Source organism: Taudactylus pleione, unplaced genomic scaffold (genome assembly GCF_031769625.1).
Source record: "Taudactylus pleione unplaced genomic scaffold, aTauple2 ptg000278l, whole genome shotgun sequence".
Taxonomy (NCBI): domain Eukaryota; kingdom Metazoa; phylum Chordata; class Amphibia; order Anura; family Myobatrachidae; genus Taudactylus; species Taudactylus pleione.
This window is the reverse complement of record NW_028284680.1, coordinates 987,721-1,059,809: the sequence shown is the minus strand read 5'-3', so window position 1 is coordinate 1,059,809 and position 72,089 is coordinate 987,721. Positions and strand designations below refer to the sequence as shown.

General features: G+C 47.4%; 1 long non-coding RNA gene across 1 annotated transcript; it reads right to left on the bottom strand.

Moving 5' to 3' along the window:
- Positions 1 to 38,231: 38,231 nt before the first annotated feature.
- On the bottom strand, positions 38,232 to 62,735 carry LOC148513470 (uncharacterized). Its single transcript, XR_015880173.1, has 3 exons — positions 62,664 to 62,735; positions 39,007 to 39,137; positions 38,232 to 38,684 (listed from the first exon to the last, which is right to left on the bottom strand). It is a non-coding gene; the product is annotated as an uncharacterized LOC148513470 (long non-coding RNA).
- Positions 62,736 to 72,089: the final 9,354 nt, after the last annotated feature.

Below are 72,089 nucleotides of genomic sequence, written 5' to 3'. Positions count from 1 at the left end.
CCTAGTGTATATATAAATACTGACCTAGTGTATGTATAAATACTGACCTAGTGTATATATAAATACTGACCTAGTGTATATATAAATACTGACCTAGTGTATATATAAATACTGACCTAGTGTATATATATATACTGACCTAGTGTATATATAAATACTGACCTAGTGTATATATAAATACTGACTGTACAGTGTATATATAAATACTGACCTAGTGTATGTATAAATACTGACCTAGTGTATGTATAAATACTGACCTAGTGTATGTATAAATACTGACCTAGTGTATGTATAAATACTGACCTAGTGTATATATAAATACTGACCTAGTGTATATATAAATACTGACCTAGTGTATATATAAATACTGACCTAGTGTATATATAAATACTGACCTAGTGTATATATAAATACTGACCTAGTGTATATATAAATACTGACCTAGTGTATGTATAAATACTGACCTAGTGTATATATAAATACTGACCTAGTGTATGTATAAATACTGACCTAGTGTATATATAAATACTGACCTAGTGTATGTATAAATACTGACCTAGTGTATATATAAATACTGACCTAGTGTATATATAAATACTGACCTAGTGTATGTATAAATACTGACCTAGTGTATGTTTAAATACTGACCTAGTGTATATATAAATACTGACCTAGTGTATGTATAAATACTGACCTAGTGTATGTATAAATACTGACTGTACAGTGTATGTATAAACTCTTCTTACATTTTAAATGCTGCTTTATTAGTTCTTATTAGAGATGAGCGGTTCGGATTCCACATTGGGGATCCGAGTCCACCCTAACCCTGTTCGGGTGTTCCCCGCCTGACTCGGATCCCCGTTCGGGGCCGAACGGCGGCCGCCTGATGTCGGATTCGCGCTAGAGAATCCGACATCAGGGCTCCTCGCGTGTAGGGCAGAGCGCAGTGATAGCGCTCTGCCCTACACAGACACAGACACACAGCCGCCAGCGGCAGCTGTGTGTTTGTTACAGCAGCCAATGAGAGTCACACAGACTCTCATTGGCTGCTGCACGGAGGGAGCCGGCTGGAGCTCACACATGAGCTCCGTCTTCCTTCTCCCTCCTCGTCGTGTGGCAGCAGAGCCGACGGCGGCTGGAGCAGGGGTACAGGTAAGTTTTTGGGTTTTTTTATGTGTGTATGGGAGCCTACTACTGGGGGGGCATACTACAGGGGGCCTGCTACTAGGGGGGCATACTACAGGGGGCCTGCTACTGGGGGGGCATACTACAGGGGGCCTGCTACTGGGGGGCCTTCTACTGGGGAGGGGGCTGCTACTGGGGGGGCATTCTACTGGGGGCCTGCTAATGGGAGGGCATACTACCGGGGGGGCCTGCTACTGGGGGGCCTGCTACCGGGGGACATACTACTGGGGGGAATACTACTGGGGGGGCATACTACTGGGGGCCAACTAATGGGGGGCATACTACTGGGGGCCTGCTTATGGGGGCATACTACTGGGGGGGCATACTACTGGGGGCCAGCTAATGGGGGGCATACTACTGGGGGCCAGCTTATGGGGCATACTACTGGGGGGGCATACTACTAGGGGTCAGCTAATGGGGGGCATACTACTGGGGGGGGGCATACTTCTGGGGCATTGGCAAACGCAGGATTTTTAAAGGGGGGTTTCCATATTATTTATATATATATATATATATATATATATATCTACACACAAACAGCATTCATACACACAACTTATAAGCATACACACAGACACACGCACACATAGGCATACATATACACTCAGGATACCTACATATATGCATAGTTACACAGCATACATACATACATTCATACATCCATACATACATACATACACACACACGCATACATATGCACAACATACATACATACACAAATATCAGTATACTTACCGAGGGCAGAGGAGAGAGGAGGAGGAGGAGGGTCACCGCTGGAGCCCGTGTGAGCGTAGTTGCTGCGCTCGGTATGCGTAACAGCTCCTTCCCGGCGATCTCTTCCTGAAGACTTGGATCTGAGCCAGACCCAGAGCAGCTGCACCAGGAGGACGATGGGCACAGCGATGAGAGCTGCGGCCTTCAGGGCACCTGACCACCCACACGGAATGATGGGAAACACCGGGAGACAAGCGGCTGCTCCATCCCCTACTGCCGCCGCACCAACACGCCCCCTCACAGCACAGCAGGGACAGTGTCTCACACTACAGCGCTTCCTGCCCGGCGCCCGCTGTACCTGTATCTTCTTTGCAGAGAGCTCTGCCAACCAGAGCTCTCTGTCTGTGGATCCGCGGCAGCTCCGTCGAGCCCGCAGTCAGTGAAGAGACGGAGACAGTGCTGTCTCCGTCTCTAAAAAAAATAATTTGGTCAGTCAGGGGGGGTTTCTGGGTACTCAGAAACCCCCCCTGCGTGCGCTACTGTGGGGGCCTGCTAATGGGGGCATACTCCTGGGGGGGGCATACTACTGGGGACCTGCTAAGGGGGGCATACTACTGGGGGGCATACTACTGCTAAGGGGACTGCATAGGGGGCACCACTACTGCGGGCATTATGTATAAGGGTCACTCCTGTTGGCATTGTGTATAAGGGTCACTACTGTGGGCATTGTGTAAAAGGGGCACTACTGTGTGTCGTAACATAAATAGGAGACACTACTTTATGGTGTAATGTGAATCAGGGGCACTATGGCCCTCATTCATAGCCGTATGCTCTGAGCAGAGCGCACGCTCTGAATGAGGGCCGGCCTCCATGAAAATGGAGCGTCCTCCTGGACGCTCGTATAGCTGTGGGTGACCACCCACAGGCTATATGAGCGTGCAGTTTGATGGCCGCGATGGTCTTGACCATCGCGACCATCGAAACTGCGAGCCGGAGCCTGCGGTTGAGGTTTTCAACCGCAAGCTCCGGAGTGATTTTGGCTCTATCAGAGCCAAAATCACTCCCACTGACATCACTAGTGATGTCAGTGGGCGGCTTCTGACGGGAGGCGTTCCCGTGGGAACGCCCCCATCAGGGAGGGCACGCCCCCGGCACGCCTACCAAAGGGGGCGTGCTGTCAATCAACATCGACAGCACTCCCCCTTTGATCAGACACAACGAGCGAAGGACTTTCCTTCGCTCGTCGCGTCTGGCGCATGCGCACGACGGAGCTCCCTCCATCGTGCGCATGCTCAGTCCAGAACATCGACCCACTTGCGAGCGGACAGTGCTCGCGAGTGGGTCTGAATCAGGCCCTATGTGCGGTGTAATGTGAATAAGATTGTGCACTGTGACTCCTTGGGCCGTAGCCCACTTTGTATACAAGTACTGTGACTCTGCTGGCCGTACCCCACTGGGTGGGTGCACTACTTTTAATTTCTGCCACTGCTGTGTGGCAATGTGTCATAGATGTGCTTTATACTGTGGTGTCTGTGTCGTTGTACCGCTGCTCTGTCGCTTAGTAACCAGTCAGCTCACTGCAACCTTTGGCCAATAATGTTGAAAACAATATTATAAGCTGTGAGGTGGTCTAAATTGACTGGAAATTAATGTTATTGAGGTTAATAATACACTAGGAAGAAAAAAAAAGACCAATTTATGTGATTTTAGCTTTTTTTTGTCAATTTTTGTAAAAAAATCCAAAGCCGGACGACGAATTAGAACCAAATCCAAATCCGGCAAAAATGTTCCGGCGCACATCCCTAGTTCTTATGACATTGTCCTGACATGTACTATAGTGTGTCCCAAATAGTCCATACGTCACAGCAGTGGGGATCGGTATGCCCGACAGGGGTGTAGGTCCTGACTGCTGCAAAATGTAAGTACCGCTAATCTCCCCCCCCAACCCTAACCCTCCCTTAGGGGTGCCTAACCCTAATCCCCCCCTGAGTGCCTAACCCTAATCCCCCCTCTAAGAGTCTAAACCTAACCTCCCCTTCCACTTGCCTAGACTTAACCCTCTCGGGGGCGGGGGGGCCTAACCCGCAGCTGTCCCCACCCGGCTTACCTTCAATCGGTAAACCGGGTGTTGGGCTCCCGGCTTAGGTAAAGTGATAGGCATCGGGATTTCGAAGCCTGTCATTTGTGACTTGCCGGGATTAGACAGTCAGGAAGCCGGCGGTCGGGATTGCGTCCATCGGCTTCCCGAATGCTTCCCCAGCAGTGCTGTTCCAAAGGAAGACTTAAAACCCTTTTCCACTGCTGCAATAACCCAGGTTATAGCAGCTCAGTGGAAAAGGGTCCCTGATAAATAACCCGGGTCAAGTGACCTGGGAATCCAACCCAGGTAGCTACCAGGGTTGGACGCGGAATGGACCTGGGTGATATTGCAGTGTAAATGGAGCGACCTGGGTTATCCGACCTGGGTCATGCTTAAAATAAGCTGATCGGTGGTTGTGGAGCATAGACAGCCCGGCTGAATAAGTGACAGGAGAAGCTATTTGTGGGTGGTGACGGGTTGGTCAATGAAAACGGGGGAGTGGAGGTGCGAACGCAGGCGTGCCCGAGCATCTTAACGCCGTTTCAGAGGCGTGCATAGTTAAGAGGCAGCGTCATAGTACATGTCACCTGGCTGGATTTTACACTGAAGCGCTCGCAGTGCTTGCGGTAGGATATGGTCAACTACAAGTGTTGCGAACGCATCCGATGGTACTCGATGTTACCGATGGTAGCATACACTTCCTGGAGATGACGCGCGCAAGTGGGTGTCTTAAGACAGGCTGATGGGCGTCTGCATACACAGAGCGATCGCACGCCAAGACATAGTGGGCGTGCTAATGCCTTGCCGTGCGATCACCTGCCTTGCCGGAGTTGCATATGCATCTAGCGAGCGGGTCTGAATCGAGCCCCATGTCCGAAAACCCAGGTCAGACCCGGGATTTAAGTGGAAAATGGGTATAACTAAAAGCGCATATCCACTGCACGATTCGCTCCATGAGTGATATCATGTAGCGTGTCCCCGGCGGTGGTGTCCTCAATCTCCTTAACGACATTGAGCACAAACGCTGAACAATATGTCGTACAGTGCCGACACCCTCCCTCATCCCCGAACCTGCACAACCTGATGATATCGTCAGGTTGGACAGCAGGTTCGGGCAATGAACATCGTCGCCAACGACCAGCGGGAGCGTGCATCGCTGGTCGTTGACGGCATATCCACTGGATAATATAATGAATGATTGAACAATATCGTTATCGTTCATTATATCGTCTAGTGGATACTCGGCATAAGACCTAGCTACAGAGAGGCCAGTTTTCCATCTCGGTCTCAAAAAAACGACTTCCTTATTCCTTTAATAACTTTCAGGCAAAATGTGACACTCTAGCTGCTGTGGAACTACACATCCCAGCATGCCCTGTCACAGTTTTGCAGTTAGGGAATGCTAAAACTGTGGCAGGGTGTGCTGTGATGTGTAGTTCAACACATGGTCACCCCTGCCCTGCAGTAATCACACAATCACACTGCCTCATAGAAGTTTTTGAAGAGAGCGATTCCAATCCAAGTTCCCATTCGCCATTGGTCTTGGTGAAGGATTCCACAGTTTGGCTGACTGTCAGGAACCCTCTTCCCTGCTGGGAGGGGGGATTCTTTCCTCGTCACTGGCACCCCTGCAACAAATCTTTGTATTACATTTGGGTTTATGATTACATAGTAATAGGATCGGGATGGGAAGCAATCGGGAAGCCGACTGCCTAAATACCGGCAGCCGGCTTCCCGACTGTCTTATCCCGGCATGGGTGAAATGCCGATCGTGATGCCGGGCGCCGCGAGCGGACAGCCGCGGGGGGGAGGGTTAGGTTTAGGGCTCCCGGGGAGGACTTAGGGTTAGGCACCCCCCGGGAGGGTTAGGGTTAGGCTAGGGGGAGGGAGGGTTAGGCACCCCCCCGGGGGACTTAGGTTTAGGCAGCGGGGAAGGGGGTGGTTAGGGATAGACACTTAGAGGGGGGATTATGGTTAGGCACTTGGGGGGGGAAGTTAGGGTTAGGCACCCCTAAGGAGGGTTAGGGTTAGGCACCCCTAAGGAGGGTTAGGTTAGTGGATACTCACCTATCCACGATCGGGATTTCCAGCGCTGTCGGGCTTCCGCTGCTTCTAACTCTGCTCCTGTCGGGCTGCCGCTGATGGGAATCGAACCATCATACCCATTCCGATCGGGATACATGTCCAGTCGGTCTGAGCATTCTCTATAACCTCACCCCTCCGCTACATTAGCTTCCACCCACCAGGGTGCAGACAGTACTATAGCACACAGTCCATATATACTGTAACTAGAGGCCGGCGAATGTTCAGAGCAGCATCTCCCACCTTACAGGATACAACTATATAGATGAAGTCTTTGTACATTACTGTGTGCCACTTATGCAGGATCTGTATCTCATTCTCACATTCATTGACCTTCATTAACAAGTTCTTTGAAGATTTGGAAGTGTTGGGCTATAGTTAGAATGAGTGTTATAATCTAGAGGTTCATGTTCAGCTTCCTACAGATCAGCTACTGGGAAAGCAGAATGCAGACTTTTATTAGCTCACTGAGATTGCATTTTAACTTACACCCATTTTCCACCAAAAACCCAGGTCAGACCCCGTTTACACTGCACCTTCGATCTGAATTATTCCCAGGTCAGCCCCATTCACACTGAACCCGGGTTCTGCAGTGATCCAAGGAGTGGTGCCCCTATGCAATTCCCCCCAGTAGTAATTCCCCCTGTAGTAGTGCCCCCAGTAGTAATACCCCTGTAGTATTGCCCCCAGTAGTAATGCCTCTGTAGTAATGCCCCCTGTAGTAGTGCCCCCTGCAGTAATGCACCCTGTAGTAGTGCCTCCTGTAGTAATGCCCCAAATAGTAATTCCCCCTGTAGTAGTGCCCCCAGTAGTAATACCCCTGTAGTATTGCCCCAGTAGTAATTCCTCTGTAGTAATGCCCCCTGTAGTAGTGCCCCCTGCAGTAATGCCCCATGTAGTAGTGCCCCCTGTAGTAATGCCCCAAATAGTAATTCCCCCTGTAGTAATGCCCCAATGGTAATGCCCCCTTTAGAAGTAATGCCTCCTGTAGTAATGCCCACTGCAGTAATGCCCCCTGTAGTAGTGCCCCCTGTAGTAATGCCCCAATAGTAATTCCCCCTGTAGCAATGCCCCCAATGGTAATGCCCCCTTTAGAAGTAATGCCTCCTGTAGTAATGCCCCCTGTAATAGTGCCGTGCACGCTCAAAAAAAAACAACTTACCTTAGACCCTGATCCTGCGTCCGCCCGCCTGACTGCTCCTCTGACCTATGGGAGAGACGCCATTACGTATATCCCATAGTGCACAATGCGGAGCTGGAAGCTGGAGCTCAGGGGTAAAATCCGGCTACTGGTGCCCACTGGTAACAAAATCTCAGAGGATGCCCGGCAATAGAGGCCTCCCTGCGGCACCGGGCTGAGATTAGCCAGAAGAGGCAGAACTGGTTCCGTCTCCAAATAGGAGTGAGGGGACGCAGTTCTACCCCATTCTGGCCCACTTTAACCCCTGATTACTAGTGATTACGGATGTGCGTAAGGTAAAGTGGGCGTCCTTATGTTGTGCTGAGTTTGCATTGTGATCGCTATGGATTCGCTTTCTATAGCAGTTGAACTGTGCATGTAATATTGCGATCCGTAGTGAAATCAGGCCCTGTATACCTACTGTACATGGCGGGCATGGTCCATCTGTACATCCCATGTGCTGAACATGTCAGTTTGGGTGGTGGGACTCCTCCAATTACCTCCTTCATTTATATTGAAGTGGGGGAGTGGTTGGGAACATATTTGGTAATGACGAGTTTTCTGCAAAATTGTATACAATGTACTGAACCCGGCTGAGATACTGGTGGTGGGATGGGAAGCTGGGATTTCTCTACAGATAATACAGTCACTTTCATGTCTGATGCAATTTAGGACAGAGGGAAAATTGGTCATTACTATAAGACCTTTCACATTGTAATAAATAACCCAGTAATCAGCAATGCTGGATTCCTGCTCTGACATAACTCAGGCGCTCTCCCAGTAATCTGGTGCCTTCAGGGTCTCACCGTGTCCTAGCTCCGCTTATTATTATTCTGTCCACTTTATGAATAAAAGAATTTGCCAGCCTAATTCTCTGTGTGCCCCCGGGCTAAGCTGCTGAGAGCGATCATGTAGCAGGATGGGTGAATTGAATCTGTCCATGTATACGGTAATACCTAACGTTTCTTCTCCTGTACTCATCCTAACCATTTACTTCCCCATTTCCAAGGAACACAACAGTCTGGCTTTGTCCTTCCTGCCAAATTCTCTGCACCCTTCATGGTGTCTACGGATAATGCAAGATATTCTGTCTGTCGGGGAGCTCTGGACGAGGATAATAGTATTGATACAGTGCTTAATACAAATGTAATAACAGCACACAGACACTGTGGTTCTGATCCGATCATTGCGCCATTGGTAGAGGACCCTGCGGCTGTGCTCTCACCTGCTTTGTTTTTGTTTTTTTTAAAAAGACCTTGTACTGTATATTGCTTTTCTACGGTTGTTATAAAAGTAAAGTGACACTTTTAAACATTTTACCTCTAACTGTACATAACAGTCATATGTTACATTTGTTATTTATTTATTTATTTAATTTATTTTATTCAACAGAGCAATAATATAACATAAATACAGCAAATAATAATGGTAAATAATAAATAGAACAAAGGCCCATTAAGGGCAATAATATACAAATAGTACAGAATAAATACATAAAAATATTATCTTCACAAAACAGAACCAAAATAAGACATTTATTAATTAAAGTAGTCTAGTCACGGATGGCACAGCCCTCAAAAATAAACACACACACAAAAAAAAACTATCCAATAAAAATAATCCAGGAAATAGAGATCCAAATAGAAAGAGGTTCCATCTTAACCTGTAACCGGTAGCGAAATAGGCGGATCGTCTAGAAAAATTCTTGTTTCATACCAAGAAGTATTTCTGAAACATAAATAGATTTGGCATCGTAATTCCAACATAAACATTTGTTATTTCTAAAGAAAAATTAATGCCCCTTTTTTGCTTTCAGCAACAAAATCCTTCTCCGCCATATTTATTTGTAAGGCGCAGTATGAACTACAAATCATACAAATATAAAAATCACACACAAAAAACAAAACTAGTATAAGCATGACAAAGAAGATTCAGACACTAAGCCGAGTATAGACAAGAGCATCGCTTGTAGTCTAGAGGCAGAGGACAAAGTGAGACAATTAGGGCCAAATTCAATTCAATGCAATGCTGAATAGCTGCGGGAGGGAGCTATTCAATACACCGCGCTGTTTGCCTGGTCGGGAATTGATTAAGTCAGAGAATTCCGGTTCTTGCAACTTAACCTGGGTGTTTAGTTGCGAGAACCATCATTCTCCGAATAAAGTGCCAGCGAGTGGCTGTTAGCACCGCGCTAAGCCGGTAAACAGCTGCGCACCCAGCACTTTTTTTGGATTTCTCCTCGCATCCCCAAGGGGGTGCGAGAAGAAATCCTTTAGCCCAACCAAACAGCGCGGTGAATTGAATAGCTGCGGGAGCTCCCACCCGGGGCTATTCAACATCGCTTTGAATTTAATTTGGCCCAATTAGTGCTAGTAGGACATGTAGAGAACATGGGAAGTCAGCGGTAGGACCAGGATAGTCTATAATGAAGAGGTGGGTTTCGAGCAAGTACTTGCACAATTGAAGGGTGGGGGAGAGAGTGGTAATATGGAGGAGGCCGTTCTAAAGGTGGGGAGCAGAGGACGGGAGAATACAGTGAGTCAGGGGCATATTACAGTGTAACTCCTGTTGAGGTGGGAGATAATGAAAGAAGTAGGTAATTGTTTTCACTGAGAAATGGGTGTAATATAGCAATTTTTTCAAAGTAGGAGGAGGTAAGAAGGGACTCGAAATGTGGAGTGACGCTGGGGGCAAGGATAACACCAAGGCCGTGGGTTTGGAGAAGAACTGAGAACATTATGTTGCCATCAGTGAGAGACGCTAGAGGAGGGCCAATGACACTAGAAGGGCTGAGGATGATGACCTCTGTTTTGGAGAGTATAGGTAGTGTTGGTACATTCAGGTGACGATGGTAGAGAAGCATTTGGACACATGGAGAAAAATTTTTACGGAGAGAGACAGCTGCATATAAGTGGTATAAAGCCAGAACAGCAGAGGAGAAGAACAAGGACAGAGGTCAAGGAGTATGAGCATGGAGAAGTGACGCTTCTCCTTAGCACAGATTAGATCAGTAGCCACTGCACTGGGGACCATCACACTGGAGTGTGGACGGTGGAAGCCTGATCGCAGGGGGTGGAGTTGCCACTCTAGTCATGTGGAAAAATAGTGGAGAATAAATATGGGGGGGGTCTGTTTTGAGAATGACACAAGTATTGGTTTTCACAAAGTTTGCTGCTTCAGTGTTATTAGACCTTTTTGTCAGATGTTACTATGGTATCCTGAGGTAACATTACAGCATTTCATAAGTGTCAGATGTTACTATGGTATACTGAGGTAACATTACAGCATGACATAAGTGTCAGATGTTACTATGGTATAGTGAGGTAACATTACAGCATGACATAAGTGTCAGATGTTACTATGGTATACTGAGGTAGCATTACAGCATTACATAAGTGTCAGATGTTACTATGGTATACTGAGGTAACATTACAGCATGACATAAGTGTCAGATGTTACTATGGTATAATGAGGTAACATTACAGCATGACATAAGTGTCAGATGTTACTATGGTATACTGAGGTAACATTACAGCATGACATAAGTGTCAGATGTTACTATGGTATACTGAGGTAACATTACAGCATGACATAAGTGTCAGATGTTACTATGGTATACTGAGGTAACATTACAGCATGACATAAGTGTCAGATGTTACTATGGTATAGTGAGGTAACATTACAGCATGACATAAGTGTCAGATGTTACTATGGTATAGTGAGGTAACATTACAGCATGACATAAGTGTCAGATGTTACTATGGTATACTGAGGTAACATTACAGCATGACATAAGTGTCAGATGTTACTATGGTATACTGAGGTAACATTACAGCATGACATAAGTGTCAGATGTTACTATGGTATAATGAGGTAACATTACAGCATGACATAAGTGTCAGATGTTACTATGGTATACTGAGGTAACATTACAGCATGACATAAGTGTCAGATGTTACTATGGAATACTGAGGTAACATTACAGCATGACATAAGTGTCAGATGTTACTATGGTATACTGAGGTAACATTACAGCATGACATAAGTGTCAGATGTTACTATGGTATAGTGAGGTAACATTACAGCATGACATAAGTGTCAGATGTTACTATGGTATAGTGAGGTAACATTACAGCATGACATAAGTGTCAGATGTTACTATGGTATACTGAGGTAACATTACAGCATGACATAAGTGTCAGATGTTACTATGGTATACTGAGGTAACATTACAGCATTACATAAGTGTCAGATGTTACTATGGTATACTGAGGTAGCATTACATAAGTGTCAGATGTTACTATGGTATACTGAGGTCACATTACAGCATGACATAAGTGTCAGATGTTACTATGGTATACTGAGGTAACATTACAGCATTACATAAGTGTCAGATGTTACTATGGTATAATGAGGTAACATTACAGCATGACATAAGTGTCAGATGTTACTATGGTATACTGAGGTAACATTACAGCATGACATAAGTGTCAGATGTTACTATGGTATACTGAGGTAACATTACAGCATGACATAAGTGTCAGATGTTACTATGGTATACTGAGGTAACATTACAGCATGACATAAGTGTCAGATGTTACTATGGTATAGTGAGGTAACATTACAGCATGACATAAGTGTCAGATGTTACTATGGTATAGTGAGGTAACATTACAGCATGACATAAGTGTCAGATGTTACTATGGTATACTGAGGTAACATTACAGCATGACATAAGTGTCAGATGTTACTATGGTATACTGAGGTAACATTACAGCATGACATAAGTGTCAGATGTTACTATGGTATAATGAGGTAACATTACAGCATGACATAAGTGTCAGATGTTACTATGGTATACTGAGGTAACATTACAGCATGACATAAGTGTCAGATGTTACTATGGTATACTGAGGTAACATTACAGCATGACATAAGTGTCAGATGTTACTATGGTATACTGAGGTAACATTACAGCATGACATAAGTGTCAGATGTTACTATGGTATAGTGAGGTAACATTACAGCATGACATAAGTGTCAGATGTTACTATGGTATAGTGAGGTAACATTACAGCATGACATAAGTGTCAGATGTTACTATGGTATACTGAGGTAACATTACAGCATTACATAAGTGTCAGATGTTACTATGGTATACTGAGGTAGCATTACATAATTGTCAGATGTTACTATGGTATACTGAGGTCACATTACAGCATGACATAAGTGTCAGATGTTACTATGGTATACTGAGGTAACATTACAGCATTACATAAGTGTCAGATGTTACTATGGTATACTGAGGTAACATTACAGTATTACATAATTTCAGATGTTACTATGGTATACTGATGTAACATTACAGCATTACATAAGTGTGAGAGGTTACTATGGTATACTGAGGTAACATTACAGCATTTCATAAGTGTCAGATGTTACTATGGTATACTGAGGTAGCATTACATAAGTGTCAGATGTTACTATGGTATACTGAGGTAACATTACATAAGTGTCAGATGTTACTATGGTATACTGAGGTAACATTACAGCATTACATAAGTGTCAGATGTTACTATGGTATACTGAGGTAACATTACAGCATTACATAAGTGTCAGATGTTACTATGGTATACTGAGGTAACATTACAGCATTACATAAGTGTCAGAGGTTACTATGGTATACTGAGGTAACATTACAGCATTACATAAGTGTCAGATGTTACTATGGTATACTGAGGTAACATTACAGCATTACATAAGTGTCAGATGTTACTATGGTATACTGAGGTCACATTACAGCATGACATAAGTGTCAGATGTTACTATGGTATACTGAGGTAACATTACAGTATTACATAATTTCAGATGTTACTATGGTATACTGAGGTAACATTACAGCATTACATAAGTGTGAGAGGTTACTATGGTATACTGAGGTAACATTACAGCATTTCATAAGTGTCAGATGTTACTATGGTATACTGAGGTAGCATTACATACGTGTGAGATATTACTATGGTATACTGAGGTAACATTACAGCATTACATAAGTGTCAGATGTTACTATGGTATACTGAGGTAACATTACAGCATTACATAAGTGTCAGATGTTACTATGGTATACTGAGGTAACATTACAGCATTACATAAGTGTCAGAGGTTACTATGGTATACTGAGGTAACATTACAGCATTACATAAGTGTCAGATGTTACTATGGTATACTGAGGTAACATTACATAAGTGTCAGATGTTACTATGGTATACCGAGGTAACATTACAGCATTGCATAAGTGTCAGATGTTACTATGGTATACTGAGGTAACATTACATAAGTGTCAGATGTTACTATGGTATACTGAGGTAACGTTACAGCATTACATAAGTGTCAGATGTTACTATGGTATACTGAGGTAACATTACAGCATTACATAAGTGTGAGAGGTTACTATGGTATACTGAGGTAACATTACAGCTTTACATAAGTCGCAGATGTTACTATGATATACTGAGGTAACATTACAGCATTACATAAGTGTCAGATGTTACTATGGTATACTGAGGTAACATTACAGCATTACATAAGTATCATATGTTACTATGGTATACTGAGGTAACATTACAGCATTACATAAGTGTGAGATGTTACTACTGTATACTGAGGTAACATTACAGCATTACATAAGTGTCAGATGTTACTATGGTATACTGAGGTAACATTACAACATTACATAAGTGTCAAAGGCTTTTATTGACAATTACATTAAGTTTATGGAAAGAGTCAATATTTGCAGTGTTGACCCTTCTTTTTCAAGACCTCTGCAATTCGCCCTGGCATGCTGTCAGTCACCTTCTGGGCCACATACTGACAGATGGCCGCCCATTCTTACCTAATCAATTCTTGGAGTTTGTCAGAATTTGTGGGTATCTGTTTGTCCACCCGCCTCTAGAGGATTGACCACAAGTTCTCAATGAGATTAAGGTCTGGGTAGTTTCCTGGCCATGGACTCAAAATTTAGATGTTTTGTTCCCTGAGCCACTTAGTTATCACTTTTGCCTTATGGCAAGGTCCTCCATCATGCTGGAAAAGGCATTGTTCATCACCAAACTGTCCTTGTATGGTTGGGAGAAGCTTATCTTGGAGGATGTTTTGGTACCAATCTTTATTCATGGCTGTATTCTTAGGCAAAATTGTGAGTGATCCCACTCCCTTGACTGAGAAGCACCCCCACACATGAATGATCTCAGGATGCATGACACTCCCATGAAATCCCATGACACGCAAAGTAGGAATGTCATGGTATTGCCAACATGGTCAATTTCAAAGGAGAATGTAGGCATTGTCAATGGCAACAGGATGATTGTCAACATCATACCACACCCGCTCTTGCTGGCCGGTCCCTGTTAATATAGGCACTATTGTATGTCTTTATACAGCAAAGAATGTAGACTTGGTGTCATTGGGAATTGAATGGACCTGTCTTGTATATATACGTGGGATATGGCGTGCGCTCTACAGCGTCATATATCATGGCAGGGTGCGATGTAACAGCTGCAATTCATGCTTATCATATACCATATAAAAATGTCTTTGGAATAACTAACGTTTAAATATAATGAATGTGGGCTGAGTTTCCTTCAGGACAAATGATCCCAGCCTGGTAGATGGAGCGGAGAGAGGTTCATGTCACACCGGCACTTTAGCGTATTACTAGCTCGCACATACATCACTTTTATGAATATATACTGAACATTAATGGAATATTCGCTATACGAGGGAGCTGCGGCCAGACCTTGGCAGACTATTTATCCTGGCCAGGATCCCTGTAAACACTGTCTAATACCAGTCACTCCCAGGGAACAGCACTGAATTATATCTTTATAAATGAGTTTCCAACTACCTGCATTATAGCTTTGTGTCACTATGTAGCTTATTCTTCCCCCAACAAAACAGCGCTCTCTGCACATTCATTCTTCTTGTAATGGGTAAACTCTGCGAACAGCCAATTCTGCCAAAGATATCTACATTATTATAAACTTCATCCGGCTACACTTAACTTAATCCAGCATTTGTCATTTCAGAGAAATGAAGGCATAGTTTTGGCAAGATATTGCAGCCCGTCAGGGGAAAATATGCCGATTTCTCTCTACAGTTAATTCGTCAAAACTTTTCAACAGAGAAGTGATCGTTAGATGCTTTATTCTGAATATATACAGTTTTGTGTTAAGCAATGGAAGCAAAGACTTTGTTTTCTGTTTACTTTCAGTGGGATATATTACATTATATGCTCATTATACTGTAACATAAAGCTGTTGCCAATGATAGCGCTGATATAACCCCCACTAATGGAGAGAACTGCAGCAATACTCTGGGCCGTGATTGCAGATGAAAATGATTGGGAAAAATAGAATACAAACTGTAGTCTCATCAAAACAATTTTATATATATATATATATATATATATATATATATATACCTCCATAGGCCGGCACTCACTTATATATCCAAAAAAGATGGTAACTTGCCTTGGTGCCCTCCCCGGGTGCCTGTCGACTCCCCGATATAGCAAACAGTGAAGAGGAAAAGGCGTCACTCAAAGGACTCAGAATAACTGCACGAAGACTGTCTGGTTACTCCAACGTTTCAATCTCCTTTATTCCTGAGGAAAATCTCCAATAAAGGAGATTGAAGCGTTGGAGTAACCAGGCAGTCTTCGTGCAGTTATTCTGAGTCCTTTGCGTGCCACCTTTTCCTCTTCACTGTTTGATATATATATATATATATATATATATATACCAGGGCTGATTGAAAAGTAATGAGACTAATTTGTTTATTCACAATCAGATGACTCCACAGGATCTGAGAATTTTTCTTTTTCAAAGTAGCGTCCGTCACATTCAATACATTTATTTAGCAGCGTTTCAGCAACGATTCATAGACGCGCAGGAGACGGTTCTGTGACATCGCAGTTAGTGTTGCAGCTGTGACATTTTTCACTTCATCTTCTGTTGAGAACGTCTTTCCTCGCAGTTGTATTCTCAGGGTTAGGAATGGCCAGAAATCACAGGGCGCTAAGTCCGGGCTATATGGAGGGTGCTCCAGCGCTGTCCCATTAATTTCAGTCAGTGCTGCCAATGTAACAGCAGTAACATGGGGTCGGGTTTTGTCTTGGAGCAAAAACCACTGTTTCTTCAGCAAATGTCTTTTCTTCCTCATGGCTCCACACAAATGGGTTTTCAGGACGTTTGCATAGTAGTCACCATTAATTGTCTGTGCACAGGGAACCCAGCGCTGTAGGATCATACTGTGCGCATCAAAGAACAGCAGACGCATGACTTTACACGCCGAAGGAATCACACAGAAGTTTTTGGGCAGAGGCTAATTTGCATGTTTCCATACACCGGACTGTTGTTTGGATTCTGGATCATAATGACGAATCCACGTTTAGTCACACGTCACAATCGATGTCAGGAAATCGTGTCTCTTCTCCAATATTTGAACGGTGTTCTTGCACGATTCAACTCATAATCACATCTGCTCTTCTGTGAGATTTCTGGGCACCCTCCTGGCACACACGTGATGTATTGTCAGCTACTTTGGCACAATATGCTGAACCCGTTGGAATAAGATGACAAGTGAAGGTGAAGTTTGCGTAAAGATAACCTCCTGTCATTGTGCAACATCTCCGCAGCTTTGGCAATGGTGACATCTGTAACCGCGGTGGGTGGTCTCCCAGAAAGCACTTTGTCAGTCACTCGCGTATTACCCTCTTTGCAGTGCTTCCACCACCGATATATTGCAGCACGGCTAATTGTTTCTGCACCGTACGATTGCCGTAACAATTCATGAGTTTTATTTCTGCTTTTTCCAAGTTTAACACTAAATTCAATCACACATCTCACAGATACGTCTTCCTCATCCGCCATGACGAAAAGTATGAAGATCTTCCACTCGCTGTAACCAAACAGAGAACACTACGGCAGTCCAACCGCAGGTTCAGACTCATGTGCCAAAAATCATGGCATAGCAGTATGTAAAGGTAGGTGACGTCACCATACTGTGACGTCTTGGAAATGGCCAGACCTGCATCAGTTATCTGACCTCTCCTGAGTCAGTTTGAATGCCGGCTAGGCTGCTCAGATTTGTCCTTTGTAGTAACACAGATCTGTTACAGGTTCCCTGTGAAGGGGGGGGGTTAAGGAAAATAACACTTACTGATGTGACTACATACCCTTATCCTCAAATTGTGCCAAATACAGTACAATAGCCGTGTTTTAGCCGCCCCAAGTGTCTTGCCGGAGACTTTTTCACAAAATATGCATCATTACAGTATTGCAACAAAAGTAGAATGGACAGGTGTCGTGACTACTGCGCTGACATCTCATGTAGCGTCTGTGTGCGACTCTAATCTGGGCAAAAAGGCAAAAGAATCAAAGACAGACAGAGGCCCATGCATTGTGCTACGTATCCTTGTGCTTAATCTGCAACTTTATATCAATTTCTTAGCATCAAAAGTACCAAACTAGTTTACCTGGTACACTGTGAGCGACTTGGTAAATGGCTGTGATGCGAATAAGATGTAAAATTCCGGAAAAGTACTAAAATACGGGTATTGCATTCTAGCGCAAAGAATGCAGAGTGAATGAGGACACATCTGTAGATGGTTTAAATGAATTACTTTTAAACACTTTACATTAGTTAGTTAAGAACATGGTTAATTTTAGCGCTTGTGGTTTCCCCTTTAAGTTTTGCTATGTGATAAAAGTACAGAAGTGTTCTGAGCATTTGTTATTCTGCTGGGGAAGGTGATTATGGCTGTGTAAGTTCCTGCAGGTGGGAATAGGCTCCTAGTTAATGTATGTTCCGTGTACAGCATTCATCACCGGGAAACAAGCCCTGCTCATTGCTCCTGATTTGGCACTACACATGTCTCACCCGTGATTATGGATGAGAGGCAGATTGACGTGACACAGTCGCCCTGCAGTTGATTGCTGTATTTTCCTTTGATGAGAGAATCTGTAATCATTTTCCAAAGTCAGAGAATAAGTTTAAACAGGGAAGACAGGATCTCATGAACAAGCGGAATCTGCCCGGCGGACGAGTCCGGAGAGGTGTGATATTCTGCAGAACAAAAACTTCTTTTTTTTTTGTAATCCCCCAGAACTTTTACAGTATTTTATGGATCAATTGTTTCATTTGAACTAAACAAGAAAGTGAAAAGGAAAAGTGTACATTGGGTAGGAGTGCAGCCAGGGAACTATAGAGTTGCTTTTTGCTAGCCTATCAGTGTGGTTTTTGGGGCATGGGCGTTTGATAGTTGGACCTAGGCAGGACTCGGTCTCATTTTATTCCATCTAATGAGCAGGGAAGTATTGTGGTGCTAAGCTCTGCATATGGGCTGGGTACGGGATGCCTGCGCTCAGAATCCTGAAATCCTGACAGGGTTAGGATACAGACACCTGCAGGTAAGTATCTGAACCCTACCCCTAAACCTAATCCTCCCCGCAGTCTAAACCTAACCCTCCCTCCCCCCAGCAACCTAAACCTAACCCAGTCCTCCCAGCAACCTAACCCTCCCCCATCAACCTAACCCTCCCCCCAGCAACCTAACCCTCCCCCCAGCAACCTAACCCTAACCCTCCCCCCAGCAACCTAACCCTAACCATGTCTCCCCAGCAACCTAACCCTAACCCTCCCCCCAGCAACCTAACCCTAACCAGGTCCCCTCAGCAACCAAACCCTAACCCTCCCCCCAGCAACCTAAACCTAACCCTCCCCCAGCAACCTAACCCTCCCCCAGCAACCTAACCCTCCCCCCAGCAACCTAACCCTAACCCTCCCCCCAGCAACCTAACCCTAACCATGTCTCCCCAGCAACCTAACCCTAACCCTCCCCCCAGCAACCTAACCCTAACCAGGTCCCCTCAGCAACCAAACCCTAACCCTCCCCCCAGCAACCTAAACCTAACCCTCCCCCAGCAACCTAAACCTAATCCTCCCCCCAGCAGTCTAAACCTAACCCTCCCCAGCAACCTAAACCTAACCCTCCCCCAGCAACCTAAACCTAACCCTCCCCCAGCAACCAAACCCTAACCCTCCCCCCAGCAACCTAACCCTAACCCTCCCCCCAGCAACCTAACCCTAACCCTCCCCCCAGCAACCTAAACCTATCCCTCCCCCCAGCAACCTAAACCTAACCCTCCCCCAGCAACCTAAACCTAATCCTCCCCCCAGCAACCTAACCCTAACCCTCCCCCCAGCAACCTAACCCTAACCCTCCCCCCAGCAACCTAAACCTATCCCTCCCCCCAGCAACCTAAACCTAACCCTCCCCCAGCAACCTAAACCTAATCCTCCCCCCAGCAGTCTAAACCTAACCCTCCCCAGCAACCTAAACCTAATCCTCCTCCAGCAGTCTAAACCTAACCCTCCCCCAGCAACCTAATCCTAACCCTCCCCCAGCAACCAAACCCTAACCCTCCCCCCAGCAACCTAACCCTAACCCTCCCCCCAGCAACCTAACCCTAACCCTCCCCCCAGCAACCTAAACCTATCCCTCCCCCCAGCAACCTAAACCTATCCCTCCCCCCAGCAACCTAATCCTAACCCTCCCCCAGCAACCAAACCCTAACCCTCGCCCCAGCAACCTAAACCTGAAAACAGCCACCAATTCTCGACCGAGGTGTTACCAGCTCACGTTGAGTACCCTTACCTGTGAGTTCTGCTACCGGTGCAGGGTACATACACGGATCTCCCCACCGCTGGTATTTGCTGCACATACACTACAAGTAGCGCTCTTTCTATACTGTCAGTTGGTGATCTACATGGCGAGCTCCAGAGTTGTGTGCAGCGCTCTCCTACATCTAGTGCTGGTGATTATACTGCATAATTATAGTGTATCATCACTGCAGCTCCACCAGTGCTCTCCTACATCTAGTGCCGGTGATTATACTGCATAATTATAGTGTATTATCACTGCAGCTCCACCAGCGCTCTCCTACATCTAGTGCTGGTGATTATACTGCATAATTATAGTGTATTATCACTGCAGCTCCACCAGTGCTCTCCTACATCTAGTGCTGGTGATTATACTGCATAATTATAGTGTATCATCACTGCAGCTCCACCAGTGCTCTCCTACATCTAGTGCTGGTGATTATACTGCATAATTATAGTGTATTATCACTGCAGCTCCACCAGCGCTCTCCTACATCTAGTGCTGGTGATTACACTGCATAATTATAGTGTATTATCACTGCAGCTCCACCAGTGCTCTCCTACATCTAGTGCTGGTGATTATACTGCATAATTATAGTGTATCATCACTGCAGCTCCACCAGTGCTCTCCTACATCTAGTGCTGGTGATTATACTGCATAATTATAGTGTATCATCACTGCAGCTCCACCAGTGCTCTCCTACATCTAGTGCTGGTGATTATACTGCATAATTATAGTGTATCATCACTGCAGCCATTGGATTCATTCTGTATTTGGCAGCGACACCTGGATAACAGTGGTACCAACGGGATCGGAACCCCTTCATCGTAGTACATTGTAGTACAGGACTAATCAAATTTGTCATGGCCCTTCCCCATGAGGCCATGCTTTTTCAGATATGCGTTATGTCCCTATTTAAAAAAATAGGAGGGGGAAGGGCTCCAATGCTCTGTCTGGCCAAGGGCACCAAAAAGTCTAGTTACAGATCTGTTGCTTGGAATCAGTGGGCGGCTTATCTTTTCTACAAGCGGGAAAACGATAGGCTCTCTATCACACCTATTTGACTTTTGGGGGGGCCTCTACTCATCCGGAAAGCCTCAGCCTGTTGTGTTCCTGAAATCTGACTGGGTGTGGTTTTACTTGCACTTAAGGTGCATACACACGAGACTATAGCTTTGAATGATATGAACAATATATATCGTTCCATGTGTATGCAATGAACGACCAACAATGCGCGCTCCCGCTGGACGATAACAATATCGTTCATCGTCCATGCATGCAGGCCAACATGGACGATATCATTCATTTTCCATATGGGAGAACGATCGTTAGTTGTTGGCCGTTGATGATATCTTTGGTATGTGGATGAACAATATCTTTCACCCAGCACACCGGGAATTTCAAGGGAGATCGTTCAGCGATATCGTACGCTGAACTGATTGTCCCGTGTGTACCCAGCATTACTCGGTCGTCATGAATTTATCAAAAGTTTCTTGATTTGGAGCTGCTAAAGGCTGGGCCCTCTTTGTATTTACTAAAGATTCTAGCCATTATCTTCTAGAAGGTGCTAGATAAATGATAAGTAGAATCTGATTGGTTGCTATGGGCAACATTACTTCTAATAACCTGCACGTTAGTAAATACACCCCTAAGTGTAGTCACAGAATTTTCAGCTGCGAATGTCCATAGCACAAAATCTGATCGGCTATTTCCCTTTGCCGATTTTCCTTTTTTTTCGGATAGCTTTTAAGTAGATTGTTTATTAAAAGTTGGAGGAGTTCAAAAAAGAGAAATTGGAGAAAAAAAGGAGAGGAAAGCAAAAAACAAATAAAAAAAGCCACATGTACATACCTGCATCAATTAGGAACAAGCTTCAACAAACAAAGGTGCAAAAGCAATACAGTGACATTATTGACCGAACTCCTCATTAATGCAAAACGTGGAGGTTTGGTCCCTGGACACATTAGATCAGATAAGAATAGATCCTACTACATCAGTAACAAATTCCTGCCTTATACATCACCTAATAGGGCGGAAGCTGATGCTGCTCTTTTAGATGTTCAGCAGATAAATGTGAGACATTACAGCCAGGGGTGTATATATAATGGGTGCAGGGTGTGCGGTGCACACGGGCTGTGAGCGTGCTCTGCGCGCCAGATCCCATACATTACATTACAGCCAGGGGTGTATATATAATGGGTGCAGGGTGTGCGGTGCACACGGGCTGTGAGCGTGCTCTCACGCCAGATCCCATCCGTTACATTACAGCCAGGGGTATAAATATAATGGGTGCAGGGTGTGCGGTGCACACGGGCTGTGAGCGTGCTCTGCGCGCCAGATCCCATCCATTACATTACAGCCAGGGGTGTATATATAATGGGTGCAGGGTGTGCAGTTTACATGGGCTGTGAGCGTGCCCTGCGCACCAGATCCCATCCATTACATTACAGCCAGGGGTGTATATATAATGGGTGCAGGGTGTGCGGTGCACACGGGCTGTGAGCGTGCTCTGCGCGCCAGATCCCATACATTACATTACAGCCAGGGGTGTATATATAATGGGTGCAGGGTGTGCGGTGCACACGGGCTGTGAGCGTGCTCTCACGCCAGATCCCATCCGTTACATTACAGCCAGGGGTGTAAATATAATGGGTGCAGGGTGTGCGGTGCACACGGGCTGTGAGCGTGCTCTGCGCGCCAGATCCCATCCATTACATTACAGCCAGGGGTGTATATATAATGGGTGCAGGGTGTGCAGTTTACATGGGCTGTGAGCGTGCCCTGCGCGCCAGATCCCATCCATTACATTACAGCCAGGGGTGTATATATAATGGGTGCAGGGTGTGCGGTGCACACGGGCTGTGAGCGTGCTCTGCGCGCCAGATCCCATCCATTACATTACAGCCAGGGGTGTATATATAATGGGTGCAGGGTGTGCGGTGCACACGGACTGTGAGCGTGGTCTCACGCCAGATCCCATCCGTTACATTACAGCCAGGGGTGTATATATAATGGGTGCAGGGTGTGCGGTGCACATGGGCTGTGAGCGTGCTCTGCGCGCCAGATCCCATCCGTTACATTACAGCCAGGGGTGTATATATAATGGGTGCAGGGTGTGCGGTGCACACGGGCTGTGAGCGTGCTCTGCGTGCCAGATGCCATCCGTTACATTACAGCTACATTTTCTATTAGTGTTATATCCACTGGACTGATTCACCATCAACAGCAACAGCCAGCGGATCATGGGAAGGGATGTAGTTACCATCCTGGCGGTTGCGTTCGACACCTTCATTAGAAGGCTAGAGAGTGGCACTGTAGGGGGGGTGCAGCTGGGTCCGGGTCCTGCGCTGAAGGTAGTGGCATTCGCTGATGATGTCACAGTGGTTCTATCCACTGGGGCAGAAGCGCAAGGTGGAAGTAGAGTAAACCAAGAAAAGTGTGAAGATTTCTGGACGGGGGAGGAAGGTAGTGAATTTGGCCTTCCGAACGTCCTCCCCAAGGCCAGTTCACAGATTAAAATCTTAGGCATCTATTTCGATCACGGTGATTATAGCACCCTAAATTGGGAGAAGAAGCTGGAGATTGAATCCAGAAAGGTAGCGTGTTGGAGAAAATGGAAATTTTCTTATGGGGAAAGGGTGCAAGGTCTCTGTTTTTTGCCTCATTCATTGTGGTCTAGGGTAAATTCATTGTTTTTCCTGATGTTATGGGGAAACAGAATGAATATAGTTAAGAGAGGCATCACCTACAGTTCGAGGATGGAGGGAGGCCTGAGCATGGTCAACCCTGCATTTTTTTTGTAACAACTTTTTTGAAACTCAATCTTGGGAGTCTTGTTTTAGAGACTCACCCTCGATGGGTAGAGGGTTTTGAAGAATGGGTGTTGCCCTTACTCAAAGATTGGATAGAGGGAGGTCTAGCTAAGATTCTTCGAGTTCGGCATGAATACCTCCCGATCTACGCGATCCTGTGCCTGAAAGTGATAAGACGGTGGGAACTGGAGATGGGCGATGTGAGAAACATATTTTTATGTCCCGCTGTCGCTAAAAGACTGCCTAGGTGAGATGTGTTCGGCTGATTCTGATTAACTCTCAGAGGATCCCTCTGAAGTTTAGAGACATCGCCTGGCTCTCCCTCCATGGAAGGCTTTATGTGAGAGGGAATTTCGTATGGAATAGTGCCGATGATCATAGTTGCCCACGGGAGGAGGGTCAAAGGGAGGAGGAGACCATGGACCACTTTTTCTGCGGGTGTCCCTTTAACATAGAGGTTCATAAAAAAGTTTCAAGAGCTCTGTGTATCCATTCATGGCTGAGTTACCCTGAATGGGTTTATGGGGCATTCAAGAGATACGGTATGGAAGGTTTGATTTGTGCACTATTTTATTAGTTAGCTTAGCAGTTAGGTTTTGCATGTGGAGTGCACGGTGTCAGATTACGATTCGGGGTAAAGTCCTTCCCTGTGAGATCGTGGTGGTTGAGATTCTACACGAGGTGAGACGGATGAGGGACATTGATAAGAAGAGGATGGACGCGTCAGTTGGTCCCGGTTGTGGAGCCATCTTACGCCCCTTTGATTGAGTAGCGAAAATCTTATTTCTTGTCAATTCTTAAAGGCTTTGTGTCCTGTCGCAGGAATGGTGTTGAGTAAAATTTAGAGGAATGCTTTACATACATCTAGATGGCTGTACTTAAGTTTCCGCTACTTAGGGCTAGGTTAGGTTAGGAGTGTGAGGGGGAGGGAGTGGGGGTGTGGTATGTCCTTTCGGTATTGTTGTGTGGGTCTAATAGGAGGGTAGTGTCACGACCAGGGCTGTGTGTGCGGGGTCCCGCTGGTGGAGGTGCGGGCACTTGGAGATCTGCACTGCATGCCAGGGGGTTCCGGAGGCATACTGTCCTGAATGCTTGTGGTGAATCTGGGTTAGGTTTGGCAGTGCTGCAGCGTGACATGGGGGCTGCCATCTTGGATTTCAACATGTGACACATTCCAGCCAATCCAGGCAGAGCATTTTGGGAGTCCTAGCAACCAATCCTGCACTTCCTCCCGGTATTTAAGGGCTGATCTGCCGTCCTTTCATTGCCAGTGCAACGTTATTCCCAGCTCTTGCTGGGTGCTAGTTCTCTGTGCTCCTTTGCTGTGTTTCCAGTCCAGTTTGCCATTACGACTCTGCTTGCTTCAGGATCCAGCTACCATTGTTTACCTCCGTGTGCGGCTCTCGCTCTCAGTTTGGATCCCTGCTAAGGTCCACGACATCAACGTTCCCTCCGGCAATCCAGTTACCTATAGTCGGTACCCACGTGCCTTCCTGGGTACACTGCCATCTGAGTCACTCACTATCTAACGGGCCACTCATGAGCAGTACTCCTCTCTAACCAACGTCCTTCCAATTCCAGAAATCTGTTCATACGCTCCTGATTCCACTCCGGGTAAAAGTCCGCAACCATCCGTGACAGGTAGGGTGTGAGGTGACGTGTGAGGATATAAGAAGTTATGAATTATTATTATTGTCTATTATGCAACAATGTGCAATGTATATATGTATTATAATTTATATTTATGTAATATTGTTGCAATTTGCTTTTTAATAAACAAAACCATCCTGGTGCCAGAATCCTAACCTCTGACATTCCATCAATAAGTTTTAGGGTTAGGGGGAGGGTTAGGTTTAGGCACTAGGGCAGGGTTAGGCCATGGGGGGGAGGGTTAGGCTGTGGGGGGAGGGTTAGGCTGTGAGATAGGCGGGTTAGGGTAGGGTTAGGCTGTAGGGGGAGAGGGATAGGGTTAGGCTGCAAGGGGGAGGGTTAGGGTTAGACCGCTGAGGGAGAGAGTAGGTTAGGCCGCTGGGGGGAGGGATTGGGTTAGGCTGCGGGGTAAGGTTAGAGTTAGGTAGTAAAGGGAGGTTAAGGTTTGACTAAGCAGGGTTAGAGTTAGAGTTTGGCATTAGGGGGAGGTTAGAGTTAGGCTACATGGGGAAGTTAGGGTTAGGCTGTGGGTAGAGGTTAGAGTTAGGCATGAGGGTAGGGTTAGGTTACGAGGGGAGGTACGCTTAGGCACTAAAGGGAGATTAGGGTTTGGCTACGCAGGGTTAGTGCATAACGGTGGGTTTCCTTCTGATCGAAATGAAATAGTACCCACATGTGACCAATATGAGTGAGTACAAATGAACACACTTTATTTACAAGTAACAAACAAACAATAAACAAACAACATACAATGTATACAGTATACTCAACTTTTGTCTATGTATTTCGATGACACCGGTAATTCATCATCTTCAGCAAAAGATGTACTTCATCTTATCTTCTCTTCTGGGGAGCCCATCGTTTCCAACGCCCAGATAATCAATATACATTGCAGGCACCTCTACTGCAGTCTCAGATCTACTATGAGCTAATGGGTCCTTTGTGTACCTCTGGTTTATATACCTTAGTATGGGGTGTTGGCTTTCCGGATATTAAGCCCATACTAGTTACAAACTAAGTTCTTTACCAAGCACTGATTGGTACAGCATAGCATGAACCATGCTTATCTCTCTTGCACATGCTCCGTAAGCACTAAGATATTCAGACAAAGAGAATACAGTAATGACGTATCCTAATGTCTGGAGATGAACTCTATTTCAAGGCTCCTTTGTATAGAGTCTGGACATCACTGTTAATTACCCATCATGTTTAGCATCTCTACACAGCTTATGATGGTTATTCCAATGGAATGTAGCTAACTGATAAGAACATAGAAGCTATGAATGGCTCATTATACTTCTAGTTGCAATAGAAATGACAGGTAGAGCTAGGCCTCAATATTTATGGCTTATTTGACCCCAAAAGGTCATTTGACCATTCTATGGAAAAAACAGCAACTGTATTAAGACAATCTCATTTCAAACCTCAAGAGGCCTAGCAAGGGTATATATGTGTTTGTAACTTATATGCCTATGTAGAAATTAACTATTTAACCCACTGGCTACAGTTAGGCTACGGGGGAGTTTAGGGTTAGGCACTAGGGGTAGATTATAGTTAAATTGCAGGTGGAGATTAGGGTTAGGCTATGGGGGGAGATTAGGGTTAGGCTGTGGGTAGAGGACAGAGTTAGGCACTAGGGGAAGGTTAGGTTACGAGGGGAGGTACGGTTAGGCATTAAAAGGAGGTTAGGGTTTGGCTACACAGAGTTAGGCTATGTGGAAGATTAAGGTTAGGCACTAGGGGTAGATTAGAATTAAGATGCAGGTGGAGATTAGGGTTAGCTTGCGGGGAGGGAGGGTTAGGCACTAGGGGTAGATTAGAATTAAGATGCAGGTGGAGATTCTGGTATGGGGGAGGTTACGTTTAGGCACTAGGGGTAGATTAGAATTAGGCTGCAGGTGGAGATGAGGGTTAGGTTGTAGGGAGGGAGGGTTAGGCACTAGGGGTAGATTAGAGTTAGGCTGAAGGTGGATATTAGGGTTAGGTTGCGGGGAGGGAGGGTTAGGCACTAGGGGTAGCTTAGAGTTAGGCTGGAGGTGGACATTAGGGTTAGGATGTGGGGAGGGAGGGTTAGGAACTAGGGGTAGCTTAGAATTAGGCTGCAGGTGGAGATGAGGGTTAGGTTGTAGGGAGGGAGGGTTAGGCACTAGGGGCAGATTAGAGTTAGGCTGAAGGTGGATATTAGGGTTAGGTTGCGGGGAGGGAGGGTTAGGCACTAGGGGTAGCTTAGAGTTAGGCTGGAGGTGGACATTAGGGTTAGGATGCGGGGAGGGAGGGTTAGGAACTAGGGGTAGCTTAGAATTAGGCTGCAGGTGGAGATGAGGGTTAGGTTGTAGGGAGGGAGGGTTAGGCACTAGGGGTAGATTAGAGTTAGGCTGAAGGTGGATATTAGGGTTAGGTTGCGGGGAGAGAGGGTTAGGCACTAGGGGTAGTTTAGAGTTAGGCTGGAGGTGGACATTAGGGTTAGGATGCGGGGAGGGAGGGTTAGGAACTAGGGGTAGATTAGAGTTAGGCTGCAGGTGGAGATGAGGGTTAGGTTGTGGGGAGGGAGGGTTAGGCACTAGGGGTAGATTAGAGTTAGGCTGAAGGTGGATATTAGGGTTTAGGTTGCGGGGAGGCAGGGTTAGGCACTAGGGGTAGCTTAGAGTTAGGCTGGAGGTGGACATTAGGGTTAGGATGCGGGGAGGGAGGGTTAGGAACTAGGGGTAGTTTAGAGTTAGGCTGGATGTGGATATTAGGGTTAGGTTGTGGGGAGGGAGGGTAAGGCACTAGGGGTAGATTAGAGTTAGGCTGGAGGTGCATATTAGGGTTAGGTTGTGGGGAGGGAGGGTTAGGCACTAGGGGTAGCTTAGAGTTAGGCTGGATGTGGATATTAGGGTTAGGTTGTGGGGAGGGAGGGTAAGGCACTAGGGGTAGATTAGAGTTAGACTGGAGGTGCATATTAGGGTTAGGTTGTGGGGAGGGAGGGTTAGGCACTAGGAGTAGATTAGAGTTAGGCTGGAGGTGGATATTAGGGTTAGGTTGTGGGGAGAGAGGGTTAGGCACTAGGGGTAGATTAGAGTTAGGCTGGATGTGGATATTAGGGTTAGGTTGTGGGGAGGGAGGGTTAGGCACTAGGGGTAGATTAGAGTTAGGCTGGAGGTGGAGATTAGGGTTAGGTTGTGGGGAGGGAGGGTAATAGAGCGTACACACTACACGATATGCTCCCTGAGCGATATCGTCTAGTGTGTCCCTGGCAGGGTGTGCTCAATGTCGTTGATAACATTGAGCACACCCGCTGAATGATATCATTAACAATATCGTTCAGCGCCGGGCTCTGTCCCCCATTCCCCAACATGCAGCAACCCGACAATATCATCAGGTTGGCCTGCATATTTACTCGATGAACGATAATGACGAACGACCTGCGGGAATGCGCATCGTCATAATTGTTCATCGTTTTGGTGTTAATAATGGACGATAAAGTGGACGACTGAACGATAACGATATCATCCACTTTAATTGCCCAGTGTGTACGCACCTTCAGGCACTAGGGGGAGTTTAGTGTATACCAACATTCTAACATGTAGAATTTTTAAACCATGTCGACATTATGACTGTCGACATGTCAAACCGCAACCTTGTCCGGAGAGAGTCATGCCACGACGGTGAATCTCTCAGGTTCATGCACTTGACGGTGATACCTTCAGTGTCATAGCAGGGCACTAATGCACCCGAGGCCATATTATAGGAACCGTGAGACCAAGTCTCATGGACACACTATTCTGGTGACACTAAAGTTATTTTCCTGACATATACAGCTGTTGAGGTGCATAAGCCACGGATGATGAAGTCACCCCAGAGTCTAGGGCGTAACAACTGGCGTGGGCGAGCGTCACCACACCTAGAATGGAAGGCACTGCCCCTGGTGGCACCAGTATTTGGCTTGCTGGCCGCCCGGAATGGTATGTGAAACGCATTGCCATCATCTCATGGGCTGGTTATATACAATCACAGGCAATTTGCATTATTTGTAGAGATGTGCAGGTTCGGTTTTATTTGGTTCTTATTGCCAAATTAGTGCAAATTTGGATTTATGGCTATCTGGCTATCTGGCTTTACTGGCTATCCAAAACACTAGAGCTGGGTAACCAATGTCGAAACTGGATTATTGGCTGAGACAAGATCAGTTTAAAATTGAATCGCAGCGACACCATCTTGCGACTGGCCGCAAGACGCCATTTTGCAAAACGGCCGCCTAAGCGCCATTTTAGATAAACTCACACTTTAGTACATGTGGCGATAATACTATTAGCATCATGCAAATGCATCTGTGACCATCGCCATAAGTTACGGCAATTCACCAGAAGCCTATTTCATGACTTTACGTATTATAAAGGATATATTTCAGAAATGGCTATGTGACAACTAGCTTGTGTAGATAAGCTTCCTGGACAGTATCTGCCCTCACTACAGGTGGTCTGGCTCGAATACACATCTCATTAGCAGGCTTCCTGCAAGGACATGATTTCAAAGACTAGAGTGTCATCTTAGGTCTGTCTCTTGTAGCTGTGCTATTTGCATTTCACACAAGAGACTGGGAGAATAAAGAGTTTTTCTTTTGAAGCCTGGGACAGGTGGGGGGGACTGCTGACAGAGTGGGCATGTGGAACTATCTGGCTCAGCATGTCACACTGCTAAGATGTTCACTTAGTGAGAGTTAAGTGCACCCTTCCTCATACACACATTAATACGTCTTCATATCAAACCCTGAATAATCACACATTACATATTCACACATAAGGTTTAATAACCTTTAAAATATATGATTTAAGTTGGTTCAGTTAGTTTAAATGCTGTGAAATAAAGATATTTGATAACTAAGGTTCTATACATGTTAAGACAGCCGTGTTTGGTTTCGAACTGATGCTTACTCTTTCAACAGAATTCCGGTACTATCGGTGTGGAGATCACATCATGCATTCCCAACTTATGGACCCCAGAGACTACAAGCAACAAAATGTATATTTTATGAACAACTGTTAGGATGCAGCATGGGGAGGCGGGAGGGAAAAGACCCTCAGTTGTTAGAGGCTGGGCGAGTCTATTTGAACCAGCCTGTTAAATGCACTGTAACATATGCTTCTCCCCATGGGAACCAATGGCATAAGCAAGAAACTTCTCTATTGTCCTGTCTATTCTGGGGGGGTATAAGCATGTGTGGTCAAAAACTGGGTCTTTAGTCTTCTTGCTGAATGCTGATTGACGGAGGTTTTCTTTCTGAAGGCCGGGATCTGGTCCAGAAGCGCTGCGTATGTATACTGTACTTGGGGTCTGTATAATTCCTTTGCACTAAATTGTACACAGATCATAGCGTGTAACTGACTGTACTTTGAATAATACTTTGTGCTTCGGAACCACATGTTGAGTCTGGAGTCTCTATTTATTGTATGACTGCGTACGCAAATTAGCGTCATCCTTAGAGGTTCATAGGAAGGATTTTAGAAGGTACAGGCAGGGGTATATAGAGGTTCATTTTAATATCATCAAATGGGGGCTCATCGAGTGAAGTCACTTACCTACTCACATGGCACATACGGCTATCGATGTCTCAGCAAAGGGTGGAGTGGCCACATGCAGGGTTTTCCTGCAACCGCTTTGTGCTGAAAAATCGCTATCCATTTTCGTGTGAGCAAAGGAAGCTGACTAGAATCCAGGGACAAGAAAGGAAAAAGTTTGTTTTCCTTTGTTGATAGAACCTAGCATTTAAAGGGGTGCCGCAGTATTGAGTATGCGGCTGAGTCGCAGTTTTGAGCACAGTAAAGACGCACTTTTGCGTACGCAGCTAAAAAGTTGTCATACGGTTGTGTGGTCATCGCATTATTGTGTATGCGACTGGCCGCACAATAGCGTATACGTACTTCCGGTTGTGCTACCACGTGTTTCAACAAAGCCGTTGAGGTTTACATTTTTTTAATTATTACCAATATCTGGATTAACGTGTATTTTTCTGCGCAGGATAAAGTGTGTAACAGTGAGTATTTGTTGGACAGTTAAGGGTATCGTATGATCCTTAAGGGCTAGGTGCAAGGGTTAGTCTAGCCGCTCAGTAAGTAGCTTTACCATTCTATACACAGTAGCAGGTGTACATGTTGACTTTGTTGTAGAGAGGTGCGTGGGAGTGGCTGACATATAAACTCCCATAGGTGTGGAAGTTGCCTTACTAAATCTTATCCGGGTGTGGAAGTTGCCTTTTTCAAATCTTATCCAGGTGTGTGGGCGCCGCCGACTTAAATCGTCCACAGGTAAGTGAAAGTATCTTGATTGTCTTTCACAAGTTTAAATCTTTATTGAAAAGCGTAGGATTTTGTCTCAGAATGGGAGCCATGCAAACAGTAGAGATGTTAGACAATGATGTGCTGCTAATGAAAGCTCCGATTGGATCGGCCCGTCGTATTATGCATACTAAGTACGGTACTTATGCAATACGGTATTGTGATGTATGGTTTAAAATGACGATGAAGAGTGTTAGACCATTTCCCAGAATTGGTAGTTTTGAAAAGGATGTATTAGACAATGTCCGGGATCACATCAGTCTGATGCGCTCCCGAGAGAAAAAGGTCAAATATTGTGAATGTTTAAAATTGTGGCAGCATGAAGGGGATGCGTGGCTTAAAAATGTGCAAGCGACGCAAACTAGCATCACGAGCGCATTGCCAGAAAATATATCTGCGATGCTAAATTGCAATAACGGCGAGCCGCAAAATGGCGAGCATGTGCGACAAGGTAGCATTGTGGAGAGTATTGTGAGCAGTTCACGCTCACCTCCCCCACCTTATGTGGATGGAGGTGCAAGTACAGTTGCCAAAAATACCCATAAAAATGTAACAAGCAATTTGTACCCTCTCTTAAGCAACTATAAAGAAAATGTTCATGATGCGGATGATGAGCCTATTGTAATGTCTGCCATTTCCCATGCTGTGCAAATGATAGATGCTGCATCACAACAATCACGAGTGGTGCCGCCATCTCCATCGGTAACAGCAAGGGAAGTGTTAACACACTCTGCACCCGTAGAGGAAGTTGTTCATACCATACATAGCAGCAACAGATTAAACCACCAGCCAGGTAACCAGGTCAAAGGTAGCAGCGCTACCGGTCTGCATCCCATTTGGACGATAACTGTTCCAAACGGAAATGCAGATGCGAACGGTGTAGTGCCCACGAGGGAAGTGGTAATGCATTGTCCTTGGACAAGAGCGGAACTAAATTCCATCATAAATGATTTCCCCGATTCCCAAAAAGGAACTAGCCAAATGTCAAAGATTTTTGAGAAATTTGGGTAGCTCACATGAGCCAACTAATAAAGATTGGAGTGTGGTGTTAAGGGCCTGTCTACCATGCAATACCGACGTGACAAAATTTATCACGGATTGTGTATTGGATGGTGACGTTCCCTTAACAGACCAAGTAAACCAAGGTAACATTTCCCACATTGTAACTCAATTGGGTATATATTTTCCAGTAGTAGTTAACTGGAACAAAATTTTCACAATCAAGCAAAAGGAGAGTGAAACTGCAGAAGACTATTGCGATCGGGCTCTGCAGGCTATCACCCAGTACACTGGGATAGAAGATATTAAAGATAGCACTCACCACAGGGGAATGATAGTCACGGTACTCATGGACGGTCTGAGAGACGACTTAAAGACTCGGGCTCAGACCTCACAACCTGGCTGGAGGGGACTTACAATAGATAACCTCATACAGTCTGCCATAGAACATGATAAAAATATCACAAAGAAGAGAGAGACCCAGAGCAAAAAACTAATGGCTGTCAGTATCCAAGCTCTGGAAGGAATGACAATAACATCACAGCCAACCTACACACCTGCACTCACACACACACTTGCACCTGAACAGTTACACGTCCTCACCAATCCCACACCACAGCAAAGACATCCTTACCCCACATATCATACACAACCACAGGTCCCATACTCATATCCCCCACAATATCCTTACCCTCCCTATCCTTACCCATACCCACCACCTTTCCCTCTTGCTCAAATCCCACAACAATCTTTTCATCCACCCCATTCAAAATTATGTTTTAACTGTCACCAAGTGGGACACGTAAGTAAGAACTGCAAAGTGAAGAACACCACACAGGAACACGAGTTTCCCATGGGTTCATAGGTAACCCCAGTATCTTCTCCCAGGCCTTATATGACTGTTTACAATCTTTTCAACCTATCAATGGATCTGTTCTAATGTAAAATGTGGACAATTTATTGTTGTATTTTAGGCCATGTTTAAATGATAATAAACTGTTGTGCTTTATCTCCCACTCATAGGACACAAGATTGCTAAGGATAAACGGCTGCCATGCCAGGCTAAGGTCGACTACTCGGAATATTATCCAACCCAATGGTACAGGCATTATTTAGAGCAGTAGCTATTAATAACAAAATTTAATTGCAAGAACCTGTATGCAGATACTATATCCCTAGAATTATTAAAAATGATGGGGGGACTTATTTTACAGGTGACGTTTCCAAGAACATGTGTAAGATGATGGGTAACAACACTAAGATTATCCCAGACTGTCTTTTCCTTTATTTGCCCCCCCCCCTTGAGATACTGTTCAAACAGGTAGCCTCATGTGAAAATATGCTAATGAGGTTACTGTACAGGGTCTCACGAAGATGAATGCGAATAACAGAAATTGAAAGTGTTATTAACTAACATATTTAATGCTAACTGTCATGATGTCAAACCTGGAGAATTTGTTATGATCCAAATTTTTTTTTAGCTCAGGTTGTTTGACTGATCAGTGGAAAGGTCCGTATCTGACGATACAACATCCCCAAAGGGTGGCCGAGGAAGATACGTGGATCCATTCCACTCACTATAGGGAGGTTAACCAACCGGTGGAGATACAAGGCGGAGACAAGGCCGATAACATGGACCTGTCGATTGCGAGCTTGTGCCGGAAGGATTAAAAAGGTGACGGTGAGATATCTGAGCTAAAGAAATGTGTAGATCAGTGCTTCCAGCAATGGAGTGGTCTGCTGTGGTCATCCTAGTTCTTCTTTTTTCCTGAGTTTTTGTTGTGATGATCTGTTTGGGGATACTCTGTGGTGGAGGACCGATTGAGGAAGGGAGCTGATGGCAGTGCTGATGGAGTGGAGTCAGGAGGAGGAGTGCAATGCCAATCAGGGGAGTGTCTGACCAATTTTAGTATTGCAATTGTTATGTTATTTGGGAAGACTACTTCCAGAAGTTATGACCCTCACACATGTTGAAATGCTTGGTATACGTAAAAACATTCCATCACCATATCTTCACACGCAATATGAACACAGAGGCAAGAGAAATATGATACCTGGTGATGTGCATAAAGCCGCTCAGTTAATTAGTGAGACAACTGGCTTTCAAGTTTTAGTCACACTGGATCCCACCAGAATTGCTCGGGTACATTAAAATTTAGATATATTCAGGAACTTGCTAAATTGAAAGATAATATCACCGAGATGTACGATGACACATTCAGGTACACAGGGAGAGAATTGCAAGCGTACAAGAAAGAACTGGTGCAACACAGGCTAGTGTTGAATTATTTAACTGCTGTTACTGGAGGGTATTGCGTAATGATAGCCACCCAATTTGGAGTAAAATGTTGCACCTATGTCACCAATGATACCAGCGACCCTAAGGAGGTGATAGACCGGAAGATGGATGAAATTCTGCAGCTAAAGTGGGAATTTCGCAAGAACCATAATGCTTAAGTGGCTGAAGTAGGGGAGAAGATAGAAGGATGGGTTTCATGGCTGAACCCAGTGAAATGGTTCCCAGGTCTAGGGGAGTGGGTCCAGGAAGTGATCGCCAGCATAGGCAAATTCTTAATCCTTATACTGATTGTCATCATAATAATTGGCATATGCGTCCGGTGTGTTCCTATTGTGTTGAAGTGTGGAAAATGTAAAAATAGAGTAAAATGAAATAATGAAATTATGATAGTGGCCAGTATGAATACCGAGGTAAATACAGAACTGCATTACAACCTTGAGCTAGTAAATACCATCATTTAATGTATTATATTTAGCCATGCATGAAAATGTATTATTGAAATGTTATTTTTAAAACACCTCAGATAATGTAAAATGTAGTCTAAATTCCCCTTCAAGACTGCTTTTATAAGACTGGTGCATCCCCACACCTTTCACATGATCTTCCAAGATCCGCGGTGTGCGTATAATAGTAGTTTTATGTCCCCACTAAGAGACACATTATCGATGGATTAAGAACCACCTTGTGCCATCCCATAATAACACTAAATAATATATAAATGTAAACCTAAATTAAATTTTAAGATCAGATTGTGATAGAATGTTGTTCGCCAACAAAGGGTGGACTGTCGAAACTGGATTATTGGCTGAGACAAGATCAGTTTAAAATTGAATCACAGCGACACCATCTTGCGACTGGCCGCAAGACGCCATTTTGCAAAATGGCCGCCTAAGTGCCATTTTAGATAAACTCACATTTTAGTACATGTGGCGATAATACTATTAGCATCATGCGAATGCATCTGTGACCATCACCATAAGTTACGGCGATTCACCAGAAGCCTATTTCATGACTTTACGTATTATAAAGAATATATTTCAGAAATGGCTACGTGACAACTAGCTTGTGTAGATAAACTTCCTGGACAGTGTCTGCCCTCACTACAGGTGGTCTGGCTCGAATACACACCTACATTAGCAGGCTTCCTGCAAGGACATGATTTCAAAGACTAGAGTGTCATCTTAGGTCTGTCTCTTGTAGCTGGGCTATTTGCATTTCACACAAGAGACTGGGAGAATAATAAGTTTTTCTTTTGAAGCCTGGGACAGGTGGGGGGGACTGCTGACAGAGTGGGCATGTGGAACTATCTGGCTCAGCATGTCACACTGCTAAGATGTTCACTTAGTGAGAGTTAAGTGCACCCTTCCTCATACACACATTAATACGTCTTTATATCAAACCCCGAATACTCACACATTACATATTTACACATAAGGTTTAATAACCTTTAAAGTATATGATTTAAGTTGGTTCAGTTAGTTTAAATGCTGTGAAATAAAGATATTTGATAACTAAGGTTCTATACATGTTAAGACAGCCGTGTTTGGTTTCGAACTGATGCGTACTCTTTCAACAGAATTCCGGTACTATCGGTGTGGAGATCGCATCATGCATTCCCAACTTATGGACCGCAGAGACTACAAGCAACAAAATGTATATTTTATGACCAACTGTTAGGATGCAGCATGGGGAGGCGGGCGGGAAAAGACCCTCAGTTGTTAGAGGCTGGGCGAGTCTATTTGAACCAGCCTGTTAAATGCACTGTAACAGATGGTTCCCCCATGGGAACCAATGGCATAAGCAAGAAACTTCTCTATTGTCCTGTCTATTCTGGAGGGGTATAAACATGTGTGCTCAAACACTGGGTCTTTAGTCTACTTGCTGAACACTGATAGACAGAGGTTTTCTTTCTGAATGCCGGGATCTGGTCCAGAGCGCATGCGTATGTATACTGTACTTGGGGTCTGTACAATTCCTTTGCGCTAAATTGTACATAGATCATAGCGTGTAAGTGACTGTACTTTTACTTGAATAATACTTTGTGCTTCGGAACCACATGTTCTGAGTCTGGAGTCTCTATTTATTGTATGACTGCGTACGCAAATTAGCGTCATCCTTAGAGGTTTATAGGAAGGATTTTAGAAGGTACAGGCAGGGGTATATAGAGGTTCATTTTAATATCGTCACCAATATGATGGCATTTGTGAGAACCGAACATATCCGAGTATTGTCACTGGTATGCTCTCTGGGCCTGATTCAGAGCCGGACGCTATTTGCGGATGGTCGTTCAAAAAAAGGGGCCGGCTATTTAAATTGAGCGTTCGCTCTTTGCGGTTTGTTGACGCCTCTATGTGTGAGTGAGCGAACGAAAAATGCGCTCGCTATTTTGTAAAGACGCCCCCTTTGCCGTTCGCAACACACGTCATCTCAGGTATTTGTTATATTAATTGGGAACATCGAAAGGCATCTGAACTGCTCGCAGTGCTTGTGGTAGGTTTTTCTTACCGCTATCACTGCGAGCAGTTCAGGCTAAAAGACAACCAAGTGACGTGATCGATGACGCTCCTTTACTAATTATGCACTCCCATTAAACGCCCTTTTGACCGTTAGGCACGCCTGCGTTCGGATTTCCACTCCCCCGTTTTCAAGCACCTTCCCCTGTTACCACCCACAAACGGTACATTCTGTCAATCAAATTAGCAGTCCCTCGCTGTTTTGCGAGCGCACGATTTCCGACCGCAATGACTGGTTTGCGCATGCGCATTACGACCCATACGCATGCGCAGTTGTGCGAACATCGCTCAGAGCAAACGAGCGGCTCTGAATCAGGCCCTCTGTATTGTTCTGTGCTCACTAGCGGAGAGGTATTAGTTTCCTATATAACAGTAGTCTTATCCCTGTTCCTCGGTGGATGCAGGCAGACGTCTCACTGACCTAGTTTCACCCCAACTGCTGCAGCATTTCCTACACTGTAAGCAGCCGGTCTGTACAGCTGACATCCCACATTAAGTGCTAGAATTAGCCAAGTGTATAAAGAAAACTGATATAAAATCAGCGAATCTTATTATCCACAAATAGAGATCAAAGCAAACGTTATAATAGAAACATCTTCTTTAATTGCAGCATAAACATACAACGAGGTGCAAAAGAGGAAACATTTATTATTATTATTATTATTATTATAGCGATGGTGCAAAAATAAACAGTATTTCCTGTCCATGCGCCGGATACAGAGATGGACGCTGTTTCGATAGTCACGTAGATTTCCGATATGTGGCATTGGTCGCAGTGTACAGAAAGCTATGGCAGGATTGATCATCATTTGGTTTTGGCAACGGGGAGAGTTTCAGAAAACGGTGCCTTGTTTGCCCTGTTTTATGCGTGCTGAAGCCAGTGACGGCGTCCTCAGACGCAGTTTCTCTGGACGTGGCAGGGTGATTTTGCCGGACATCCTGAGTAACCTGTCCGATGGCCGCCCGATGTTCGCGCAGTGGATCTGGCAGTTGGTGCCTTTTTACACAAAACGCCACTTGCGTCTTTGACATGTTTTTTTAGCAGCCGCTGCGTCCACCGATGTATCAGGCACCATATTACGTGTGTGGTGGTGACGATAACAATTCTTATACCATTGCACAGAGGTTGCTTGTTCTAGAAGAACAGAAACAGAATATTTACACAGCAAAGCGCATACGTACCTCATACCTCAATTATAACTAATATTTCATAAAGGCAGATTTTTGTTTTGGGGTATAATAATAATAATGTTTCGTTTTACAGCAGCGTTCTCCACCTGGCCCCACATGTCTCTCTGCAGTGATCATTAGTTTCCTTTGTGTAACATTATCACCTTCCAGCATCAGGTTCCTCTCACAGCTCCAGATCTATACTGCAGTGGTTTTATGTAACCTTCCGTTATAGCAGGATTTAGATTGTGAGCCCTCTGATACAGTGGTGCTCTCCCGTGTCTTACCATTACAGGGCCGCTATCATAGGTCCTCTCATTGGCAAGAAGGTGGATTTATTTTTTCCTTTTTCTTTTTTTGATGTCGGAGGAGGATGACAGATGCGCGGTGACAGCCCAGATTTGCGCTTTCAGTTCCGCTTGTGAAAAATAAAAATTGATTAAAAATATGTTAAACATTGAAAAACATGCTTTAATCAAAGAATAAAGTCACAAAATTTAATGTTAATATGACATATATATTATATAATGAAAACAGGTGCTTAATAAATCCATCTGTGATGTACAGGTGCCATATATCCATTTATACACAGTATATTTATACGCCTAAGAAATTGCCAGGATGACACATGCTAATCTCCTCAATGAAAGTACAGTTAATAAAGATATATATTTTTGTATTAATATATTTATATGATAGGGTACAAATTGTACGTAAGGTGAAGGAATAGTGAGAGGATCATTTCTTTCTTCAATGGTGTAAATACATTATATCCTATCAGTGACATATATTGTAATGTCTGGAGTACTTCTATCTAATTTATAGTACTGTGTATATAAAATGTACAGTTCCTTATTAGAATTTACCTATACTATTGGCATAAGTGGACACTTTTTGTTAATTATTGTATTTTAGAATTTACATTGGTAAAATAGTGGACACAATAGTGAACAGGAGGATGCCCCACTCCTGTGCTGTGGAAATGTAAATATAGCAACTAAATAGCATAAGAACTACTTCTTTGGTGTCCCAACACAATGACTCTCTGACACTGAGTGTCCCAACACAATGACCCTCTGACGCTAAGTGTCCCAACACAATGACCCTCTGACGCTGAGTGTCCCAACACAATGGCCCTCTGACGCTGAGTGTCCCAACATAATGACGCTCTGATGCTGAGTGTCCCAACACAATGACTCTCTGACACTGAGTGTCCCAACACAATGACCCTCTGACGCTGAGTGTCCCAACACAATGACCCTCTGACGCTGAGTGTCCCAACACAATGACTCTCTGACAGTGAGTGTCCCAACACAATGACTCTCTGACACTGAGTGTCCCAACACAATGACTCTCTGACACTGAGTGTCCCAACACAATGACTCTCTGACACTGAGTGTCCCAACACAATGACCCTCTGACACTGAGTGTCCCAACACAATGACCCGCTGACACCGAGTGTCCCAACACAATTTACTCTGACGCCGAGTATCCCAACACAATGACCCGCTGACACCGAGTGTCCCAACACAATGACCTGCTGGCACTGAGTGTCCCAACACAATGACCTGCTGGCACTGAGTGTCCCAACACAATGACCCTCTGACGCCGAGTGTCCCAACACAATGACCCGCTGACACCGAGTGTCCCAACACAATGGCCCGCTGACGCCGAGTGTCCCAACACAATGACCCGCTGACGCCGAGTGTCCCAACACAATGACCCGCTGACGCTGAGTGTCCCAACACAATGACCCTCTGACGCTGAGTGTCCCAACACAATGACCCTCTGACGCCGAGTGTCCCAACACAATGACCCTCTTACGCCGAGTATCCCAACACAATGACCCGCTGACACTGAGTGTCCCAACACAATGACCCTCTGACGCTGAGTGTCCCAACACAATGACCCTCTGACGCCGAGTGTCCCAACACAATGGCCCGCTGACGCCGAGTGTCCCAACACAATGGCCCGCTGACACCGAGTGTCCCAACACAATGGCCCGCTGACGCTGAGTGTCCCAACACAATGACCCTCTGACCCGCTGACGCTGAGTGTCCCAACACAATGACCCTCTGACACAGAGTATCCCACACAATGACCCGCTGACACCGAGTGTCCCAACACAATGACCTGCTGGCACTGAGTGTCCCAACACAATGACCCTCTGATGCTGAGTGTCCCAACACAATGACCCTCTGACACTGAGTGTCCCAACACAATGACCCGCTGACACCGAGTGTCCCAACACAATGGCCCGCTGACACCGAGTGTCCCAACACAATGGCCCGCTGACGCTGAGTGTCCCAACACAATGACCCTCTGACGCTGAGTGTCCCAACACAATGACCCTCTAACGCTGAGTGTCCCAACACAATGACCCTCTGACGCTGAGTGTCCCAACACAATGACCCTCTGACACCGAGTGTCCCAACACAATGACCCGCTGACACCGAGTGTCCCAATACAATGACCCGCTGACGCTGAGTGTCCCAACACAATGACCCTCTGACACCGAGTATCCCAACACAATGACTCTCTGACAGTGAGTGTCCCAACACAATGACTCTCTGACACTGAGTGTCCCAACACAATGACTCTCTGACACTGAGTGTCCCAACACAATGACTCTCTGACACTGAGTGTCCCAACACAATGACCCTCTGACACTGAGTGTCCCAACACAATGACCCGCTGACACCGAGTGTCCCAACACAATGACCCTCTGATGCTGAGTGTCCCAACACAATGACCCTCTGACACTGAGTGTCCAAACACAATGACCCTCTGACGCTAAGTGTCCCAACACAATGACCCACTCACACCGAGTGTCCCAACACAATGACCCTCTGACGCTGAGTGTCCCAACACAATGACCCTCTGACGCTGAGTGTCCCAACACAATGACCCTCTGACGCTGAGTGTCCCAACACAATGACCCTCTGACACTGAGTGTCCCAATACAATGACCCTCTGACACTGAGTGTCCCAACACAATGACCCTCTGATGCTGAGTGTCCCAACACAATGACCCTCTGACACCGAGTGTCCCAACACAATGACCCTCTGACGCCGAGTGTCCCAACACAATGACCCTCTGACGCCGAGTGTCCCAACACAATGACCCGCTGACACCGAGTGTCCCAACACAATGACCCTCTGATGCTGAGTGTCCCAACACAATGACCCTCTGATGCTGAGTGTCCCAACACAATGACCCTCTGACGCTGTGTCCCAACACAATGACCCTCTGACGCTGAGTGTCCCAACACAATGACCCTCTGACGCTGAGTGTCCCAATACAATGACCCTCTGACACCGAGTGTCCCAACACAATGACCCACTGACACCGAGTGTCCCAACACAATGACCCACTAACACCGAGTGTCCCAACACAATGACCCTCTGATGCTGAGTGTCCCAACACAATGACCCTCTGACGCTGAGTGTCCCAACACAATGACCCTCTGACGCTGAGTGTCCCAACACAATGACCCACAATGACCCACTAACGCCGAGTGTCCCAACACAATGACCCTCTGACACTGAGTGTCCCAACACAATGACCCTCTGACACCGAGTGTCCCAACACAATGACCCTCTGACGCCGAGTGTCCCAACACAATGACCCTCTGACGCCGAGTGTCCCAACACAATGACCCACTGACACCGAGTGTCCCAACACAATGACCCACTGACACAGAGTGTCCCAACACAATGGCCCGCTGACGCTGAGTGTCCCAACACAATGACCCTCTGACGCTGAGTGTCCCAACACAATGACCCTCTGACGCTGAGTGTCCCAACACAATGACCCGCTGACGCTGAGTGTCCCAACACAATGGCCCGCTGACGCCGAGTGTCCCAACACAATGACCCTCTGACGCCGAGTATCCCAACACAATGACCCGCTGACACCGAGTGTCCCAACACAATGACCTGCTGGCACTGAGTGTCCCAACACAATGACCTGCTGGCACTGAGTGTCCCAACACAATGACCCTCTGACGCCGAGTGTCCCAACACAATGACCCGCTGACACCGAGTGTCCCAACACAATGGCCCGCTGACGCCGAGTGTCCCAACACAATGACCTGCTGACGCCGAGTGTCCCAACACAATGACCCGCTGACGCTGAGTGTCCCAACACAATGACCCTCTGACGCTGAGTGTCCCAACACAATGACCCTCTGACGCCGAGTGTCCCAACACAATGACCCTCTGACGCCGAGTATCCCAACACAATGACCCGCTGACACTGAGTGTCCCAACACAATGACCCTCTGACGCTGAGTGTCCCAACACAATGACCCTCTGACGCCGAGTGTCCCAACACAATGGCCCGCTGACGCCGAGTGTCCCAACACAATGGCCCGCTGACACCGAGTGTCCCAACACAATGGCCCGCTGACGCTGAGTGTCCCAACACAATGACCCTCTGACCCGCTGACGCTGAGTGTCCCAACACAATGACCCTCTGACACAGAGTATCCCACACAATGACCCGCTGACACCGAGTGTCCCAACACAATGACCTGCTGGCACTGAGTGTCCCAACACAATGACCCTCTGACGCTGAGTGTCCCAACACAATGACCCTCTGACACTGAGTGTCCCAACACAATGACCCGCTGACACCGAGTGTCCCAACACAATGGCCCGCTGACACCGAGTGTCCCAACACAATGGCCCGCTGACGCTGAGTGTCCCAACACAATGACCCTCTGACGCTGAGTGTCCCAACACAATGACCCTCTGACGCTGAGTGTCCCAACACAATGACCCTCTGACGCTGAGTGTCCCAACACAATGACCCTCTGACACCGAGTGTCCCAACACAATGACCCGCTGACACCGAGTGTCCCAATACAATGACCCGCTGACGCTGAGTGTCCCAACACAATGACCCTCTGACACCGAGTATCCCAACACAATGACCCGCTGACACCGAGTGTCCCAACACAATGACCTGCTGGCACTGAGTGTCCCAACACAATGACCCTCTGACACTGAGTGTCACAACACAATGACCCTCTGACGCTGAGTGTCCCAACACAATGACCCGCTGACACCGAGTGTCCCAACACAATGACCCGCTGACACCGAGTGTCCCAACACAATGACCTGCTGGCACTGAGTGTCCCAACACAATGACCCTCTGACACTGAGTGTCCCAACACAATGACCCTCTGACGCTGAGTGTCCCAACACAATGACCCGCTGACGCCGAGTGTCCCAATACAATGACCCTCTGACGCTGAGTGTCCCAACATAATGACCCAGTGTGATGACTTGGGGGGACTAGGTTTTAGTGCATAATGATAAAGGACCCCTGTCACGACATCACACCCCAGTCTGCGCTCAGATACGCCAACTTGATGCAGATGAGCGGTTGTGACATGGGTTTTACCAAAGCTGCCAACACGAAGAGTATTAGAATAGCGCTCTTGCGTTCGCCAGACACTTAAATCTCACTTATTACACAAATGTAGCATGGGCCTCTCTAGGCATATGTGAATTCATTAGAGCACAGAGATAACACTGATAAAGTTTTAAGATTTAGGGGCCTATTCATCAACACTAAAATAACGTTTTTAAGGACATTTTTCTTAATTACCTTTAATTTAGTATTCATGAACCACTTATCACAGGAGATATCACTGATATAATTATATATATATATATATATACATACATATATATATATATATATCACTGATATCTCCTGGTTAAGTCCACCAGCGTTACTTTCCGCACTCCCCATACATTAGTACATTAGTATGGGTACATTAGTAAATTAGTACATTAGTATGGGGATATGGAAATTATGCTTTTGATCAAATTCCGAAAATTATGTATGTATTTTTGGAATTTGATGGTATTACTATACGGCAATGTGAGGTGGTGTATAGCTGGTTACGCTTACCTGCTGTCAGCTGGGCAGGTCCTTCTCCGCTCCCTCTGTCACTCCCTGGTCTCACCTCCGGCTCCGGCTGCTGTGCTGACACTGTTTTCTCCCGGCAGAACACAATAAGGTTTAGAAGAAAAAAAAAGTTTTTTTTTTTTTTTCTAAACTGTACTGTGTTCTGCCGGGAGAAAACAGTGTCAGCACAGCATCCGGAGCCGGAGGCGGCTGCAGCGGGCAGGTAAGTCGGGGACGGGGGGGAGGTGAGCGGAGGGGGGCGGGCAGAGGGGAACACACAAAATTACCGCAGCTGTAGGCAGTGCTGCGCATGCGCTGGGTTTACGGATGTAACGGCGCATGCGCAGCACTGATTACAGACGCGATAAGGTAGTGTAGGCAGGGAAAAGTATGTATTTCCTGAAAAGCTGTCATAGCAAAAATGACAGCTTTTCGGAATAGATAGTTATGGGAAGGAGGAGTGATGGATTCCCCCGGTAATTAGGTAGAACTCCATGCCAGCTCTAAACCTAATTACCTCCAGAGAAATGTTAGTTATGATGAATAGGCCCCTTATTGAGAAGATATCTCCAGGGATAAATTACAAGGAAATACAGGTGAATATATAAGACATACAGATGTAAATGCACAGATTGATTTCAGATAAAAGTAAATGATAAAAAGTCAGAATCCTAAGTTATGCTGAGATCTTAGTGAATCTGGGCCTGATTCAGAGCCGGACGCTCTTTCAGAGCGCTCGCTCTGAATCAGTGCCCTCCTTCTCTGTTTTAGAGCGGCCTCCTGGCCGCTTTGGCGAGCGGCCAAAAAGATGGTCGCGATAGTCAAGACCATCGCGACCATCGGGCTTGCGACGAGACCCTTGTGGTAGGGTCTCGTCTGCCGCAAGCCCTGGAGTGCTTTCGGCTCTACCAGAGCCAAAAGCACTCCCACTGACATCACTTGTGATGTCAGTGGGGCCGGCCCCAGACGGTTGGCGTTCCCATGGGAACGCCTCTGTCTGGGCAGCCACGCCCCCGGCACGCCCACCAAAAGGGGCATGCACGCCCCCTTTGTAGCGAGACCCATAGCGACGGCTTGCCCGTCGCTATACAGGTCTCGCGCATGCGCACGACGGAGCCGGGTCCGTCGTGCGCACGCGCACTGGCCTAACATCGATCCGCTTGCGAGCGCTCAGCGCTCGCGAGCAGGTCTGAATCAGGCCCTCTGTGTGCAGAGGGAGACCACCATAGACCGCAGATGGGGGAGCACTCCTAGCTCTCAGCTACTCCCTTGAAGAGTGAACACAGTGAAATAGGGGTGGCTGGCTCTTATGGTTCCCCAACCAACCTATCCTTGCAATCAGTGAAATGCACTACACTGACTGGCAGCCAGAAAAGAGTTAATGATATAGGTGAGGTCTTTCATCACAAACTGATAAATGATATATATTAGCAATGATGTGTAAATACTGTATAATAAAGTTGTGGTCAGTCATCATCTATTTATATGTCAAGAAGCTGTCTGTGGGGATTTGCCCCATACACAGGTTGGGGGTCTCTGTCCTTCCTCCTGTAGGTATTCCTGGTCATCGTACTGCCGTAGTGAGATTTATACAGTAATGGAGGACACAGAACAGATGGCTTCAGGGAGGATAATCTATCAAGGCTTGCCACAAGTACACACATGAGGGAAGTAGCCTTTTACATTTCTTCTTGCTTATATGTCACTTATAATTGCGCTGAGCTACGGGAATGTCACCTCAATCATAAAACACAACACAGAAGAAATATCCACCGATTATCGGCGTTAAATGAGCCCACAATGCAAGGTGGCCGGTTACTTAATGCGCTGCTATTGTGACTTTTGAAGGCAGCCCCACTATTATGCATAGAAATATAATTCCCATCTGGCAATTAATCTCTTAGTATGATAATATCTGCGCCATGAAAACAAATCCCGCTCTCATTCCATTATACTCTCACACTCTACGGCAACGCAAAGCAATTTCCCTCATGTTAAAGGTCCGTCTATCAGGAAAAGCTGGGACGTTATTTATAATACCAGAGGGCTCTCCGTCGTCCCTGCAGCGCTTTCTCCAGGGCGATGGAAAAGCGAGGTGAGTGTCTCTTCTCTAAGACGCGTTACTGTGTAATAGGGCAGCGCAATTATTACAGCAGCTGATAAGAGTTTGTCGCATTACAGGGGAATTGGCTGCTGCGGCGCAGATAACCCCTTCTAGTATCCAACGCTGACCCTTACACAGATTATACCTGGTTCATTCCAGAAGCCCCATCAGCTCTGCACGATGAAAGAACAGTCTACTTCCTTTCTGTTTTAAAAGATTGGAGATAAACTTTGCTTTACTAAATGTACGGCGACATTTCTACTCCACGGTGTACCATTAGCTGCCCGAGTATCAGGGTCTTCCAAATGCACCTCATTCTATTGGTAAACACAGTATTAACATGATTTGCTTCACTAGAAGCTCAGTTGGCTGCAAACAGATGTGTCCAGTTTCATCTTTGCCGTTCGCGCTACAAACATGAGCACGCATCGTGCCATGCGAATACCCGCAGCAGCATATGCTACGGTACGCTTTGGCGTGCACCAAGCAATCCTATGGAGATATATGTGCGAACACAGTGGGTGTATCTACTCGTGGGCGCACACGCCTCGCACCACGCGTGACTCGATTTGCTGCGTACGCAGCAACGATGTAGCAGGAGACATCTGTACATAGGGCCTGATTCAGACCCGGTTGCAAGCGCTGAGCGCTCGCAACTGGGTCGATGGTGGCCCAGAGAGCATGCGCATGACGAAGCCGGCTCCGTCGTGCGCATGTGCGAGACCCGGACAGCGACGGGCACTCCGTCGCTCCGGGTCTCGCACCAAAGGGGGCGTGCTGTCAATGTTGAGTGACAGCATGCCGCCTTTGGTGGGCGGGCCGGGGGGGATGGCAGCCCAAACGGAGGCGTTCCCATGAGAACGCCTCCCGTTTGGGGCCGGCCCTACTGACATCACAAGTGATGTCAGTGGAGAGATTCCGGCTCTGTTAGAGCCGAAATCTCTATGGGCCTTGCGGCAACGAGACCCTACCACAAGGGTCTCGTCGCAAGCCCGATGGTCTTGACCATCACGACCATCATCATGGCCGCTCGCTATAGCTGTGGGTGCTCACCCACAGCAATGCGAGTGGCCAGGAGGCTGTTCTAAAAATAAAAAAAGACCGGCCCTGATTCAGAGCGAGCGCTCTGTCAGAGTGACTGGCTCTGAATCAGGGCCATAGAGTCTATCCATTTACCGTAGAGCTGCAAGCTTAGGACCTGCCTCTGAGTCACACAAAAGTGTTGAAAGAGCAGTGTGCCGACTCCAACTTCCTGTCTCTCCAGGGAGGCTTCATGCCCTGTTCCAAGATGACCGCCAAGATTACTACTTAGCAGGTGTACTATACTGTGTAAGAGTGACATGGTGGGAGACAGTAGTCTCCTACTTAGCTCCTAGAGATAATCTGGTTAATACCTGCTATAAAGCTGTTCCAGCACCCTGCACCACTCCCCACAAGCAGCACAGTCACCGGCTGGTCAGCTGTATTGAAACCCCTGCTCCGCTCAAGTTCTGCTTCATCACCAGTCTACATATAACAGTAAGTACGGCTGCACCTGTTATCCATCAATAAAGCAGCACCATTGGTTATGTAACTGGGCTGTTCATAGCCTGAGTCATCCGCTGGTGTGTGTCTTTATATCTCTGCAACGTCAACTTCTGTACACACATTATTGCCAATAGTAAGTTGGAATGCAGCTATATCTAACGACTGAGACCCACCCCAGGGGCCTTTCACCAGAGTGACACCATATTCTGAGTTGGGTGTATGCAGAGGGGGCACCTATTTCACTCACATCTCTTGCATGGAGCAGGTGTAAGTAGAGATGGCTGTTCTGGCGTATGGACAAAGTGTAGCGGCACGATGCTTACACATCAGGACGTGCGAACAGTCGCCTAAGCATCCTGCTTCCAATCATAGGGCCTGATTCAGAGCCGCTCGTAAGCGGCCGCTCGTTTGCTCCGAGCGATGTTCGCACATCTGCGCATGCGTATGGGTTGTAATGCGCATGCGCCAACCAGTCAGTGCGGTCAGAAATCGTGTGTTCGCAAAATTGCGAGTGCCTGCTAATTTGAGTGACAGGATGAGGCGTTTGTGGGTGGTAACAGGGGAAGGTGCTTGAAAACGGGGAGTGGAGATCCGAACGCAGGCGTGCCAAAAGGTCAAAACGGGCGTTTTAAGGGTGTGCACAATTAACAAAGCAGCGTCATCGACCACATCACTTGGTTGTTTCTTAGCCTGAACTGTTCGCATGATTGCGGTAGGAAAATCCAACCACAAGCACTGCGAGCAGTTCAGACGCCTTTCGATGTACTCAATTAATCTAATAAATAGCGGAGATGACGTATGATGCGAGCGGCCAGGGGGCGTCTTTACAAAATAGCGAGCGCATGTTTTGTTCGCTCGCTCAGACATAGAAGCGTCAACAGACCGCAAAGAGCGAGCGCTCAATTTAAAAAGCCGGCCCCTTTTTCTGAACGAGCGAGCGCAAATAGCGTCCGGCTCTGAATCAGGCCCATAGTGCATAGGGTGCTGTCCTATTAGGATGTAATTGGCAGCTATAGGTGTGAGCTCTAAGGGTGAGGCTGCATATTACTTCCACCCTGATCCACGGACTGATGGACATTTGTGTGTGGTCTGTGCATCTGCCGGTCAGGTTGATGGAGGAGTGTAACTTGCAGATATTTACTATTAATGTGTCCTGCAATGTGTCTTTGTGTGATGCAATGTGTCCTGCAATGTGTCCATGTGCCCTGCAATGTGTCCATGTGTCCTGCAATGTGTCCTTGTGTCCTGCAATGTACGTGTCCCGCAATGTGTCCTGGTGTCCTGCAATGTATGTGTCCTGTAATGTGTCCATGTGTCCTTCAATGTGTCCATGTGTCCTGCAATGTATGTGTCCTGCAATGTGTCCATGTATCCTGCAATGTATATGTCCTGCAATGTTTCCTTGTGTCCTGAAATGTACGTGTCCTGCAATGTGTGTGTCCTGCAATGTGTCCATGTACCTTCAATGTGTCCATGTGTTCTGCAATGTATGTGTCCTGCAATGTATGAGTCCTGCAATGTATGTGTCCTGCAATGTGTCCTGCAATGTATGTGTCCTGCAATGTATGTGTCCTGCAATGTGTCCATGTGTCCTGCAATGTATATGTCCTGCAATGTGTCCTTGTGTCCTGCAATGTACGTGTCCTGCAATGTGTCCTGGTGTCCTGCAATGTATGTGTCCTGCAATGTGTCCATGTGTCCTGCAATGTATGTGTCCTACAATGTGTCCTTGTGTCCTGAAATGTGTCCTGCAATGTATGTGTCCTGCAATGTGTTCATGTGTCCTGCAATGTGTCCATGTATCCTGCAATGTGTCCAGCAATGTGTCCTACAATGTATGTGTCCTGCAATGTGTCCTTGTGTCCTGCAATGTATTTGTCCTGCAATGTGTCCTTGTGTCCTGCAATGTATGTGTCCTGCTATGTATGTGTCCTGCAATGTGTCCTTGTGTCCTGCAATGTATTTGTCCTGCAATGTGTCCTTGTGTCCTGCAATGTATGTGTCCTGCAATGTATGTGTCCTGCAATGTGTCCTTGTGTCCTGCAATGTATTTGTCCTGCAATGTGTCCTTGTGTCCTGCAATGTATGTGTCCTGCAATGTGTCCTTGTGTCCTGCAATGTATGTGTCCTGCAATGTGTCCTTGTGTCCTGCAATGTATTTGTCCTGCAATGTGTCCTTGTGTCCTGCAATGTATGTGTCCTGCAATGTGTCCTGCAATGTATGTGTCCTGTAATGTGTCCTGCAATGTACGTGTCCTGCAATGTATGTGTCCTGCAATGTGTCCTTGTGTATCCTGCAATGTATGTGTCCTGCAATGTGTCCTTGTGTCCTGCAATGTATGTGTCCTGCAATGTATGTGTCCTGCAATGTGTCCATGTGTGTCCTGCAATGTGTCCTGCTATGTATGTATCCTGCAATGTGTCCATGTGTCCTGCAATGTGTCCTGCAATGTGTCCATGTGTCCTGCAATGTGTCCTGCAATGTGTGCATCCTGCAATGTGTGCGTCCTGCAATGTGTGCATCCTGCAATGTATGTATCCTGCAATGTGTCCTTGTGTCCTGCAATGTATGTGTCCTGCAATGTGTCCTGCAATGTATGTGTCCTGCAATGTGTCCATGTATCCTGCAATGTGTCCTGCAATGTGTCCTTGTGTCCAGCAATGTGTCCTGCAATGTATGTGTCTTGCAATGTATCCTTGTGTCCTGCAATGTGTCCTTGTGTCCTGCAATGTATGTGTCCTGCAATGTATGTGTCCTTGTGTCCTGCACTGTGTCCTGCAATGTATGTGTCCTGCAATGTGTCCTGCAATGTATGTGTCCTGCAATGTGTCCTTGTGTGTCCTGCAAAGTATGTGTCCTGCAATGTGTGTGTCCTCCAATGTGTCCTTGTGTCCTGCAATGTATGTGTCCTGCAATGTGTCCTGCAATGTGTGTATCCTGCAATGTGTGTATCCTGCAATGTATGTATCCTGCAATGTGTCCTGCAATGTATGTATCCTGCAATGTGTGTGTCCTGCAATGTATGTATCCTGCAATGTGTGTCCTGCAATGTATGTGTCCTGCAATGTATGTGTCCTGCAATGTGTCCTGCAATGTACGTGTCCTGCAATGTATGTGTCCTGCAATGTATGTGTCCTGCAATGTGTCCTGCAATGTACGTGTCCTGCAATGTATGTGTCCTGCAATGTGTCCTTGTGTGTCCTGCAAAGTATGTGTCCTGCAATGTGTGTGTCCTTGTGTCCTGCAATGTGTCCTGCAATGTATGTGTCCTGCAATGTGTCATGCTATGTATGTGTCCTGCAATGTGTCCTGCAATGTGTGTATCCTGCAATGTGTGCTTTGTACTAGATGGGAGGCAGAGCTGCTAGCTAGGACTGGCCATCAGGACATTATTGCATGATCCGTGTTCCCTGGATCCCTTTACAATCTGATTAATCTCGGACACATAAGCCCTGATACAGAGTAACGCCAAAGGGCCTGATTCAGGGCCGCTCGCTGTTTCGGCCTCCTGGCCGCTCGCATAGCTGTGGGTGACCACCCACAGCTTTTGCGAGCGGCCAGGTGATGGTCGCAACCATCAGGGCTTGCGACGAGACCCTTGTGGTAGGGTCTCATTCCCGCAAGCCCCAGTGAGCTTACGGCTCTAAATAGAGCCGGAAGCTCACCACTGACATCACTGGTGATGTCAGTGGTGCCTCCCACCAGTCATTTAACCCTTGCCAGGATGTAGCCACCTCCCCTGCCCGCCTCCAAAATGAAGCGAGCTGTCAATCATAATCAACAGTCGCCCTGTTTTAGTGCGAGAACCGTAGCGACGTAACGCCCGTCGCTGGCCGGGTCTCGCACATGCGAAAGCCGAAGCCGGCTCCGGCGTGCGCATGCGCAGTGGGGGACTATCGATCCGCTTGCGAGCGCTGTGCGCTTGCGAGTGGGTCTGAATCAGGCCCTGTGTGCTAGATTCCAATGTGATATTATTATTATGCTTTATTTCTATGACTGTACAAGGGTTCCGCAGCGCCTTACACATTACATAGACAATTGAGCAGAACAAGAGAACAGTGACTTACAGTACAAGACAATGCAGCACAAGTACGGGATCGATATGATTGGCCGGCGGTTCATATCCCGACAGCGACTACCCGGCAGGGGTGAAAATCCCGATCCTCCAAGGTAAGTATTTCCTAACCCTATTCTACCCCCTAACCCTCCCTTATGGGTGCCTAACCCTAACCTTCCCCCCAGTGCCTACTAACCCTAATCACCCCTTCCACGTGCCTAAACCTAACCTCCCGGGGGGTGCCTAATCCTAAGTCCCCCCCCCACCCCGGGAGCCGTAAAGATAACCCTCCCCTCCCCACGCGGCTGTCCTTGCCCGGCTTACCTTCGATCGGTTATACTGGGTGTCAGGCTCCTGGCGTAGGTAAAATGATAGGTGTCGGGATTCCAACGCCATTCATTTAACCTTTGCCGGGATTAGACAGTCGGTAAGCCGGCTGTCGGGATTCCGTCCATCGGCTTCCCGACTGCTTCCCACAAGTACATGGTATATAAAACATTGCTGCAACAGCGTCATAACACTCAAATAAGTAGTACGGTGCCAGAAGTCAGGGGTTAGGTGCCATAAGTAATAGTAAGGAAAGGAAAAGCACATAAGGGAACAGGGCTTGAGAGCTTACATTCTAAAAGGGAAGGGGTAGACATACAGGGGTGACACAGATGGGGTAGACGGGGTGCTTGGGGCAGAGTGTTAGGATGATATTGTAGCTGGGAGGCTTTGATAAAGTAGTGGGTCTTGAGAGCCCATTTGAAGTTTTGCAGAGAGGTGGAGAATCTTGGAGGCGGAAGTGGGAGAAAGTAGTCAGTTGGGAGGAGAGGTGGCATGCATTACCGGATCGAAGAGGGCAGGTGGGAGTCTGAAGGGAGATGATGTCAGAGATGTAACTGGGAGAAGATTGGGTGAGGGCTTTTTAAGGGAGCGTGAGAAGCTTGTATTGGGTTCTGAAGGGGAAGAGGAGCCAGTGGAGGGCTTGTAGGGGAGGGGAGGCAGATGTAGGACGTTTGGAGAGGAAGATGAGCTGAGCAGCAGCATTGAGGACAGACTATCGAGGTTTGGGGAGACCAGATAGGAGGAGGTTACAGTAGTCCAATCTGGAGATGACCAATGGGTGTATGAGGTTCTTAGTAGCATCCAGGGTGAGGAAGGGTCTGATCCTGGAGATATTTATCAGATGGAAATGACAGGACTATGAGAGGTTCTGGAAATGTGGTTTGAAGGTGAGGGAGGAGTCCAGGATAGCTCCAAGACAGAACACTATGGGGCTAGAGGAGATAGTTATGCCATCAATTGATAATCAAATTGTGGTATGAGGTTATGCGGGAAAGTGGGAAGATGATCAGCTCAGACTACACACTAGATGATATGTCATCCGACTTGGCTGGAATGGACGACATATCAGGCACATCGTCTAGCGTGTACCCGCTATATCGCTGACAATGCGCGCTCCCATGCATCGACAGGCGACATCATTAGCAAAGGCCAGGCTGCTGAATGCAGTATGGACCCCGCTCTCGCACCATAGATCCCGGCATCGGCAAGTGTGTATGCACTTGCCGATGCCAAGTCCCACTGCATGATAGATCGGCTGGGTAACCATCGTTAAATGTGTACCTAGCACATAGTTGCCGACTTTTCTGGCTGCTCCTTCCGGGAGGGAGCAGCCAGATCGGCAGGGCAGCGGGGGGGGGCATCGGTGAAAAAGGGGGCGTGTCCGGACTGGTGCCTGACGTTTGTAGGCATCACTGGGGCGGGGTCACGCGCTTGCGTCATTTTGGCCTCACCCTCGCTACACAATGCCGATAATACAGGCATTGTCACTGGCTGCCCTCGCAGCGGGGGTTAAGAGTAAATTGCGGGGGATGTAGGGGGGGTCGGCGACTCCCTGGAGGTTTGCCTGCCTTTTCAGGGGGGCAGGAGATGCACCCGATTATCGGGAGGCTCCCGCCCAAATCGGGAGGGTAGGCAACCCTGACCTAGCATTGGACATGTTAAGTTTAAGAAAGCACTGGGACATTCAGGAAGAGATAGCAGAGAGACAGTTGGAGATACAGGTGAGAGAGGGGGAGAGGTCAGGGGAGGAGAGGTAGATCTGAGTATCATCAGCATAGAGATTATATTGGAGGCCAAAAGAGCTGATGTGTTCACCTAAAGGGGACGTATAACAGAATATTGCTCCTAATTTAGTGGTATATGGTATACTCCTATTACTATACCCCTCTACAGTGTTGGACTGGGGCATGAAGTGCCCACCGGGTAGAGGCCCATGCTTAAAGGGTGCGGCCAGCCACCACAGAGGCTTGGCTAACCATTGTGGAGGATATAGCCTGCAGACAACATGGATTCTACAGTGCATGGTCTGTTCATCCATGTTCCTGCTCTACTCTACCAGGTAACTGACTCTGTAATAGAGTAACAATGTATAATTCAAGTATACGGTCTGAAATCTGACATTAGAAGAGAAGGTGGGGCCCACCGGGGATTTCCCCTGTACCCCTGTGGGCCAGTCCGACCCTGCCCCTCTATGTTACATGGTGTATGTTAATATTTGTATCCAATAAATGGAATATTTTTATTAGTCGGTGATGCAGAGTTGTTCGCACTATGGACACACGTCCCACTTTGCCCACGTTGTGAACCATTTATTTTGTGTGCAATAAAAGCTTTCGCTATTAGGCATCAATTGAAACGACGAGGAAAACACCAATAGGTATCAGCTGAGCATTTTCCAAGAGCCAGTAGCTAACTGTTTGCTGGTGGCGGCAACCACCGTCTGCCGGATCTGACCTTTCCGTCAGCCATCTATCCCACTAAGTAAGCCTGCAGTAAAGTAACACCTCTTACGTGGACCCAATTAAACTCGCCTGGTACAAGGATTGTATCATCTTATCCGGATGCTCTTCAACTGATGTCCAGAGCTATAAATTATTTTCATTAATCACAACCTTTAAACCCTCCTGGATGTGAACTCGCACTGTGCTGTTCTGTGCTGCGCTGCGCTGTTCTGTGCTGTTCTGTGCTGCGCTGTGCTGTTCTGTGCTGCGCTGTGCTGTGCTGTGGTCTGTACACCATTACTAACATTGCTGATGGCACAGTGAGTGTAAGCTTATTTATCCATACGTCATTATTCACAACCCTGTAATCTGTGTGACGGGGAACATATCTGATTAGTGGCAGTATTGGGCTAGAAATGTCATCCACTTCTGTGTGCATTCCATGGTGTGAAATTCTGCTACGTGTCTTTTACATTTGTTTAGGTGCTTTTTTAAAAACACAGTATGGCAATTTGTTACTCACACGTTGGCGTGCATAAATTATCTCCATCATCATTGTCCCTATTCTGCCACTTGTGCTAGAACCGATGAATTGATACAGGCCTGACCCCCTAATGCGCTGTCCAAACATCGCTTCCTTCTCACACTGGTCTAATGACATAACCCTGAATAACAATTAATCAATGCTATAATGAAAGTGGAACCGTGGAGTCCTGGGAACGTGATGTAACAAGGGACTAGCATTCAGCGAGTCAGGCACTTGATAAATTTCAATTGCGTTTATTCCTAAAGTTTCTGCGGCCTCAGTACTGACTGCCGTTCTGAGGTTACTTAGCAACAGGCGGCGTTGCAGAGACCCATCACATACTAACATGCAAGCGTCAGCTACTGACTGCTAGTCCAGAAACACCACTAATCTCAGGCCTCAAAGTGTCTTCTATTCAGTATGAGTAATATATGCATGGAAAGTACAGTTCTATACAGGGAAGCCTTTTTGCGGCCCACGCTCTCCCTTTATTAAATAAACTGGGGGGGGGGTGAGTTCCACCACGTCTCTAGGACCACTTTAAGCACTGCAGTAATCTATATAAACCCTGTCCTGCATTGTATTGTACTTTAAGTCACTGATTTACTTATTTGTTTATATACTATGTAAGGCGCTGCGGAACACTTGTGGCCCAAAAATAAATAAAGGACAATAATAATAATAATATTAATAATAATAAAACAAGATGGAGCCAGGTCTCACGTGGAGACCATGATGAGGGCTCATGGCCAGCCCAGGGAAAAGGAGTCACCGTGAGAATAAAAGGGTTTGATAAAAGGTGTTTGTGTGTTGAATGTAACTATGACATTCATTCTGGAGGGACCCACCTGCAATCAGCCAATCAGAAATGCATAGCTTATGCTGCAATTCATCTATATATCACTGCACTAAGTTCTGCAAGAGGGAGGCTGCCAGACATATGTATGTGCCCCAGGACTCACTCCTTTACTGTGTTCTGCCGTCAGTGGCCCTCACCACCCCTCACATGCCTCTCCTGTAATGGGCCCTTCCCACCCCTCACCTGCCTCTTCTGTAATGGGCCCTTCCCACCCCTCACCTGCCTCTCCTGTCATGGGCCCTCACCTGCCTCTCCTGTAATGGGCCCTTCCCACCCCTCACCTGCCTCTCCTGTAATGGGCCCTTCCCACCCCTCACCTGCCTCTCCTGTAATGGGCCCACCCCTCACCTGCCTCTCCTGTAATGGGCCCTCACCTGTAATGGGCCCTCACCACCCCTCACCTGCCTCTCCTGTCATGGGCCCTCACCTGTAATGGGCCCTCACCACCCCTCACCTGCCTCTCCAGTAATGGGCCCTCCCCACCCCTCACCTATAATGGGCCCTCCCCACCCCTCACCTGCCTTTCCTGTAATGGGCCCCCCACCCCTCACCTGCCTCTCCTGTAATGGGCCCTTCCCACCCCTCACCTGCCTCTCCTGTCATGGGCCCTCACCTGCCTCTCCTGTAATGGGCCCTTCCCACCCCTCACCTGCCTCTCCTGTAATGGGCCCTTCCCACCCCTCACCTGCCTCTCCTGTAATGGGCCCACCCCTCACCTGCCTCTCCTGTAATGGGCCCTCACCTGTAATGGGCCCTCACCACCCCTCACCTGCCTCTCCTGTCATGGGCCCTCACCTGTAATGGGCCCTCACCACCCCTCACCTGCCTCTCCAGTAATGGGCCCTCCCCACCCCTCACCTATAATGGGCCCTCCCCACCCCTCACCTGCCTTTCCTGTAATGGGCCCTTCCCACCCCTCACCTGCCTCTACTGTAATGGCCCCCCCCCACCCCTCACCTGCCTCTCCTGTAATGGGCCCACCCCTCACCTGCCTCTCCTGTAATGGGCCCTTCCCACCCCTCACCTGCCTCTCCTGTCATGGGCCCTCACCTGTAATGGGCCCTCACCACCCCTCACCTGCCTCTCCTGTAATGGGCCCTCCCCACCCCTCACCTATAATGGGCCCTCACCACCCCTCACCTGCCTCACCTATAATGGGCCTCCCCACCCCTCAACTGCCTATCCTGTAATGGGCCCTCACCTGTAATGGGCCCTCCCCACCCCTCACCTGCCTATCCTGTAATGGGCCCTCCCCACCCCTCACCTGCCTCTCCTGTAATGGGCCCTCCCCACCCTCACCTGCCTCTCCTGTAATGGGCCCTCCCCACCCCTCACCTGCCTCTCCTGTAAAGGGCCCTCCCCACCCTCACCTGCCTATCCTGTAATGGGCCCTCCCTACCCCCACCTGCCTCTCCTGTAATGGGCCCTTCCCACCCCTCACCTGTCTCTCCTGTCATGGGCCCTCCCCACCCCTCACCTGCCTCTCGTGAAATGGGCCCTCCCCACCCCTCACCTGCCTCTCCTGTAATGGGCCATCCCCACCCCTCACCTGCCTCTCCTGTCATGGGCCCTCACCTGTAATGGGCCCTCAGCACCCCTCACCTGCCTCTCCTGTAATGGGCCCTCCCCACCCCTCACCTATAATGAGCCCTCCCCACCCCTCACCTGCCTCTCCTGTAATGGGCCCTCCCCACCCCTCACCTATAATGGGCCCTCCCCACCCCTCAACTGTCTCTCCTGTAATGGGCCCTCACCTGTAATGGGCCCTCCCCACCCCTCACCTGCCTATCCTGTAATGGGCCCTCCCCACCCATCACCTGCCTCTCCTGTAATGGGCCCTCCCCACCCTCGCCTGCCTATCCTGTAATGGGCCCTCCCCACCCCCACCTGCCTCTCCTGTAATGGGCCATTCCCACCCCTCACCTGCCTCTCCTGTAATGGGCCCTCCCCACCCTCACCTGCCTCTCCTGTAATGGGCCCTTCCCACCCCTCACCTGCCTCTCCTGTAATGGGCCCTCCCCACCCCTCACCTGCAATGGGCCCTCCCCACCCCTCACCTGCCACTCCTGCAACGGGCCCTCCCCACCCCTCACCTGCCTCTCCTGTAATGGGCCCTCCCCACCCCTCACCTGCCTCTCCTGTAATGGGCCCTCCACACCCCTCACCTGCCTCTCCTGCAATGGGCCCTCCCCACCCCTAACCTGCCTCTCCTGTAATGGGCCCTCCTCACCCCTCACCTGCCTCTCCTGTAATGGGCCCTTCCCACCCCTCACCTGCCTCTCCTGTAATGGAGTCACAAGTGTGAAATGTAAAAATATCTGCGTATGGATCAGAGCCATAACTAGACTTTTTGGTGTCCTGTGCCAGAGAGCATTGGCACCCCCCCTCCATTTTTTAAATAGTGACATGAGATTGTGCACCAAGGGCCAGGGAAGAGATAGGGGAGGCCAGGAGACGCTGGGGATAAATAGGGACATAATATTGTGCACCTGAGAGAGGGCCATGGCCTCATGGGGAAGGGCCAGGGAAGAGATAGGGGAGGCCAGGAGATGCTGGGGATAAATAGGGACATAATATAGTGCACCTGAGAGAGGGCCATGGACTCATGGGGAAGGGCCAGGGAAGAGATAGGGGAGGCCAGGAGACGCTGGGGATAAATAGGGACATAATATAGTGCACCTGAGAGAGGGCCATGGCCTCTTGGGGAAGGGCCAGGGAAGAGCTAGGAGAGGCCAGGAGACGCTGGGGATAAATAGGGACATAATATAGTGCACCTGAGAGAGGGCCATGGCCTCATGGGGAAGGGCCAGGGAAGAGATAGGGGAGGCCAGGAGATGCTGGGGATAAATAGGGACATAGTATAGTGCACCTGAGAGAGGGCCATGGACTCATGGGGAAGGGCCAGGGAAGAGATAGGGGAGGCCAGGAGATGCTGGGGACAAATAGGGACATAATATAGTGCACCTGAGAGAGGGCCATGGCCTCATGGGGAAGGGCCAGGGAAGAGATAGGGGAGGCCAGGAGACGCTGGGGATAAATAGGGACATAATATAGTGCACCTGAGAGAGGGCCATGGCCTCATGGGGAAGGGCCAGGGAAGAGATAGGGGAGGCCAGGAGACGCTGGGGATAAATAGGGACATAATATAGTGCACCTGAGAGAGGGCCATGGCCTCAAGGGGAAGGGCCAGGGAAGAGATAGGAGAGGCCAAGAGACGCTGGGGATAAATAGGGACATAATATAGTGCACCTGAGAGAGGGCCATGGCCTCATGGGGAAGGGTCAGGGAAGATATAGGGGAGGCCAGGAGATGCTGGGGATAAATAGGGACATAATATAGTGCACCTGAGAGTGGGCCATGGCCTCATGGGGAAGGGCCAGGGAAGAGATAGGGGAGGCCAGGAGACGCTGGGGATAAATAGGGACATAATATAGTGCACCTGAGAGAGGACCATGGCCTCATGGGGAAGGGCCAGGGAAGAGATAGGGGAGGCCAGGAGATGCTGGGGATAAATAGGGACATAATATAGTGCACCTGAGAGAGGGCCATGGCCTCATGGGGAAGGGCCAGGGAAGAGATAGGGGAGGCCAGGAGATGCTGGGGATAAATAGGGACATAATATAGTGCACCTGAGAGAGGGCCATGGCCTCATGGGGAAGGGCCAGGGAAGAGATAGGGGAGGCCAGGAGATGCTGGGGATAAAAGAAGAAGAGGAAGCTAAAAGTAAGAATGATAACAAGGAAATTGACAAGCCCAAACAGCACCCCCTGTCCTGCGGTGCCCTGTGCCATGGCACAGATTGCACTGCCCTAGTTACGGCCCTGGTATGGATGTATATGTTCACATTTACGGAGCACAGTACGGAAATGCTCATATTACACACATATTAGAGATGTACCACGGGTGCTACGTGAAGCCCCTATATCCGTGGAATCTAGCATCAATTTACATAGTATGCAACTGAGATCTCTGCTGCCATCTGTCTAACACTTGTTTATGCAGCTGTGATCCGTGACGCTGGGCAGGAAGGTACCTGGTATAGGACAGCTCATGGAGGAGCAGCAGCCTTTCATGCTTTGCTGTAATTTGAATTTGAGATCTGTGTTATGCACTTTTGTGTCTTTAGTAGAACGTGGTGAAAATCCTGCACTGCCAGCCCTGGGTATCCCACAAGGAGATCGCGGAGCAGTATGCGGATTAAACTGCAGCGAATGTTACATTGTAGTGAGAAGCCCACGCTCCATTCATCTGGGCTATATATACTGTATGTTGTGTAGATCAAGAATAAAGACGGCATATGGTGACTGTAATACTTATCATTATCAGATGTATAAAAATGTAGTCATTGCTCGGGAAGGCATTAACCCTGTACCTCCCGAGCACCATCCTACTGTGCCTCCAGTACCATCCTCCATGTCTCTCCAGTACCATCCTCCATGTCTCTCCAGCACTATCCTCCATGTCTCTCCAGTACCATCCTCTATGTCTCTCCAGTACCTTCCTCCATGTCTCTCCAGTACCATCCTCCATGTCTCTCCAGTACCATCCTCCATGTCTCTCCAGTACCATCCTCCATGTCTCTCCAGTACCATCCTCCATGTCTCTCCAGTACCTTCCTCCATGTCTCTCCAGCACCATCCTCCATGTCTCTCCAGTACCATCCTCCATGTCTCTCCAGTACCTTCCTCCATGTCTCTCCAGCACTATCCTCCATGTCTCTCCAGTACCATCCTCCATGTCTCTCCAGTACCATCCTCCATGTCTCTCCAGTACCTTCCTCCATGTCTCTCCAGTACCATCCTCCATGTCTCTCCAGTACCATCCTCCATGTCTCTTCAGTACCATCCCCCATATCTATCCAGCACTATCCTCCATGTCTCTCCAGCACCATCCTCCATATCTCTCCAGCACCATCCTCCATGTCTCTCCAGTACCATCCTCCATATCTATCCAGCACTATCCTCCATGTCTCCCCAGCACTATCCCCCGTGCTCCTCCAGCACCAGCCCCCCCTGTTTTTCCAGCACCATTCCCCTAGCCCCTCCAGCACCATCCCCCCTGTCTCATCAGTAACATCCCCCCTGTCTCATCAGTAACATCCCCCCTGTCTCATCAGCACCATCCTCCCTGTCTCATCAGCACCATCCCCCTGTCTCATCAGCACCATCCCCCTGACTCATCAGCAACATACCCCCTGTCTCATCAGCACCATCCCCCTGACTCATCAGTAACATACCCCCTGTCTCATCAGCACCATCCCCCTGACTCATCAGTAACATACCCCCTGTCTCATCAGCACCATCCCCCTGACTCATCAGCACCATCCCCCCTGTCTCATCAGCACCATCCGCCCTGTCTCATCAGCACCATCCCCCCTGACTCATCAGCACCATCCCCTCCTGACTCATCAGCACCATCCCCCCCTGTCTCATCAGCACCATCCCCCCCTGTCTCATCAGCACCATCCCCCCTGACTCATCAGCACCATCCCCTCCTGACTCATCAGCACCATCCCCCCTGTCTCATCAGCACCATCCCCCCTGACTCATCAGCACCATCCCCTCCTGACTCTACAGCACCATCCCCCCTGTCTCATCAGCACCATCCCCCCCTGACTCATCAGCACCATCCCCCTGTCTCATCGGCACCATCCCCCCCTGTCTCATCAGCACCACCCCCCCCCTGTCTCATCGGCACCATCCCCCCTGACTCATCAGCACCATCCCCCTCTGTCTCATCAGCACCACCCCTCCTGTGTCCAGCACCATCTTCATGATTTTACCTTTTCTCAGCGGTGTAACATTGTGACTGTTATTCTGTGCCAAAAAAGTGAAAACTTTATTGTGTCGGCCACTTTGGTGACAGCGCTCTCCCGGCGCCCTGCTACAATCTGCAGGAGGCATTTTCTCTGGACTACAGAAAAAAGAAATAACGGTTTCCCTCCAGCACACTGCAATAAAGACAGCACAAAGGCTTGAATACTACATGATAACAGAAATCCAGAGGTCTCTGCTCCACATATATGTTTAAGCACCGGGCCGCTTCAAGGCTCCTCTGTACTGGTCTCCCTAACGCTACAGGATAATAGCACCCACTCTGGATCATATAATGGCATACTGTTGTGCCAGACGATAACAGCACATACATAAATATATTTAAGTTGAGAGCCAACTCACCTAGGAGGTACCCCAGAGACCTCTAAACAGCACTACAGGAACCAGCACACCCTTCTAATGCTGGTCCCATCCATGCCTCTCAGAACAGCAATACACACTAGTGATTGCACAGATCAACTTAATGGTTTTTCACAGGTGCGTGTAAGGGGGGAAGGGGTTTACTCTGGACTTCAGATAAAAATAAAAATGTTTCCCTCCAGCACACTGCAATATAAGCAGCACAGACACGTGATTGCTACATGATAATAGAAATCCAGAGGTCTTTGGTGCATATATTTGCAAATATATGGTTAAGCGTTAATAATGCAATTATCCTACCCCACAATATGGATATTTGCTGGGAACGTCCACCTCATGATACACAAGACGAGCTTCTGTGTATAATGCTGACCAAGTGACACTGGTTATTCTGGATGGGCCCATGTACAACCACATTACATGCACAGAGGCCCTCATTCAGAGCCGCTCGCTATTTGCGGTCGTTCGTTTAAAAAAAAGGGGTGGCTATTCAAATGAACCGTTCGCACTTTGCGGTCTGTTCACGCCTCTAAGTCTGAACGAGCGAGCAAAACTTGCGGTCGAAATTTTGAAAAATACGCCCCCTGGCCGCTCGCATCATACGTCATGTCCGCTATTTATTAGATTAATCGAGTACATCGGACGGCGTATGAACTGCTCGCTATTCTTGTGGTTGGTTTTTTCAACCGCTATTTTGCGAGTAGTTCTGACAAAAAAAAAAACCAAGTGACGCTGCTGTATTAATTATGCACACCCATAAAACGCCCGGTTTGACCTTTAAGCACGCCTGCGTTCTGAATTCCGCTCCCCGTTTTCAAGCACCTTCCCCCGTTACCACCCACATACGCCTCCTCCTGTCACTCAAAATAGCAGACATTCGCTATTTTGCGAACAAACGATTTTCAGCCGCACTGACTGTTTCGCGCATGCGTATTACGATCCGTACACATGCGCAGTTGTGCGAACATCGCTCAGTGCGAACGAGTGGCCGCTTACAAGCGGCTCTGAATCAGGCCCAGAGTCTTCTCTCTTTACCACAGGACAGTGGTTCTCAAACTCGGTCCTCAGGAGTCAGGACCCCAATCAGGTCACATTTCCCAGGTCACCCAGCAGGAGCACAGGTGTAGTCATTACTCACTGACACATTTCCCAGGTCACCCAGCAGGTGCACAGGTGTACTCATTACTCACTGACACATTTCCCAGGTCACCCAGCAGGAGCACAGGTGTACTCATTACTCACTGACACATTTCCCAGGTCACCCAGCAGGTGCACAGGTGTATTCATTACTCACTGACATCTCCCAGGTCACCCAGCAGGTGCACAGGTGTATTCATTACTCACTGACATCTCCCAGGTCACCCAGCAGGTGCATAGGTGTACTCATTACTCACTGACACATTTCCCAGGTCACCCAGCAGGTGCACAGGTGTATTCATTACTCACTGACACATTCCCAGGTCACCCAGCAGGTGCACAGGTGTATTCATTACTCACTGACACATTCCCAGGTCACCCAGCAGGTGCACAGGTGTATTCATTACTCACTGACACATTTCCCAGGTCACCCAGCAGGTGCACAGGTGTATTCATTACTCACTGACACATTTCCCAGGTCACCCAGCAGGTGCACAGGTGTATTCATTACTCACTGACACATTTCCCAGGTCACCCAGCAGGAGCACAGGTGTATTCATTACTCACTGACACATTTCCCAGGTCACCCAGCAGGTGCACAGGTGTATTCATTACTCACTGACACATTTCTCAGGTCACCTGGCAGGTGCACAGGTGTATTCATTACTCACTGACACATTTCCCAGGTCACCCAGCAGGTGCACAGGTGTATTCATTACTCACTGACATCTCCCAGGTCACCCAGCAGGTGCATAGGTGTATTCATTACTCACTGACACATTTCCCAGGTCACCCAGCAGGTGCACAGGTGTATTCATTACTCACTGACACATTCCCCAGGTCACCCAGCAGGAGCACAGGTGTATTCATTACTCACTGACACATTCCCCAGGTCACCCAGCAGGTGCACAGGTGTATTCATTACTCACTGACACATTTCCCAGGTCACCCAGCAGGTGCACAGGTGTACTCATTACTCACTGACACATTCCCTAGGTCACCCAGCAGGTACACAGGTGTAGTCATTACTCACTGACACATTTCCCAGGTCACCCAGCAGGTGCACAGGTGTATTCATTACTCACTGACACATTTCCCAGGTCACCCAGCAGGAGCACAGGTGTATTCATTACTCACTGACACATTTCCCAGGTCACCCAGCAGGAGCACAGGTGTATTCATTACTCACTGACACATTCCCAGGTCACCCAGCAGGTACACAGGTGTAGTCATTACTCACTGACACATTTCCCAGGTCACCCAGCAGGTGCACAGGTGTATTCATTACTCACTGGCAAAGATCCAAGGTGGTGCTAATTATTTCCTCTGTGAGGAGACCTGGAAAACATGCACTGTTTGGGGTCCTGAGGGCTGAGTTTGAGAACCTGTGCCACAGGACATTATTATATTTTATCCTCACTATCTAACAAAAGTGCAAAGCAGCGTTAAATAGGAGTCCTATACTCGGAAATAAATATATTCTAATAATATACTATATGGCACCATTAATTATTGTTCGCTGGTGCAGCTAAAACCATATCATACTTTTTGCCCTCAGGACAACAATCCCAAGTAATATCATCACCGCGCTGTGTGTAATTTATAAAGTATGAGTTATTACATTGCCAGTCTGTCATTAAAAAGTATATCAATTCATTTAGAGATTTAATGGGAAATACTCTGTTGCCTTATATTTCTCATACCGAGCTATAAATTGCAATTACTGAACTAGGGGAAAACAGCTTTATTTCCTCCGGCAGCCAATCAGAGTTCATTAGAGGACAGGAAATCGGATATTTAGCTCAACTTCCAGAATAATAATGGCAACTTTTAGGTAAGCTATAGCGATTATCTAAAGGGGTGACGATCAAAGTCAGGCCTAATTGCAGGGGCTGTCCTCAACCTCAGGTTTAATTAGGTTAAGTTTATATTTTAAATAACTAGAATGTAAAGTTAGGCTTTAGCAGAAGAGTACGTGGTTTAATGATGGCTAGGCAAAGCCGCGTACACACTGGCCGATATTGTGAACGATTAAACGATAATGATATCGTTATTCAATCGTTCACAATATCGTCCAGTGTGTATGCAAGATATCGTTAACGATGTGCTCTCCGACGGAACGTTAACGATATCTTTTATCACCTGAACATGCAGGCCAGCCTGACGATATCGTCAGGTTGTACATGTTCAGGGATGCCGCTGGTGATGTCACTGAACGATATCGTTAACAATATCATTCAGTGTATAGGCTCAATGTTGTTAATGACATTGAGCCCGGCAAACACATGGAGCGAATCGTTAAGTGTGTACGCGCCTTAACGGTGTATTGCCCCAGAAAAGACCGTCATCAATCCTGATCAACGTCTGATAAGTAGTTTAAGTGTGAACCAGATCAATTTATGCTCAGCTAGATCATAAAGATAAACTTTACTATACGGTCCGCACGATATAACGTTCCGATCCGGGTTGGACAGATATATGGTAAGATGACCTTTGGTGGGCGTGCCAGGGGCGTGGCTGCCAGACGGAGGTGTTCCCATGGGAACGCCTACCGTCTGAAGCTGGCCCCACTGACATCACTAGTGATAGAGCCAAAATCACTCCAGGGCTTGCGGCAGCGAGACCCTACCGCAGGGTCTCCGTCGCAAGCCCGATGGTCGCAATGGTCTTGACCATCATCATGGACGCTCGCATAAGCTGTGGGTGGTCACCCACAGCTATGCGAGCATCCAGGAGGACGCTCCATTTTCATGTAGGAGGCCCTGATTCAGAGCGAGTGCTCAGGTCAGAGCGTCCGGCTCTGAATCAGGTCCAGAGAGCATTATTGGTTCATGGACTATGATGCTATCTGCACTCATACAGGGCTGTTGTGGACCTTTGCTGAAGCAAAGCAGCTATCTTTGCAAGCTGACAACCGACAAACAGAAGGGGCTAGAGAACTTGTTGCATCTATGACTGTTTTCCAAGTCACTGACAAGACTAAAGACCCTGTAAATCTTCACACTGAGAAATGGACATTTCACACAAAGTCTATGGCCCTCATTCAGACCCACTCGCGAGCGGCTGTCCGCTCGCAAGTGGGTCGATGGTCTGCACTGCACATGCGCACGACGGAGGGAGCTCCGTCGTGCGCATGCGCGAGACGCGACGAGCGAAGGACTTTCCTTCGCTCGGAGAGTCTCATAAAAGGGGGCGTGCTGTCGATGTTGACTGACAGCACGCCCCCTTTGGTGGGCGTGCCGGGGGCGTGCCTGCCAGACTGAGGCCTTCCCAAGGGAACGCCTACCGTTTGAAGCCGGCCCCACTGACATCACTAGTGATGTCAGTGGGAGTGATTTTGGCTCTGACAGAGCCAAAATCACTCCTGGCCTTGCTGTTGAAAAACTCAACCGTAGGCTTTTGCTCGCAGTTTCGATGGTCGCGATGGTCAAGACCATCGCGACCATCATCCTGCACGCTCGTATACGCTGTGGGTGGTGACCTACAGCTATACGAGCGTCCAGGAGGATGCTCCATTTTAATGGAGGTGGGCCCTGATTCAGAGCGAGCGCTCTGGTCAGAGCGTCCGGCTCTGAATCAGGGCCTATATGTGCTGCTGTCCAAAGCTGAAAGAACGACGTGGGACATGCTGATACACACACCTACAGCTTCAATGGTGTGTGCACAAGTGATCTGAGCACAGAACATGGGGAGTCATTCATACCCACTCGCGAGCGGCAGTACGCTCGCAAGTGGGTCGATGGTCCCCACTGCGCATGCGCACGACGGAGGGAGCTCCGTCATGCACATGCGCGAGACCCGGCGAGCGAAGGACTTTCCATCGATCCGGGTCTCGCACCAAAGGGGACGTGCTGTCGATGTTGATTGACAGCATGCCCCCTTTGGTGGGCGTGCCGGGGGCGTGGCTGCCAGATGGAGGCGTTCCCATGGGAACGCCTACCATCTGAAGCCGGCCCCACTGACATCACTAGTGAGCCAAAATCACTCCTGGGCTTGTGGTTGAGAAACCCGACCACAGGGTTTCACTCGCAAGTCCGATAGTCGCGATGGTCAAGACCATCGCGACCATCTTTTTGGCCGCTCGCATATGCTGTGGGTGGTGACCCACAGCTATACGAGCGTCCAGGAGGATGCTCCATTTTAATGGAGGAGGGCCCAGATTCAGAGCGAGCGCTCTGGTCAGAGCGTCCGGCTCTGAATCAGGGCCATGGTGTGCAATTTACCGCAAAGACAGCACTGATGGTGCTAGAAGAACTGTTAAGTCATGACGGAGCTGACGCTGCATTCAAGCAAGCTCAAATCAAAGGGATTCCTTATATCCAAACTATGGTCAGAGACATTGCAAAATCCTGTTGTATTTGCCAACAGCTGGAAATGTGGCCTACCTTGCTTGCTACTGATAAAGGCCCTCATTCAGAGCCGGACGCTATTTGCGGTCGTTCGTTTTCTAAAAAGGGGTGGCTATTCAAATGAACCGTTCGCACTTTGCGGTCTGTTCACGCCTCTAAGTCTGAACGAGCGAGTAAAACATGCGAACGTAAATTTGAAAAATACGCTCCCTGGCCGCTCGCATCCTACGTCATGTCCGCTATTTATTAGATTAATCGAGTACATAGACCAGCGTATGAACTGCTCGCTATTCTTGTGGTTGGTTTTTTCAACCACTATTTTGCGAGCAGTTCTGAGTTAAAAAAAACAAGTGACGTTGTCAATGACGCTGCTGGATTAATTATGCACTCCCTTAAAACGCCCGTTTTGACCTTTAAGCACGCCTGCGATCGGATTTCCACTCCCCGTTTTCAAGCACCTTCCCCTATTACCACCCACATACGCCTCCTCCTGTCACTCAAATTATCAGGCATTCGCTATTTTGCGAGCACATGAATTTCGACCGCACTGACTGGTTCGCGCATGCGTATAACGATCCGTACGCATGCGCAGTTGGGCAAACATCGCTCGGAGCGAACGAGCTGCCGCTTACGAGTGGCTCTGAATCAGGCCCAAAGGCCTCATATACTGTGAAATGACTGCACAAGTCTGGCAATTTGAATTCATCGTTTGCCACCAAGAAGATGGAGGACGAGTGCTGTACTGAACAGCTACAGAACACTGTCATTCAGGAGTGAAGTTGTCTCAAGCAGAGTGATACAAGATAAGAGACTTTCCTGAAGATGTGACACAGACTGATTTGTTGATATTATGGGATGTCCGAGAAGATTCAAGCAGACAAAGACACCCATTTTACAGACACAACATGGAGTATTGTGACCGGATGGCTTCCAGCCTGGACTCCCGATCACAGGTTGGGGTTTTGATCCCCACTAGACCTTGGGGTATCGGGGATTCCCGCTTACTGTCAGTGACCACCTGTCACTGACTCTGCCCACTGCGCTGTGGGCATGTAACGATGCTGCCACCACCGAACTCCTCCTATCGGCACTCGGTACCACTTTCAAACACCCAGGCTCCTACCTCGGCACCTGGAACCGCTTCTGCTGCGTATGCATTTGACTTGCTGTGGCCACACCCCCTGATTGGTGTCGGCTGATTCCTCCTGATCCCTCGCAATGGACCAGGTCTGCACGGTAGCTGGCAGAGGGCTTGAACTTGGAGACATGGAGCTCTTACCCAGAACAGCCAGAGAACGGAATAACGTTTGGCGCAATTTTGTTGATCGCAGGATTAAGATGCAATTGAAGTCAGGCAAGATGTTTATTGCTCAAAGTCTTAAAAAAAAGACTCAACCTTCCAAATGAAGGGGTACATTAGCATACACTAATCTTATCAATCAGCAGTTCTTCTTCTCAAAGAACTTACAGGGTTGTACAATTTATACCAGGCATGAAACCTTCTTTTATGCTACTCCACTACACATTACCACAGGGGGTAAGTCCACCCTGGGTTCCTTTTAGCCAATCATGCTCTCTCACAAAACATAAATAAACACATTTTACATTTCACAGAAATTAAGTACATTTCCTCGTTACCAGCCAAGAACAGTTGGCTTTCCTAAAACACACAAACTTAGCATAGACTGTCTCCCAAACGGTAAATATAACTTTTCACAGGAACTGATAAATTGCATTCATTCTTTGATACATTTGTCGCAGTGTCAAAATATCTATGTAGAATAACCAGCGATAGTATTTGCTTTCGTCTTCCTGCAATGTGCAGGGAATCGTGAAAAACAAAAATTTTTCCCCAGAAGTGCAGACACACAAGACACAGGGGGTCATTCAGACCCGGTCGTTAGCGCCAATGCGCTCGGACCGGGTCGATGGCCCCCCACAGAGCATGCGCACAACGGCGCCGGTGCCGTCGTGCGCATGCGTGAGACCCGCTATGACCGACAGGGCCGGTCGTAGCGGGTCTCGATCCAAAGGGGGCGAGCTGTCGATGTTGATTGACAGCTCGCCCCGTTTGGAAGGCGGGCCGGGGGGGTGGCAGCCCAAACGGGGGCGTTCCCATGGGAACGCCTACCGTTTGGGGGCGGCCCCACTGACATGTCAGTGGAGAGCTTCCGGCTCAGACAGAGCCGAAAGCTCTCCGGGGCTTACTACAAGGGAGACCCTACCGTAGGGTCTCGTCGTAAGCCCCGATGTCAACCCACAGCCTTACCACCGCAAAGGAGGACATCTTGAAAATTTAAGACGTCCTCCCCTCATTCAGACCGACCGCACGCTCTGTGCGACCGGCTCTGAATGAGGTCCACAATCTCAGGGGCATATCACAGGAAGATTTGGCCATTTGACTCTCTTCACACAGAAAGCTTCTATCATGGTCTCACCTGGAATGTACTTCAAAGAAAGCTTTGTTACACAAAGGGTTTGACCACTACCGTAGGTTAGGATAATTAACATATCACTCCCTATGTCAGGAGGGCAATCCCCATTACAATAATATACTCTTAAACCATATAGTGCATTGCCTATTAAATATACTTTTAAAATCATACATTGTAAATACATTCCCATTTCATGCCTGTGCACAGCATCAGGCTTTGCACCCTGCAGCACTGTAGATCAGGACCTGCTGTCCTGGTTCAGTGCTGCACATACCATTTTAAATGCGTTTTTATTTACACATTTACAATGGGCGTCTGGCGCCTTTTGTCCTTTTAAAAATGGCGCCACAGCATGGAGGTTAACCCCTTCAGTGCCACGGCTGCCATTCTACACGTGGGGACCGCCTCCGGCCACAAGTATATTGGGTTTTCTATGCTTCATACCATTCACAAAACTGACATCAGTATGATTGAATGAATGGATGTGTTGTTTAGGAAACAGGAAGGTTCATATATATATATATATATATATATATATATATACACACAATGTTGGGATTTTCAGAGCAGGCTGTATACAGTATATATATTTTTTGTTAACCGAAGGGTGGTTAAAAGGTGCAACTTTTAAGTACGATATCTGGTGCACAGACACAAACACTTATGATAAGGTTATCGTGAAGAAATGTTTAGTAGGAAGAGAATAGAGACAGGTGTCAGAGATAACTGCAGCAGGATAAGTAAATGCTTATTTTGTTTTGTTGCTATGGTTTATCTCACACTGTTTCTTTGTTTAAGCCAACAGGTTGCTGGTTGGAGCAGGAGGTGAGAGAAAGTCGCTGGAGGCGTGCCTGAGATGACGATGGCCATAGAGTGATTTCTTATATAGGAGAGAGTCCAGGAGGACAACAGAGTTACCATATCTGACAGCACAACCATTACATACATCTATGTGTATTGTGCAAAACTGAACTTGTGCCTTATATTGGTTGGATCCACACTCACCAATATTCTGAAGACTTTTTCAAGATTTCATTGAACTGAACTGAACTTTACTGATATTAACTGACATATTTGATATAATCATAAGTATTATTCACTGTTTTATTAGAGTATTCACATGATATAAAGGAATATAATGTAGAGAGTTAGAAATGAAACAAGAGTTGAGTGAGGCTTGTTGACAGATTCTGCAATACAGCCAGAGTGGTCAAGTCCTGAATGGAAATGTTGCTTAGTGGGATTTTATATTATATGTAATCATAGTACTAACCTTTATATATTATATGTTATATGTAATCATAGTACTGACCATGTTATATTATATGTTGTTACATTCTGTGGAGAAGTAGTGAAAGTACAATGGAGGTTTAGATTTTGCAACGGGGATCATGTTATATTTGATGTAGAAATCAGGGTGGAATGTAACCAGTGGGTTAAATAATTAATTTCTACATAGGCATATAAACTGTAACACACACAATCCT